At 36.5% G+C, this 72089-nt stretch overlaps 1 protein-coding gene across 1 annotated transcript; it reads right to left on the bottom strand.

The window, feature by feature from the left end:
* Window positions 1-25180: 25180 nt before the first annotated feature.
* LOC131154819 (gibberellin 2-beta-dioxygenase 2) lies at window positions 25181-28545 on the bottom strand. Its single transcript, XM_058107586.1, has 3 exons — window positions 28084-28545; window positions 25854-26238; window positions 25181-25601 (listed from the first exon to the last, which is right to left on the bottom strand). Exons 1-3 carry the CDS (start codon window positions 28455-28457, stop codon window positions 25323-25325), a joined length of 1038 nt encoding a protein of 345 aa, XP_057963569.1. The 5' UTR covers window positions 28458-28545; the 3' UTR covers window positions 25181-25322.
* Between the last annotated feature and the right edge of the window lie 43544 nt (window positions 28546-72089).

The raw sequence follows: 72089 nt of genomic DNA, 5'->3' as shown, positions 1-72089 counted from the left end.
CGAGCCGTAGGGACACGATGATCCAGCCATGAGACACAATGATGGCTTGCTTCGAATGTAAGAATCCGAGCCGTAGGGATACGATGATCCAGCCATCTCAACCAGTAACAAGATGTGAATGCAAAGTCGGGAAAGTTGTTACTCTATTTGGAAAATGCACTTGGGGTAAAAATCCGAATGTCAACGAATGAATCCCCTATCTTTGGGATTTGTTGCCCCAGTTCCAAAATAAATCAACGTGTCTGGGGTCAACTTGCCCTAATTTTCCAAGTAAGTCAATGTGTGCTTAGGGTTAGTTACCCCAATACAACTAACATCTCTCCACCAAGGATGTCAAATGATCATTCGATAGCTCAAGACAAGTGTGAAGGGTGCTCTATTGCTGCTTGTGATGCTAGAATGCAATGATATGCTGCTATATGTATGCATGTTGCTAACTTGTGATTATATGTATGCATTTTTATTTTTTATTTTTGTGATGCTAAAATATGAAATGCATAAGATGTATGGTAATGCGTGAAATGCATGAAAATGCATGAGATGCATGGTAATACATGAAATGCATGGCAATGCATGAGATGTGTGGTAATGTGTGAAACATAGGGTAATGCATGACATGCAAGGCGATGCATAAGGTGTATGGTAATGCATAAGATGTATGACAATGTGTGAAATGCATGGAAATGCATAAGATGTATGGTAATACATGAAATGCATGCAACGCATGACGATGCATAAGATGTATGGTAATACATGAAATGTAGGTACTGCATGCAATGGATGATCATGCATGAAATGTAGATAATGGATGAAATGCATGACAATGCATGAGATGAATGGAAATGCATGGAGTGCATGGCAATATGTGCAATCTAAGTAATGCATGAAATGTATGACAATGCATGAAATTTGGGGTAATGCATGATAATGCATGAATCTTTTCTCCCAATGCACTCGTGATCAATGTCCTCATCTTTGATCTCTACATGAGATTCGCCACATTTGAATGGATTTGTAACCGATCTTAGCTTAATCTTCTTTATTCATCCGGTCATGGAAGTGATTGACTCAGCTCAAATGAAAATCATAAAATCTGCCCCAGTTGAATGGACCTACAGATGATCTTGACTCCGATTTCCTATTCCAATCCGATAAGAAAGTACTTGAAGGGGACCTACTGAGACTCAACTCGGAATTTGCCCCAATTAAATTCATCTGTCACCGATCTTGAATCTATTGTTGGATTCATAACATTTGCCCCAATTTGACTGCTCTTTCTCCACAAGGATCTTCTTTATAGAAATTTCTGGTGATTCTGAAACTCTTTGACTATCCATCCTCTTTTAATGCTCTAAAGAGTAAAAAGGGTTCCTCCTTTTTCTTTTCTTTTCCTTTCTTCTTTTTTTTTTTTTTTTTTTTGTTTTTAAGGAACGAGGAATGATTATGCAACCATGACATCAACTTGTTAAATCAAAAGGCCATCTGCACAAAATAAATGTTTTACCATGTTTCAATGTTATCATAGGAAAAATTCATACCAGTATTCAAAAGTCGTATAACATTAATTTCCCAGCCTAGATGATTGTTCCTTCTCTTCAACTGCCCCAGTTTCATCAACTCATGCTTTGATCTCAAGATGGTCTTTAAGACTTGGGACGAAACGTAGGCTTAGGGATGTAGGATTCAGAATAAAAGGGAAACTAAGGCTCAAAAATACCACCCCAAATAATGTTTTATGCCCCCGGTTCGAGTTGAGGCGCTTTTGCAAGATGTTGACCGAACTTGTTATTTAAACAAGCTGCCTACGTACCTTTTCAGGATCAGGTCATTACGTAGTTCAGACTCAACATTGAGTCTGACAAATCATTTAAGACTACAATGTATACCAATCTGGTCAGGAATTTCATTTGGACCGTAATGTAGGCTAAGGATATGGGTTAAAGAAGAAAGGAAATACATAAGGCTCAAAATCATCAATTTCATCAAGGGTAATTTGGTCAAAGATCACATATGTAGTAAGTCTCTTATTTTCTTTCTTCTTCCTCCTGCTTTTCCCTTTTTTTTCCTTCCCTTTTAATCTTCTTTTCCTTCTTTTACTGCAACTTTCACTTTTCCTTTTATAAAGGAATCTTGACTTCATTTTCATTTGAATTTCAATTGGGACCAATCTTTTAAAAAAAACTGCCCCAGTGTGGGGTGTGATCCTTTGACGGGTTAATCAAGAAATGAATCTTTCAGGCTCAAACAGGGTTTGCAAGGGATTTCTTTTTTTTGACTTTCTTTTGGGTAGCAGAATAATGGCCTGCCATCCTTTTGGTAATGACTATTGTCTCAAATGATTTGCCAAACGCTAAGGGACCCAAACCCAGGTTGAATTTTTGGTGATCTGACTTTTAAGAAAAAGCTGGTTTAACATTCAGGCTCAATTTGGTTAACAAATAGTAAATCATTGTTTGGGTTCTTTTTAGGGATAACTGGTCGGCCAAAGAGGGCCATCCATCATTTGATCAAAGCATGAGTGATTAATTGATAGGAAATTATCAGAACAGCGCTACCACTTCTGAAAGTAACAAAAAACTTCTTCATATCATCTGAATTCAATGATTGTTTCATCCTTTAACATCTCACGAATACTGGCAATATTACTTTCCCTATTCCGACATGAAACATAAGTAAACAAAGTTTGGCAACTGGACTCATGATGCAAGTAAGATAATGAAATGCATAACTCATTTTATTGAATATAGAAAATGTTCCGAGACACGGATTACAAAAAGCAAATAACAATGGAAAACAAAAGAACATTAACTGAAAAGGATTAGATAATCAAAAGTTCGGTACTCCATCATTTTAGCCTTGGTGGATAATGACTGAAACCATTGATTTGGAAACCTCCTGAATATGTTAACCACTTCCTTCCTCGTGTTTGGGCAAAGGATTCCCCTGGACTCCCGGTTGCTTGTCATCGAATGCTAACCATCCAGCATCTCTTAATGACTGCACCTTATGCTTGAAAGCCCAACAACGGTCAATAGTATGGCCGGGAGAATTAGCATGGTACTCACAATGAACCCCAGGATCATACCACTGTGGTGGAGGGTTCGCAACGGGCGCCCCAGGGATTGCAGATACCATCCCCCTTTCCCGCAGCTGAGGAAATAATTCAGCATATGTCATGGGAATAGGGTCCACCCTTCGGAAGTTTCTATTCACATTCCTATCTTGTGCTTGCTGATTCGGTGGACCAGAGTGAACAATCTGTGGCCTTGTGCCTGTATGCATCGTTTGATTTACCATGGGCTCAAAACTAGAGTTTCTATTGGGCCATTGGTTCCCACCTCTGGCATACTGATTCTTCCAATTAAACTGCCCCTGTATCATTTGAACCTCTTCCTCCTTCTTCCTATTAGTCCACCTTTTGCCTAACCCAGTTTCCGAGCCATTATCCTTAACTAGGCCTGCCTTGATATCGCCTTCAATTCTTCCTCCCGCAGCCACAATATCCATAAAATCGTGTTGAGTTGCTCCCCGAAGGTGTGTGCGGTAGGGGTCTTTTAATGTACTTACGAACAAGGAGATAGCCTCTCGGTCACTCACCGGGGGGTCCACTTGGATTGACATATCTCTCCACCTGTAAGCATATTCTCTAAATGTTTCGGTGGATTTCTTCTCCATTTCTTGTAGCATCATCCGATCAGGTGCCATTTCTGTCACATGGCGGTAGTGAGTAACAAAGGCATTGGCCAAGTCCTTCCAAGTGCGGACCCGAGCCTTATCTTGCTGAATGTACCAACGGATAGCGGACCCAGTCAAACTGCTTTGAAAGCAATGCATCATTAGTTTTTCATCGTCTGAGTACGCGGCCATTGCTTGGCAATGCATCACTAAATGTGTTCGAGGGCACCGGGTCCCGTCAAACTTTTCAAAGTCTGGCATTTTGAACTTCGGCGGCAGGGTGACTTTAGGCACTAAGCAAAGGTCATTTGGATTAACTGAATCGAAAGTATTAGAACCTTACATTGCTTTTAAGCGCTCTTCTAATACGTCACAGCGACGCTCAGCCTCAGATTTACTGATTCCCATATCAGACGGTATTAACGGAGGAGTTCCTACCACTGGGAACCCCTGTGCTGGCATAGCAGGGATGAAAGGAGGCATACTCGGCGGTGGACCCCCCATGACACTAGGTGGCGGAATTGATGTTTGTCCATGATCTGGGGTGAACCCTGGGGGATGAGCGGGGTCCACATCTACTTCGGGATCAACATGCACTGCCTTTCCCTTGTTCATCAGTAACTCCAGAACCTTACTTATCTTGTCATTTATTTCTTCTTGTCCTTGTTCTAGACCCAGGACTCTAGTTTCCAATTGTTCACTCATTTCTCTCGCTCTTCTCCTAGTATTGTACTGATGCGCGGTGGTCTCAATTATTGCTTTATATTACTCAAACGACCTCTTTGAACTGAAAACCAACAATTTCCTCTTTAGAATCATGAATGCACAATTATGTACTGAATATGTTTTGATGCATGATTAGGGTATGCAATAGGTGTTTATGCATGGATGCAACTAGTGCACTTATATATACAAACAAAGATATAAACATGCATACAGCCTATCGTGCGTGACTATGTATGAAATGAAATGCATGATGTCCTAAATTACTACTTAGCTAGAATTCTAGAAAAATCCCACTAATAAAACGGGTCAAGATTAACATGACCATTGATGGGCCACGATTTCAATTCAATTTCTCCCTTACCCATTCATTTCCTTGATGATGGTCTATGTACCTCAGATTCTATAAAGGGTCAAATTATGTTCTGAGGTTGGGGTTGACCCAGGCTAGTCAACCCATCGGATTCATTCAATGTGGACTTATGGACTTTAGTGTGCACTTGGGCCTCAAGTATTTTAAAATATGGGCTTCGAACTATTTCATGATGGGTTAAGGTCCTAGTTGAAAAGGAATTGGGCTTGGATTACTTGAAAAAATGTTAGCCCGAATTTTTAGGCAATGGGGTTGAAGCCCTCTTTTGAAATCTGGGTTTGACCCTTTTTGGAAATCATGTCTGGGCCAAGTTTTCACTTAGGAAAATGTCGGGCCTAGGTTTGTTTTTAAAGAATTGGGCCCGATTTATTTGAAAAGGATTGGGTCGACCCATATTTCATGATGGGCTGAGGCCTTAGTTGAAAAGAAATTGGGCTTGGATTACTTGAAAAAATGTTAGCCCGAATTTTTAGGCAATGGGGTTGAAGCCCTCTTTTGAAATCTGGGTTTGACCCTTTTTGGAAATCATGTCTGGGCCAAGTTTTCACTTAGGAAAATGTCGGGCCTAGGTTTGTTTTTAAAGAATTGGACCCGATTTATTTGAAAAGGATTGGGTCGACCCATATTTCATGATGGGCTGAGGCCTTAGTTGAAAAGAAATTGGGCTTGGATCACTTGAAAAAATGTTAGCCCGAATTTTTAGGCAATGGGGTTGAAGCCCTCTTTTGAAATCTGGGTTTGACCCTTTTTGAAAATAAGGCATGGGCTAAGTTTTTGCTTAGAAAAAGGTCAGGCCCAAGATTTGTTTTTAAAGAACTGGGCCCGAGTTATTTGAAAAGGGTTGGGCCGACCCATATTTTTAAAATGTTTGGGCCAAGTGCTTCGTTTTTTTTCTTTTTTTTTTGAAAGGATGGGCCATGGTATCATTATTGGGCTTTTTTAGAATACTGGCTAAGTAGTATGTAAGTCTAAAATGAATGCAGAATGCATGGTATAATACAAGGTATCTCACACCATATATACAACATACTATATGTGGAGTAGGATGTGGCTCCTGTCCCAACCCAAGGTAGGTATATATATACAAGGTTCTTCATGGCTCTATCCTAGTTAAGGAAGACTATAGACAAGTATGTGTGGGTAGGCTCTAATTCTTATATACAAAAGGTTCCCAATCTAACCTCCATCCTCACCCAAGAGGGGTTTAGACAAAGTTTAAATTGAGCGGAGTGGTTCGCGGGTCCCCACAAGCCCTGCCACGTGGGGACAAACGCTATTACACTCCTATCTAATCCTAGTAAGGAAAGCTCGGGTATAGAGCGTGAGAGTGTGTGATTTTAATTTTTAACCTAATCCCACTATCCCCACATTTATTCACATGCTATAAACAATATGGAAACAAGATATTTACAATTAATATATATATTCAAAAGATAAGGAAACACAATATATGCAATTAATATGTTTATTCACAAAAAATTTGGAAACAAAAATAAGGAAACAAAATATTTATGATTAGTATACAAAATATCTATAATTAATTTACTTTTTCAAAATATCTTACAATTAATATGCTTTATTCAGAATATCTACAATTAATATTTAAAACAAATTAGGAAACAAAATATTTTTGATTAATTAAGGTTATTTACAAATTATGGAAGTAAAATATCTACAATTAATCAAAGTTATTTACAAATTACAATATTTACAAAATAAGGAGTAATTAAAAGATTTAATAAATTTAAACTTGGGATAATTTCTAATTAATTAATGGCTTGACTCTCTATGTCCCCAGCGGAGTCGCCAAGCTGTCGCGACGTCCCGGGAGCGCGTGTGCCCCCGGGTGGCGAAATTAAAAAATCAATTTTAATATTTTCATGGAAAAATCATGGAAAAAGTCGGAGTCGCCACTAACCTTTAGTGCGGTTAGAACACATGATTACTACCCCGTTAGGGGTAGAATTGGTCTACATTACCAGAGTTGGGGTCGGGAGTTCGGTTACGCGAGGGGAAGGTACGAGCACCCCCTACGCGCCCGTTCTTACGAACGGTACCTAATTAATTTGAAATTATCCCTAAGTTAATCTAATAATTCTTTAAACTACTCCTTTTATGAATTAATAAACACACATGAAAAATGAATAAATAAATATATATATATATATATATATATATATATATTCCCTCAGAGCTTAAGGTACGTGAAGCCCGAAGGCTCATACCCCCCGCGTTAAAATCATAGGGATTAAAATCAAAATTATTTAAGAAAATACACTCCCACATTTTAAAATTGTACGTAAAAGTTTTATAGGAAAATATTAGTATGGGAGGTTTTAATAATAGATATAATAATTTAAATAAATAAATAAATTAGTAATAAACTAGAATATTAGGATACCAAAATACGTACTAATTAACATATATAATAGAAGCTAAAATATCTAACATACCAATAATAGTAGAATATAAACATATAATATAGACTAAGATAATGAGCATATCATAATATTAAAATACTACATGTACGTTATAAACAAAAATACTTAAACATACCATAATACACATAATTACGATAATAATAATAAATATCCACAAATAATATAATACGTAATAGATTACTATAATACTATATGTACTAGACATACCATATAGTAGCATGATACCAAAACACCAAAAATATTACCTAAAATATTAAACTTACCATAATAGTTAACATACTAAAAGTGTTATAATAATAGTAAATATATAGTATTACTCAAGATGCTATATTAAAAGTTACCTAAAATGCTAAATTATATACATGATGTTACTTATAAATCCTAGGTTATTAAATACCTAATATGACTAACATTTTAGAATGCACATACAACTATAGTTTTAAAATATCACTACAACTAATCTACTAAAACTCCTAACATGATATATAACTCGACCAAAATTCTAAAATACTAATAATATACTATAAAGTTAACCTACAATATATGCATGAATAAAATAATATTAAAAAAAAAATCTTACACATAAGAACCACAACAAGATAAAAAAACCGAAACCTAAGAATACATATTGCACATACAACTTAAATATTACGCACTAAAAAAATGACAACATAAATTATCACACTTAAATATTACAATTGAAACCTTACCTTGGCAATGAAAAGACAAATCCTAAAAAAAATGCTTCCTTGGCTGTGAGTACAGCCAGAACTGGAGGAGCAAACTGGTGTTGAGCCGGTGATCGTGGCTGTGGGGGGAGCAGGCTGGAGCTTGGCACGGCTAGAGCTGCTCGTGGCTTGTCTCCGTATGATCTCTGACGGCGACGGCGTGGAGGGTGGACGACGACAATGGTGGAGAAGAGCCCGTGAGTCGCTGGTCTGGCGTGGCTTCTTCCGAAGTGGTGTAGCTGGTGTTGGCCGAGAGGCCTGCTGTGCTGGCAGGGGCTCGCCGGTGAGCTGCGTCTAGAACAGGCGGCCGGCGTTCGACTGGGTTGCCGGCCTGTTGCTGTGAGGTCGGGGCTTCTGGCTGCCGGAGAACCGCTGGGTAACCGTGTGCGCTTGGGGCAGAGGAGCTGGAGAGGCTACTGCAGGAGTGCGAAGATGGCTGGCATCTCGTGGAGTTTGGAGGCTGGCTTGATGCCTCGGCTACAGAGGTATGGCTGGAATAGGGATCTGAGAGGAGAAAAGCCAAGACAGAAGGGAACGAGGGATGAAGGAAGAGAAGGAGTTGGGCGGAGGGCTTAGGCAAGTAGGGAACAGCAGGATGGCTGCACTAGTGAGAGATGGAGAGAATGAGATGGAGAGTGTGAGATGGCCCTGAGGCGGTGGCAGCGAGAGAGAGAGAGAGAAGTTTAGGTTTTTTTTTTTCTTTTTGCCCTTTTTGGCTCCTCCCCTCTGTGCTGTGGCTTCCTTTGTTATATAAAAAAAAAAGAATATCCCCGAAACCCTAAACAATTTTCCTTCTTTGGTTTTTGGTATTTTTCTTTTTTTGGAAATAATATATACTACTATAAGGAAATAATAATAATAATAATAATAATAATAATAATAATAATAAGGTAACAATATATATATATATAAAATAATAATAATAATAAATAAAATAATAGTAATAATAAAAAAAATACCAATAATAATGATAATAAAAATAATAATAATAATAATGAAAATAATAAATAATAATAATAATAATAATATGGATAAATGAAATAATAAGAATACTACTAATAATAATAAAATAATAATAATAATAATAAATACTAAAAATGTTAACAAAATTAATAATAATAACAAAAATAAATAATGATGATAATAATAATAATAATAATAACAGGATAAATAAATAATAGTAATAATAATAATGATAATAAAGGTACTAAAAATAATAATGATAAAATAATAATAATAGTAATAAATATATTGGGCCAGGGTAAAAATGGGGTGTCTACACCCACTTCGGTCTCGAAGTTGTGTGGGGCCCACATAAGTTTTCAAAATTTAAATTTAATTCTTTTTAAAAAAAATACTAAAACATGGCTTAAAAATAATAATAATAATAATGATTTTTAAAAAAATTAAAAAATAATAAATAAATAATTAAGTAATTAATTAAAAATTAATTAAATGAAAGTGGTGGCAAGCACTCTCACATGACCTCCATTCTTATCCCATACCTAACTCATGCCTAACACATCCTATGCCTATTCCTTAATTTTAAAAATTTATAATTTCACCCCTCTCTCCACACTTTTATAAATTCCATTTTCTTCTCCAAAATTTTCCTATAAATAGGAAGCTCTTAACCTTCATTTTTCACAAAAAATTTTCAAAGGACGAGCAGGATTAGTGAGTGAAAAAATTAGTGTTGGAGGGAAAATTTTTGCTATAGTTAACTTTCTCACTCACTCACTCTTTCCGATCTCATTTCTTAGAGATAGTCATTGTGTTCGTAGCACAAGGTAAAAGAAGAGGTAAGTAAATTTGATTATGTTAGATTTCTTTTAATTTAAAATTCATATCCAACTTTATTTGTAAGTAAATTTCAATTATTTCAGTTAGTTTCATAAAATTCTCTTGAGTTTATTTTTACGCATATTTAATTATACTAGTTTTATCTTCAATATTCTTACATTTATTTTTGAGTTAAGAAATGTTCTAAACCCCTCAAGCATCTACATCATTAATTTCTATTCAATAAAATATTTTTAACACGAAAATTGTGTGACATGAGTTTAATTATACGTTGCATATTTCATGAAAATATAAGTAAAGATTACATGAGTTGATTTTTTTTTTATGTTGCATATTTCACGAAAATATGAGTAAAAATGAGATTTTCATGATATTATTTTAATTATACAAATTATATAATAAAAATATTTTTAAAATTTCTTATGACAAAGAAAGTTCAAATTACAGATGTTCGGTACCGTAGCTTAAAGTTTAAATGGATCAAAGTGCACCCATACTGTTTACAGAGTGGTTTTATATGGTAGTAGATTTCTCCTGAGTGCACACCTGGGGTCGGACCAGGGTTTAATAGGGAAAATTCCACTTAATGATGATGTACATTGATTTAATTTGGCCGGCCAGCCAGCGAAGTCCAGTTTTTGGACAGCACAACCCAGTCATGGGGGTAAACATGACTTACGATTAACAAGTCTAAGGGTGGTTTTTACAGTACGTGTATATACATATTTAATTACGTATACATAGCTATTGATGAATTGAATGAAAAGTATATGTTTATGTGAATGGGGGCATTTTTGTGTCTATATAATGATTTAGTAAGGAAAAGTAACTTTATATATATACATGACTGAGTATTATAGTCATAGTTTTAAAAGTTAAAAAGTTCATTTTAACAACTATAGTACATGATTATAAAATTTTACTATTATAGATGATAGTAAAAGTTTTATACATAAAATTTTAAATTTACATTTATTTCTAAAGTAGTTTTAAAGTTATAGTATTAAATATTATTTTACAAAATTAAAATATTTTGAAACCTCATTTTGGTCACACACTAATAATAATCTTATTTACTTATTGAGCGTCGTCTCACCCCAAGCATTATTTTACATTTTAGATTATTTTGAAGAATGTACCAAAAATCTGGCATAACAAGTGCATGAGCGGGAATAGAAAGAGCAGAGTAATACAATTTAGAATATGTTTGTATATTTTAAAATTTTAGAAATTTACATTTTAATAGTTGAGACATATATTTGTAATAAAGTTAATTAGTGCTCTAGTAATAAAAATAATTTAGATTTATTTGCATCCGCTAAAAAATTTATATGTAGGAACCCACTCGGGTTCGGGTCCTTACATCCAGACCTAAGGATGAATTTGATCTCAGTCGGTCAATTGGCAGATGAAGGATATAACACATCTTTCATTGGTGATGAATGGAAGATTTCAATGGGTGCATTGACAATTGCTCGATGTAAGAAAAGTGATACTCTTTATGTAACTCCTGATGCATGCATGTCTATTATAGTTGCTACAGAAAATGATGATAGCAACTTAGGGCATTAACGACTCAGACACCTGAGTGAGAAGGGACTCAGGGTGATGCACTCAAGGGGTAAGTTGAGTGATTTACAGTTGGTGATTACGCGCCGAAACTGCGTAATTGGGCATCTTAACCCAGGTTTTTAGGTTTATATTTTTAATTAAATGTTCAAAATTTTCCAATATTTTAATAAAGTTCCAAAATCATCATTCTTGAATTTTATTGCACTACTTATGAAGTTTTGGTAATTTTTTGTCGCAGGAAAATTCCCGGGAACCAAAACCGACACCTATTCGTATTTCATACATAACTTTTCCGTCCAAGCTTTGATCGAGATGATTCAAATTTTTGGAGAAAGAGAAAAGGATTATCTACAAATTTTGTGTTTTGATTTTTGTGAGATACAGGTTTTAAAAGAGTCATATTTGCGATGAATAGAGAATGAAAAAAATGAAAAAAATATAGCAATTCGGGTCAATTCCAATTGGGTCAAGTTGCCGGGTCGGATCTCCTATCTGGGTCTAGGGCTTTCCCCCCTATCTTATTTAATCCTTCTCTTCCTCTTCCTGTGCAGGCAGCCCCCATGGCTCCCCATTCTCCTCTCTTCCCTCTTCTTCTTCTTCTTTAGTTAGTTTTTTTTTTTTTTTCTACTTTGTTCCTTCTCTGTTTCCCTTTCCTTCTTCCCCTGTTCTTCCTTAGCTCTGCCTTTCCCTATTCTCTTCGTTGCCCTTTGTTCCAGTCCTCCTTCAGCACAGCACCCACGCACAGCATAGCTGCAACACCAGCAACACAGTAGACCCTCACGGCACAGCAGCAATACTCGCAGCTTGCAGCAACTTCTCCAGCACAGCAGCAGCTTCACGGCACAGCAGCCCCTGCACAGCTCTTATCTCTCTCTCTCTCTCTCTCTCTCTCTCTCTCTCTCTCTCTCTCTCTCTCTCTCTCAACTTTTCTTTTTGATTATTTTATTAGTATTAATTGTTTGAGCATTGAATTAAATTGGTTTGAGTTTTATTTTAGACTTTGATTGTTGTTTAGACCTTTTATTAAAGTACGAATTTTCATTGGGATATTTGTTTAGGCTTTTTATTCTTCTGACAGTATTTATTTATCTATTTACTTATTTTATTTTTCTTTTAATTGAGTATGTGTTAGGATCGGTAGTGCTCGATTTAGTACCTTAATTTGGTGATGTCCATTCTAGTTCTTAAATAATAATAAATAAATAAAAAAGGAGAAAAGTGTTATTGTGATTCGTTAAATTTATATCTTTGTTTGTGTTTTGTTCCTTCAGTTCGAGTTCTTGACTCGTATTAAAAGTTCAGTATTTAGTCAGTGTTTAAATTATGATTTTGGTTCATAATTTTTGGTTCATGTTGCAGATTTGATTTTTATTACGTGTGTGTGTGTTTGATTGAGTTTCCTTTGCATGTTTTAATTCCTTATTTGTAGTTGCCATCTTTAATAATGCTCGTTTAGGTATTTCCTTAAGTAGACGTAGGGTTTCTATTCTTGTTTTCTTTTATTTAATGCATGTTAGTTTAGGATTTTAAATTATGTGTCATTTAATTCATCAAAAAGTGAAATTGAACCATCTTGAAAACCCGAGTCTGAACTAAGTTCAGTGCAATTTAATTTTGATTGGGAGAATGTTAAATCAGAGATTAAATGCATTCCCTGAGGAGACGATCTAGCCCTTGGGCTAAATATTACACGACAGAACTCCTATACTTGGGATAGCTTCCGAGCTGCTCATTTTTCGAGTGAGTTAAGTTTTTGGCGCTGTTGCTGGGGAATGTCAGTCTTAGTCTCAAATTTGCATTTTTCCCGTCATTTTTGTTAGTTTTATGAAAAATTAAAAAAAAATGGAAAACAAAAACCAAAAAAATTCTGAGTTTCGAAAAATGGCTGCACCTGCACCTGCATCGCGCATGATAATGGATTTTTTGCAGCTTGAATATGTCACTGCATCCTCTTCCAGTGTTTTGCCTTATGACGAGCTTGATTTCATGATACAGCGCGGAAGGATATCATTGCTACCCGAGTTTTATGGGATGGAATCTGAGTGCCCTTATCAGCACCTAGCAGAGTTTGAGTTAACCTGTAACATGTATTTCTCTCATGCTAGAGCTGACGAATCTACTAGACTGAATTTATTTCTTGCTACTTTGCATGATAAGGCACTGATTTGGTTTCATTCTATGAGACCTTATTCTATCACTAATTGGTCTAATATGGAGCGTGAATTCCTGCATGTGTTTTGTCCCTCACAGAGAACTCAATTTTTGCAGGAACAGATTCTTAATTTTGTGCAACAGGATGACGAGACATTTAGGGCTTGCTGGGAGCGATTTAAGGATTTACTAAGCACTTGTCCACATCACGGGTTCGACTCATGGAGGTTAGCTGATTGTTTTTATACTGCTCTTACCCCTGATTGCAAGTGTTTTTTCCAGACTATGTCTAATGGAGAGCCCGTCAGCGAGGATCCAGATCAGGTATTATCATTCTTTGATTACTTAGCTGACAATGTCCCATAGTGCAACACACGATACACTCAGGCACCCATGACTGCACACCCTATCAGCACAATTAGTGGTGGTGATGCATATGAACTATCAAAATACACAGATATTCCTCCGCCTCATTACCAGCCACAACAGATCCCTCAGAGCGGTACGCCGTCGGAATTTCTGGAGGATAGCATAACTTAGATGGCGAACATGCTCCAGCAGTTCATACAAACTCAAGTCGATCATAATATGAATTGCGGGACACCATTAATGCGATAAGCACGCAGTTGGACATCTTAGAAAATGAAGAATTGCCCATGGAACCTTAGCCTAGTCCTCAAGAGTACCAGCAGCCACACCAACAAATACACGATGTTTCTCTTAAGACAGTAGAGGCCACCACTACTTCGAGAAGCGAGAAATAATTTCCCCAACCTGAGATGCTCATCGTTGAACAACTAGTTGTCCCAGCACTAGAAGTCACGGCTGAACCAAAAGAGGTCAAAGAAAAATTAGAGGAAACGGGGCCAGAAGTAGAGCAGTTAGTTGATGAGGAGACTGATACTCATACGAAGTACCAACTTGTGGTACCTCATACTCCGAGCTCAGAAATCGTGAAACCGTCACTCCCACGTGAATCAGATGTTAAAGAGCCTAGTGTGGAGGCAGACTCTTACAGTGGTATGATGATATGTATATCCGATAAAGAGGGTGACCAGTCTTGTGAGCATATGATTTTCAAAGAACCAGGTAAAACCTTTAATGTTAATGCTTCTAAAGAACTGCAGGTAATTATTCCGATCACTTTCTCTCAACCATTAGTTCGTAAAGAAGCACATTTCCTGGACACAATGTTGAATAAAGACCCTTTCTTATCCACACACGAGGGTCGACTTGCACCCAAATTGTTTGGTATTTTGACACGCATTAATTCATTTGTGGTTGATTTTCGTGCAGGTATGACAACTGATCGATTGTGGCGGCTCAAATTTGGAGAACCGCCGATGCAATTTATAGACCTGCAGCCACCAGACGAAATTCCTCCTGAGCCTCCGCCAGACAATTGTGATGTTTTTCTTTCCCTTATTTTCCTTTTATTTTATTTTTAGTTAGTTTTCAGGACCATTTTCTCATAGTTCGATTTCTGTTATTTCGCCACTCAGATACGCTTTACTTTTCCCGTGCACAGTATTTTCTATTTCCCTTATGCTTTCACATTGAGGACAATGTTCCATTTTAGTTGGGGGGGATGAGCATTCGCATGTAACACTGTGCACGTACACGTACCGGGTTTTATATTTCAAAAAAAAAATCAAAAATACAAAAAAACAAAAAATAAAAATAAAAAAAAGAGAGAGAAATAAAGGAGGAGCACTGAAGGATTACATTGCATTATGTCATGCTTAACACTGACTCATACCTTTCGCATACTTGCATATAACTTAAGAATGACACACTTGAGTCAATCATGTGTAGTTTTCTCTTTATATGATCTTATGACTCCATGAAAAATTGATTGGTAGTACATTCGTGTTAATTTGGTTATATAATTTCATGTATCTACATGCATCTCACGAGGCTAAATAAACACATTCATGTGATTCATTGCACTTAGGGTTTCCTATGAGCATTGAGAGAACATCCGTGGAGACTATGACACCTTGTGAGATATACTTGAGCTATTTATCGTCCTTTTGAGTGTTAATATCAAATCAGAGTTCATAGAACTCAATTCTCTTTTTCTGGATGATTCCTTGTACACTAGTCTCTGTTTTTGATTTTCTAGCCTAGAGGTGACACCTAGTGGGGAGATAGAAACCTAGGTCTTGTAGCCTACTCAAAATGTGAAGGCTGAGCCACCCCTAGAGATAGATTTAATTCATGAACTTCTATTCGAGCTCAATTCCCATTGATGGTATGAAGATTACAAAAGAAGTGTTAATATTGTCCTTATTGCTAAAGAAAAGACAGAAAATAAAGAATGAGCAGAAAAAAGAATAAGCAATACACATGCGCATGAAATAAAATGTCAATGTCCGCCCAAATACATATCACAAAAAGTCAAGGACAACACATATTTTTCCAAGTATGAAGATTCTTCAACCAGTTAATGTGCCTCAGATGTATTCACGACAAGTTTGTGAATGAGTTGATCTAGGGCGGTCTCGGTTGGATATGGCGAGTAGGTGAGAAGATGCTAGGGTGAAGGACCCGACACCTCATAGATAGGCTAAATCCTTTCTAGACTAGTCCACTCCATATACTTAGCGTTGTTCCTTTTAATATGTGGGATGTTTGATCGCGACACTCCTCCCCATATATGACGAGTGAACCCATTTTCTTTGAGTGTTTTTTAGGGTAGACCAGTTAGGCCGAGTCAAAGCGATTGTTCTGTAAGTGTCCACTGGCGTCCTAGGTGTACTGAGTCACACACATCACACACACCTCGAGAGTTTACCTGTTTATACTCGAACTTATATGATTGCATTAACTCTGAATGTGCCATTGATTAACATCATTTGAAGTATACTGCTCTCAAATCACATATAAACGATGAAACTTGCATGAGTGACGTGTTTTGGAGTTATGTATACTGAATATGAACAAGTCTGTGTGAAATTCAATAGTATTCTTGTATGTGAAATGGTATGCTTGTGTTGCATGTGCATTGATTTCATGATTTCTGGAGTATGTAGTTGTAGACACCACCTGAGATTCACTCACGTCATTTGCTAGAGACTAGCAAAACGTTAGTTGGGGGGTATGATTACGCGCCGAAACTGCGTAATTGGGCATCTTAACCTAGGCTTTACGGTTTATATTTTTAATTAAATGTTCAAAATTGTCCAATATTTTAATAAAGTGCCAAAATCATCATTCTTGAATTTTATTGCACTATTTATGAAGTTTTGGTAATTTTTTGTCGCAGAAAAATTCCCAGGAATTAAAACCAACACCTATTCGTATTTCATGCATAACTTTTCCGTCCGAGCTCCGATCGAGACGATTCAAATTTTTGGAGAAAGAGGAAAGGATTATCTACAACTTTTATGTTTTGAGGTTTATGAGATACGAGCTCCAGAAGAGTCAGATTTGTAATGAACAGAGAATGAAAAAAATGAAAAAATATAGCAATTCGGGTCAACTCCAATTGGGTCAAGTTGCCGGGTTGGGTCTCCTATCCGGGTCTAGGGCTTTCCCCCCTATCCTATTTAACCCTTCTCTTCCTCTTCCTGCGCAGGTAGCCCTCGTGGCTCCCCATTCTCCTCTCTTCCCTCTTCTTCTTCTTCTTCTTCTTCTTTAGTTTGTTTTTTTTTCTGCTTTGTTCCTTCTCTGTTTCCCTTTCCTTCTTCCCCTGTTCTTCCTTAGCTCTGCCTTTCCCTATTCTCTTCCTTGCCCTTTGTTCCAGTCCTCCTTCAGCACAGCACCCATGCATAACATAGCTGCAACACCAGCAACACAGCAGACCCTCACGGCACAGCAGCAATACCCGCAGCTTGCAGCAACTTCTCCAGCACAGCAGCAGCTTCACGGCATAGCAGCCCCTGCACAGCTCTTCTCTCTCTCTCTCTCTCTCTCTCTTTCTCTCAACTTTTCTTTATGATTATTTTATTAGTATTAATTGTTTGAGCATTGAATTAAATTGGTTTGAATTTTATTTTAGACTTTGATTGTTGTTTAGACTTTTTATTAAAATACGAATTTTCATTGGGATATTTGTTTAGGCTTTTTATTCTTCTTACAGTATTTATTTATCTATTTACTTATTTTATTTTTCTTTTAATTGAGTATGTGTTAGGATCGGTAGTGCTCGATTTAGTACCTTAATTTGGTGATGTCCATTCTAGTTCTTAAATAATAATAAATAAATAAAAAAGGAGAAAAGTGTTATTGTGATTCGTTAAATTTAGATCTTTGTTTGTGTTTTGTTTCTTCAGTTCGAGTTCTTGATTCGTATTAAAAGTTCAGTATTTAGTCAGTGTTTAAATTGTGATTTTGGTTCGTAATTTTTGGTTCATGTTGCATATTTGATTTTTATTGCGCATGTGTGTGTTTGATTGAGTTTCCTTTGCATGTTTTAATTCCTTATTTTTAGTTGCCATCTTTAATAATGCGCGTTTAGGTATTTCCTTAAGTAGACGTAGGGTTTCTATTCTTGTTTTCTTTTATTTAATGGATGTTAGTTTAGGATTTTAAATTATGTGTCATTTAATTCATCAAAAAGTGAAATTGAACCATCTTAAAAACCCAAATCTGAACTAAGTTCAATGCAATTTAATTTTGATTGGGAGAACGTTAAATCGAAGATTAAACGCATTCCCTGAGGAGACGATCTAGCCCTTGGGCTAAATATTACACGACAGAACTCCTATACTTGGGATAGCTTCCGAGCTGCTCATTTTTCGAGTGAGTCATTGACACATGTGAGGATTGCATATTTGGGAAACATAAGAGAGTCAATTTCCAGAAAAACATCAGTATCCCAAAGAAGGAGAGACTTGGGCTAGTCTATTCAGATGTATGGGGACCAACAACAGTTTCGTCCATAGGCGGAAAGCATTACTTCTTCACTTTTATCAATGATTATTCATGGAAGGTATGGGTTTACTTCCTGAAGTATAAATATGATGTTTTTGATGCTTTTAAAATTTGGAAAGCAATGGTAGAAAACGAAACTGGTTTGAAAATCAAGAAGCTGAGAACAGATAACGGTGGTGAGTTTGTTGACACAGAGTTCAAGAAATTCTGCTATGAGCATGGTATCAGAATGGAAAAAACTATTCCAAGTACGCCTCAACACAACGGCGTAGCCGAGCGGATGAACAGAACGTTGACAGAAAAAGCCAGAAGCATGTGTATGTAGTCAGGCTTGCCAAAGATTTTTTGGGTAGAAGCAATCAATACAGCAGCTTAATTGATTAACAGGAGTCCATCAGTACCATTGGACTATAATCTACTGGAAGAAGTTTGGAGTAACAAAGAGGTAAAACATTCACATTTGAAAGTTTTTGGTTATGTTGCATACATACATATCAATGATCATATCAGGAATAAGCTGGATCCGAAATCCCAAAAATGCACTTTCATCGATTATGGTGGAGATGAATATAGATATCGCATTTGGGATGATGAAAACAAAAATGTGATTAGAAGCAGAGATGTGATTTTTGATGAAAATATAATATACAAAGATAGACACACAACAGAATCTACAGAGTCTGAAATGACCTTTGTAGATGTGGATGATGTTTTAGAAGGTGTAAGGACACGTCAGCAGAACACTGAGAATCCTCAGCAAAATACCGAGATACTTCAGGCAGAGGAACATGTGGAGTAGATTGTTGCACCACCGCCTTCTAATCCAGCACCAGAGCTTAGGAGATCTTCTCTGCAGAACGTACCGAACAGGAGGTATGTTGACCATTTACTTCTTATAGATGGAGGAGAACCTGAATGTTATGTTGAAGCATGTCGGGTAGGAGATGCGTGCAAGTGGGAGCTTGCAATGAAAGACGAGATGAAGTCTCTTAACTCCAACAAAACATGGGAACTAGCTAAATTGCCCAATGGTAAGAAGGCTCTTCACAACAAATGGGTTTACAAGATCAAATAAGAGCATGATGGATCCAGGAGGTACAAGGCTCAGTTGGTAGTTAAAGGCTTTGAGCAAAAGGAAGGAATTGACTACACCGACATCTTTGCTCCAGTTGTCAAACTGACAACCATCAGATTTTTTATGAGTATTGTTGCCTCAGAGGATTTACATCTTGAGCAATTGGACGTGAAGACGACATTTCTTCACGGTGATCTTAATGAGGAAATTTATATACAACAGTCAGAAGGTTTCTTAGTAAAAGGTAAAGAGAATCTTGTATGCAAATTGAAAAAGAGTTTGTATGGTCTCAAACAAGCTCCTAGATAGTGGTACAAGAAATTTGACAACTGTTGTGATACCCCATAGATGAAAGACCTAAAAAGATTAGATGTTACTACTCATATCAACAAGGTGCACATTTCTTTTCGAGAGCTTTCCTGTAACACCCCGACCCCGAAGGGCCTGGGATATTAACTTTTTACTATTGATTAATAGCGGAAGCAAATAAACTCAATTTTTATTAAACCAGAGCGCTAATTATCTATATTACAATCGTTTATTTCAAAAGAAGAAAAATTACACAAACATAAATATCTGAAACCATACTAATATTTTTAAACAAATTTTTATTTTTCTATCCCCACCCGCATGCTTGCTAAGCCTGATTTCCAACATGCTTTTCAGAGTTATCTGAAATAAAAATATGATTTGAGTGAGATGACACTCAGTAAGTAAATAAGATTATTATTAGTGTGTGACCAAAATGAGCTTTTTAAAAAATTTCGTAAAACAATATTTAATACTATAACTTCAAAATTTCTTTTAGAATAAATATAAATTTAAAAATTTCTGTATAAAACTTTTGTCATCAATTACAACAGTAAAATTTTATAATTATATACTATAACTGTTAAATTAAACTTTTAACTTTAAAACTGTAAAAATATTTAATGATAAACATACATATACTTTTCCTTATACGTTTCCCTTAGATCGTCATTTAAGCACCAAAATGATCATTTTCACGTAAACTGATACTTTTCCTTCAAATCATCAGTAACTTTGTACACGTAATTAAATATGTATAAACATATATTATAAAAAAAATCACCCTTAGGCTTGTTTGCTGTGAGTCATGTTTACCCCCATTACTAGGTTGTGTGGTCCGAAGACTGGACTTAGCTGCCTGGCCGACCAAACTAAATCAACGTACGTAAACTTTAAGTGAGATTTTCCTTATTAAGTCCTGGTCCAGAACCAGGTGTGCACTCAGGAGAAATCCACTAACATAAATAACCACTCTGTAAACAGTGTGGGTGCACTCTGATCCTTATAAACTTTAAGCTGCGGTACCGAACATCTGTAACTTTGAACTTTCGTTGCCATAAGAGGTTTTTAAAATCATCTTATTATAATTTATGCAATTTAAAATAATATCGTAAAAATCTCATCTTTACTCATATTTTCATAAAAAAAATGCAACGTAAAAATAAACTCATATCACACAATTTTTGTGTTAAAAATATATAATTTTATTTTTGAATAGAAAGAAATGCTGAAAATTTATCCGAGGGGATTAAAACATTTCTTAACCCAAAAATAGATGCAAGTATATTAAAGATAGAACTGGTATAATTAAATATGCGTAAAAATAAACTCATGATTTTTTGTGGAACTAATTAACATAATTGAAATTTACTTATAAAATAAACTTGGGTATAAATTTTAAATAATAATAAAAAAAACTAACATAATCAAAATTTACTTACCTTCTTCCTTACGAACACTGTAACTATCTCTAAGAAATGAGATCGGAAAGAGTGGGTAATTGAGAACTTACTCAAAAATTCTCTCCCCACCACAATTTCTTTCACTCACTAATTCTTCTTTTCCTTGGAAAAATTGTTGTGAAAAATGAAGGTTGAGAGCTCCCTATTTATAGGAAAATTTTGGGGAAGAAATAAAATTTGTAAAAGTGTGGGGAGATAAGTGAAATTATAATTTTTAAAAATTAAAGAATGGGCAAGAGATGGGCAAAGTATGGGTTGACTATGAGATGGGGATGGAGGCCATGTGGGAGTGCTTGCCACCATTCCCATTAAATAAATTTTTAATTAATCACTTATCTAATTAATTAATCAATTAGTTAATTAATTATTTTATTATTTTATTATTTTTCTTAATCATTATTATCATTATTTTTACTTTTAAACTATTTTTAGTATTTATTTATTTTATTATTTATTTTTGAACAAAAATTAAATTTGAATTTTGAAAACTCATGTGGGCCCTACATGGTCTTGTGGGCCCCACACAACTTCGAGACCCGAATGGATCTTACGTAACTCGAATAACCCTCATACGATTTTATGCGTCTTACATAGTTTTGAGACTCGTGTAAACCTCTACATGATTTCGGGACTCATGTGGGCCCCACACAATCTTGTGGGCCCTGCATAAGATACTTATATTATTATTATTTTATCATATATTTTTACAAATTATATCAGTCAAAACATTATTTTATGTACTTATTTACGTATATAAACAGTGTCTTGTGGCTCCGGGACTCATGTGGACCCCACATAGTCTTGTGGGCCCCACATATGATACGTATATTATTATCATCTTATTATGTATTTTTACAAATTATGTCTGTCAAAACACTATTTTATGTATATACTTATTTACGTGTACAAACAGTGTCTACCCTATTTATCCTATGAAATTCCATTTTGATCAGGCCGACCTCCAGGGAGCGACTGAGCCGTAATGGTCTTTGAGCACTCGCTAAGACAAGGTCTTTCTTAAGCATCAAACATGGAATCAAGGATCTTACAGAAAAACACTTCTGTATTGATATTAACTTAATGACCATTTTTATTTTTTTATTATTATTGTACTTTAATTATATATATTTTTTTGGGTCATCACATTTCCCATAAGAACTCCACGGTTAAGCGTGTTTGGCTTGGAGCAATATCGGGATGGGTGACCTCCTAGGAAGTTTTCTCAGGAAGTGTGTGAGTGAGGACAAAACACACTGAAAAGGACACGTGTTGATCTGTGGGGCTAGTCATTAGTCTGATAAGGTCCACCCCTATTGTCTGGTCCAGGTGAAGGAGGAGAGACACAGTGCTCCCTGGTAAACCCGGGTTGGGGCGTTAGAAATGGTATCAGAGCCAACACCCAACCGGAAGTGCGATGAGATTCACATTGCCTGGGTTTGGAAATGTGGGTTCGCAACGAGGACGTTGAGTTCTATAAGTGGGGAAGAATGTGATACCACATAGATGAAAGACTTAAAAATATTAGATATTACTACTAATATCAATAAGGTGCACCTTTCTTTTTGGTAGTTTTCCTATAAGAACTCCACAGTTAAGTGTGCTTGGCTTGGAACAATATTGGGATGGGTGACCTCTTGGGAAGTTTTCTCAAGAAGTGTGTGAGTGAGGACAAAACACACTGAAAAAGACACGTTTTAATCTATGGGGCCAGTCATTAGTCCGATAAGGTCCACCCCCTGTTGTTCGGTCCAGGTGAAGGAGGAGAGACACAGTGCTCCCTAGCAGACCTGGGTTGGGGCACTACAACTGTATGTAGAGGAACAATTTTAAGAAGTGCAATATCGACCACTGTTACTACTTCAAAAGGTATCGTGCTAGCTATATTATTCTACTGTTATATGTTGATGATATGCTAGTCGCAGGATCAGATATAGAAGAGATCAGACAATTGAAGCAGCAATTGTCAGAAGAATTTGATATGAAAGACTTGGGTCCTACAAAGCAGATTCTTGGGATGTCGATTTCTAAAGATAAGCAACAAGGCACGTTGCAGTTATCTCAGTCAGAGTACATCAGCCGTGTTTTACAGAGGTTCAACATGAGCAGCGCCAAGGCTATAAATACACCATTGACAGGTCATTTTCGTCTCTCAAAGGATCAGTCTCCCCAAACGGATGAAGAGAAAGACTTCATGGCTAAGGTTCCATACACCTCAGCCGTTGGAAGTCTGATGTGTGCTATGGTTGGTACGAGACTGGATATTGGCCAAGTAGTGGGAGCTGTCAGCAGGTATATGTCAAATCCAGGGAAGACACACTGGGAAACAGTGAAGGGGATTTTGAGATATTTATGTGGCACTATTGATAAGTGCCTATGTTTCGGCAAAAGCCATATGAAAATACAAGGATTTGTAGATGCTGATTTTACAGGTGAAATTGATCATCGTAGAAGCACCACTAGGTACATATTCACTGTTGACACAACAACTTTTAGTTGGATGTCATAGATATAAAAGATTGTTATTTTATCCACTACAGAAGCTGAATATGTAGTAGTGACAGAAGCCAGTAAAGAGATGATTTGACTTCAAGGTTTATTAACAGAGCTTGGATTAAAGCAGAAGAGGAATGTTTTGTATAGTGAAAGTCAAAGTGCGATACATCTGGCAAAAAACTCAGCATTTCATTCTAGAATTAAGCATATTAGATTACGTTATCACTTCGTCAGATCTCTGATAGAGGACGACGTGTTGATACTTGAAAAAAATCCAAGGTAGTAGAAATCTGGCAGATATGTTAACTAAGATGGTGACTACAGAGAAGTTGAAATTGTGTTCAACTTCAGTTGGTCTTCATGTCTGAAGACATATTTTGAGCACATCATTTATTCATGATACTGGTCGAGGAGACGTCTCCGTCTCTAAGTGGGAGATTCTTGTAGTTGGAGACGGGAGATATAGTTGGAGCCAGAAGCTGGAGATGCGTGAAGAGTTGGGAACGCGTTGCAAGCTGGACATTTATCCACCATTTAATTTAAATGGATAAAACTTCTCCTTTTGATTTAATGTATTTAATTGTAAATTGATTCCAATCCCTATAAATAGAGAGCTATGGAAGTTGTAATATGTACGAGAGAAGCTGAAAGAGCATAGAGAAGAAAGAGAGGAGGAAGAGAGTGAGAGGAAGAAGAGAGTTGTATTTTTCCGACGAATAGTGAATTTTTGGTGTGCTTCGTGGACGTCGGTCGATCTTGACCAAACCACGTTAAATTTATGGTGTCATATTTTTCTAGTTGCTCACAGGGTCTTAACAAAATCTCTTGTCAATTGCTCCCCTGGATGTAGGCTATACCGAACCACGTAATTCCTAGTGTCATTGCCTTTATTATTGCTTTATTTAAGTTGCTATGGTTGTGAAATGATTTTGTATTCATCATTGATATTGTTGTAGGTATATGTGTGATCCTTTTATACAATGTTTATTCCGCTGCCCATTGTCGGAAGAGACTCTATTTTCACAACAATTACTAACCTACTTCTTTATTTTTGTTTTTCCTTTTCTATTTTTTTTTTTAATTTTCATTTTCAATGTAAAAATTTATTTCCCTGTATTTCATTTTTTTCTCCTATATTTTCTTCACTTTATAAAATAAAATCTGTACAACTTTGTTATATTAGCCTCGGACAAAATGGGATATCTACAATCATTTTGAGGGTTGCCAAGATTTTTGCCCTTAGCCATTTAGGAATAGTTTAATTTATGAATAAATTTTCATTACTAACCAACCTGACATAGAATAAAATTAATTTTTATTTTTCATTTTTTTAAACATAACCTTGTTTCTAAAAAAGAAAAGAAAACTTTCTCCCTTGAATCAACCAAACATGTGCACATTTTATAAATTTAATCAGAATAATTAGTGCTTCAATTAAATGGAAAAAAAAATTACTAAATAAAAAAGGAGAAACACAAAACAAAACGAAAAAAATTATTTTTTTAAAAATATCTCAAACCAAAATAGAAAAAATATATTGAAGGTAGCATATAAACATCTCTCTATTTTCTTTTTTTCCATTTTTGTCCCTATCTTTTGTCTCTTTTGACTCAGGTCTTCGTTCTAGATTGTCAAAACTCAAAATTCAGGGAGTGGTACTTGTTTATCTTTGGTTTGGTTATTCTTGAACCAGTCAAGACGACAATCTCCTAGTCGTAGAGAGTAGGCGGCTTTCTTGAACTCGGCCCACCTGAAGGCCTTGTACTGACTCGGGTTATGGGGCGATACCAGATCCGGAAGAGGGGAGATCCATGCAGACAAGGGCGGAGCTCCAAAGTACCCGATTGACATTCGAGGCTTCACCGTGTTTGTCAGTGCTCTGTGTCTCACGCTTACCAACCTTCCATTTGTTAGAGCCTTCAACGACAAAACAATATAATTACCACATAGTTGTAAAAGAGGATTGCTAGTATTGTCATGGTTAAAATGCAATTTAAAAAATTTTAAGGGAATTATTTTTCATGTAGAATTTATAATTTACTTTTACCCAAATGTAAATCTGACATAGAGAAATTAAGATTTGAAATTTATAATGTTCACTTCACTACACTAAAAGACACTATTATGGATTGTCCCATATTATATTGGGTTCTAGTATAACCCACTAACCTGTAGAGCATCACCCACAACAACATAGAAACCTGTTGGATCTGGCGGGACAGGAACCCACAACCCGTTACGCAATGATATTTGAAGCCCTGGAACGTCGTTGGATCGCAAAATGGTCAAGATCTGGGGGTCTGAATGCTCCCCAAACCCTATCCGATTGTTCGTACACCTTCCATGTTGATACGGTAGTCTTGCCAATGGATCCCAACTGTAGACGTCCTTGATCGGAGGGTAGTGGTTGATCCTTAGGAGCGAGTCGCTATCGACGTCTCTAATTAGCCTGCTGAATACAGACTTGTCTGTGACCCACAGACCCTCAGCCACAAGATCAAGGATTGTACAGGCTAGCTCCCTAACCGATCGCACGTAATCATTCACGACACAACTGTCAATCAAATGAAACATTACACCACATGAGTGGTACACGTCACCACCTTTGAATTCTATATTTGGTAATTGGTAAGAGATGTCACCGTTGCTTCTCTCCCAAATTCTATATTTGGTAAGAGAAGTTAGTCACTATCACCATTTACAATTTTAAATTTATGATTTTTCATTTTTCTAAATTTAAAAAAAAAAAAATTCAGTGAGAATTAAAATATAAGTTGGCACTTTGAAAACATGAAAAAAAAAAAAGAAAGATTACCTAATATAATAATTTTTCACAATAAAAAATAAAAAGGTTATATTTAATATGAAAATAAAATATATTTTAATAATTCTTAAGAAAAAAAAACAATAATCGTTGTCAATGCCTAAGTTGGTGATAGATTTTTGGGTGGCACAAGAGTATAAATAAACAATTATGAAATTAAAATTGAATATTGAAATATATATATATATATATATATATATATACAATTATGAAATTAAAATTGAATATTGAAATATATATATATATATATATAATATTAATCTTTTAAGAAATAGTTTGTTATTTTTTTGTTTATTATTTTTTAACTTTTCTAATATCAAGGAACTTAAATTTTAGTATTCGAATTTAGGTTTGAGCAAATTTGAAAAAAAAAATTATATTATATTTTATACAATCACAAATTCAAATTTAGGGTCTGAACGAGGTTTATACATTTATTGTCATAGCTAATTCAATACACTAAAAAAGTGATAAATACCGTATTTAAGTATTAAATTAAGTGTGTAACTTTTTATATCCGTATGTAATTCCCCAATCTATTTGATGTTATCTTTTCAAAATGTCAAATTTATCCTTATAATTACCCATAACTTTTTCAAAATACCCTTATAATTACTCATAATTATTTCAAATGACCCCTATAACTATCTACAACTATCCCAAAATACATTTTATACTGCTTAATTTTTTCTTATTTTCTTAATAAATTTTTAAAAAGTTATAAAAAATAGAAAGCTATAGAGGGGTAGTTATATACAAGATTTAAATCTACTTTGTATGCTTGATTTCAAAATTAAAATAATATATATATATATATATATATATATATATATATATATATATATATAAAGAGGATTACAATAATTTCTTAAATGGGCATCATCCCAACTTTACTTTTTGGTTAAAAGTTGAGATTAAACACACCTTAGGCTTATAGCTAAGTTTGATGGCATTTCTTAGCATTTCACTATGCACTGCCATAGATTTAATTCTCTCCTTCATGGGGAATTTAAGGTGGGTGGAGTTTTAGGTAAATTTTAGGTGTCTGATTCTTATGAGAATTGTTGCATAAGCTTGTCCCAAATACTTTAAGGGATATAAAAAAAGAAAAATAGTTGAGGACAAATACATGACCTAGTACCTAAGATGTCGGAGTTTATATATATATATGTATATATATATATATATATATATATATTATTCGGAAACTGCTTATGTGCTATTTAACTAGGCTCATAAGTCGACTTATAAAATTTGTGATACAATAGATGTAGCCTAGCTAACTTGCGGGTGAAATCTAAACTAATTACACAAATTAAACTAAGTTTTCGAACAATATAGTATAATACAATATGCTCCATAGCCAGCTAATTATCAAATGAAAAAAAGAAAAAGAAAAAGGTGAAGCTAGGTAATGCATAAATTAATGAATTAATCGCAATATTTATGCAAAAAAATTTAAAAAAAAAAATCCCTTTTCGTTTCTAAATTTCAAAACTATATATATATATATATGTAATTATTATAGCATTTGCTAAGAAAGTAGTATTCAAAGTGCATATAATATTTATAAACCTGAAATGAGCTGGGTCATTGGAGATAGCTATGGACTTCTCGGCGACGGAGGCAGGGTCGGCGCGAAGCAGAAGATACTCCAGCTCGCCGGTGTCGCCATTGCAGCCGATGTTCTTAAACCCATACCCGAACGGGGCTGCCGGCCCGGCCAATTGCTTCGCCGGCGACGGCTTCTCGAAGAACTCGAGCCCTTCCTTTTCCAACGTGGCAACTGTCTCCGGCGGCACGTCGTGGTTCGTCACCCGGAAGAACCCGTAGTCCTCGCAGGCCTTGACGACCAGCTCCGACACCGTGCGGCGGTCGAGGGAAAGGTCGATCACCGGAATGCCCAATGCCTGCGTCTTCTTGCTTCTCGTGGGGGAACGCACAACCATTCTTAATTTGTCGCTAAAAAGTATTAGAAACCAAATGAGGAAATTTGGTTGTGTGTAAAAGGTTTGGCGACGAGAAAATTGAACGGTTGAAAATTTTAGGTTTGAGGGACGAGGATGGCCGATATATATATATATATATATATATATATATATATATATGCGGAGGAGGTGGGTATGTGTGCGTGTGTGTGTATAATTAATTAAAGAAATATAAAAGGAAGAAGAGACAGAGGGTTGGTTTGATGAATAAAAAAGTTCAAAAAAAAAAGAGGAAAGAGGGGAGAGGGGGGGCGGGTGCATGTGTGGGTGGGTTTCGGGTTTGGAGATGATTGAGAAAGTGATATGGAGGGAGTGGGGGAGGACTACTCTCATAATCTCATTTACTGCTAGTAATTAATTAATTAATTCATTATATAAATTTACATTTTACAAGTTTGAATAATATTTAAAACATGCTTAAATGTAAAATGTAAATTAATATATATATATATATATATATATATATATATATATATATATATATATATATATATGGAATTAAGTGCAAGCGAGGGGAGGCATGCAAGAGTGAGTGGGTAGGGAGAAAGGGGCCAAATCTAAGGTGGGGGCCAACCTGGTAGCGGCTGTTTGTCCCCCCTATTTGATTGTATTTTGTTTCCCACCTCTCTCTCTCTCTCTCTCTCACACACACACACACACAATGTGCATGCTTACGTGGACTAGTCTATTTTTATATAAAAAAAATCTAATACTTGATAAATATTTTCGAAATAATACTCCAAATCAATCATAACTATAAGAATATGAAACAATTGATTATGACATAGAAGATGTGTATTGTACGTACACTATAAATTTTATTATTCTCGATAATTTGAACGTGTTTGGTGAAAGTTTAGTACTCTCTCTCTCTCTCTCTCTCTCTCACACACACACACACACACACACACACACACACACACACACAAACGCAGTCACGCACTCACACATATGGTGCACAAGCTTACGTCATCTATGCGTATTTATATATAAAAAAATATACTAAGGTATCTGTTGGTTTTATTAGACAATGGATAGACCACAGTGTATTCCATCATGTTGCCCAGGAGACCAAAGCCTATACCCTCTGAAAAAAAGTTGGAGGATATGTATTAAGTTAAGGCGGCTAGAAATAAAGCCCTTCTTATGAGACGATTAATAAGCATGAAACTGAAAAATACTCTGATACCAATAACTAATGATATAGCGAAGTCGACCTGAACCTGTAGATAACGAGGACGCACCTGTCATACATAGCGAACACTTAAGCAGCAGTAAATATAAATTTCATCCACCCAACCATAAAATACAATACCAGAGTTACTTACAATCCACCATATTTCTGTAGATGTATATATACAATCGTCAAAAACACCAAAAGATAAAACTAGGGTCTTACATCAAAAACCTATTGACTCTAATTCAAAACTCACCCTTCTAGCAGGGTAGAACAACTGCCTCAATGGCGCGGAGCTCGGTCCGCCTGTCTTTTTGGGTTCCCTGAAATAGTTTAAAGTTATGGTGAGACACCTCTCAGTAAGAGAAATAAACTAAATACAGTTGTGTGACAACATGAATGTTTACATGCTAAAATAAATATACAGTACATATTACATGCCTGAAAACACCTCCTAGTAAAATTGATGCGGTGGTGAATTGGGTCAGGGCGAAGAACGTTCAGGAAATCAGAAGTTTCTTGGGACTGACAAGTTATTACCATCAATTTGTTGAGGGGTTTTCAGCCTTATCAGGACCTCTCACGCGTTTGAAAAGGAAAAATGCCAGATTTGCATAGGATGATGAATGCGAGCAGAGTTTTCAGGAATTAAAGCAGCAGCTCGGCACTGCACCGGTACTGACGATTCCATTAGAAGGTGATGGTTATGTAATTTATAGTGACGCATCTCTGAAAGGGCTTGGCTGTGTATTGACGCAGCATGGTAGGGTGGTAGCATATGCTTCTAGGCAGTTGAAAGAGTATGAAAAGAACTACCCTACTCATGATCTGGAATTGGCTGCAGTGATGCACACCCTAAAGATTTGGAGGTATTACTTATATGGTGAGAGATGTGAAATATTTTATGATCATAAAAGTTTAAAGTATTTTTTCACGCAAAAATAATTGAATATGCGGCTAAGGAGATTCTTAGAACTTATTAAGGATTATGATTGCATCATCAACTACCACCCATGTAAAGAAAATGTGGTGGTTGATGCACCGAGCTGTAAATCAAAGGATACAACACAGTTAGCAGCAGTAATTCAACACTAAATTCAGATGGACTTGGAAAGACTCTGCCTCAGGTATTTATAGCTAGTCTAGTTGTGCACCCTACGCTATATGAAAAGATTAAAGTCGCTCAGGAGAATGACCCAGAATTAGCAGAGGTAATAGTCAGAGTACAGGATGGTCAGGGAGAGGAGTTCAACATTTTTGATGATGGGGTGTTGAGGTTCCGTTTAAGATTGTGTGTGCCTGCAGATGATGATATTAGGAGAACAATTCTAGAGGAGGCTCACAGATCTCCATACACGGTTCATCCTGATAGTACTAAAATGTATAAGGATCTGCGAGAGTATTTTTGGTGGAATGACATGAAGAGGGAGATTGCAGAATTTGTGTAGCAGTGCTTGATGTGCCAGTAGGGTAAGGCAGAGGACCAGAGACCGGCAGGGCAGTTGTAGCCACTTTACATTCCCGAGTGGAAGTGGGATCACATATCCATGAACTTCGTTACTGGGCTACCACCGGCGCTACATGGTCAAAATTCCATCTAGGTAGTTATTGATTGGCTGACGAAAACAACCCACTTGTTACCTATTAAAGTTAGCTACCCTATGAACAGATTGGTAGAGATTTACATTCAAGAGATTGTTTGACCCCATGGAGTACCGGTATCTATAGTCTCAGACCGTGATCCATGCTTTACATCATGGTTTTGGAAGAGTTTGTAGGAGGCTTTGGGGTCTCAGTTAGCATTCAACACAGCTTTCCATCCTTAGACAGACGGTCAGACAAAGAGAACGATCCAGGTACTTGAGGATATGCTGCGAGCGTGTGTATTGGATTTTTGGGGGTAGCTGGACCCAGTATTTGCTGCTGGTTGAGTTTACTTACAATAACAACTATCAGGCCAACATAGGCATGGCACCTTACAAGGCGCTTTATGGTAGGAGGTGTCGTTCTCCTCTATAGTGGGATGAGTTAGGTGAGAGGCGAGTTTTGGGGCTATAAATAGTACAGCAGACATATGATAAATTCCGACATATTCAAGATAGAATCAGTGCAGCACAGAGTTGGCAAAAAAGTTATGCAGATACTCGTCGTCAGGAATTGAAATTTGAAGTGGTGACCATGTGTTTTTGAAAATAGCGCCATTGAAAGGAGTCATGAGATTTGGTAAGAAAGGTAAGTTGAGCCTTAGGTTTATTGGCCCGTTTGAAATACTTAAGAAAATTGAGTTATGTTGGCCTTACAAGGCTTAACATCTTGTTTTGATGCTAACAAATAAGTAAAACTTAACATGCTTTGTTTAAGTGATGTATTTTCAAGACTCAATGATGAATGCAAGGTTAAAGAATTCATGAAAGCTTATATTTCAAAGAAGAATGATCAATATGAAGCTTAAAGCATGGATTCAAAAATGGATTTAAAGATAAAGCTTGAAGATCATAAGAGCATGAAGATTAAATAGAACTTGATGAAAGCTCAAAGAAAGATGAAGCAAGCATAAAGACCTCAAGGAATTCAAGAATTAGAAATTTGAAGGAGTTTATAGGAAATTTCATGTAAGTACTTCAAATAATTTCAATATGGATACATGAAACTTTTAGGTTGATTTATTGGACCTAGATACCTTTTAACATACTTGGAAAATATTTTTATAAGGTCAAAAAATATTTCAAAAAGGTTAGAATCATTTGTGGAATGAAAAATACCAAAAACAGGATTTTCCAAATGCTGTTAATTTTTCTACATTAGCATTGAGGTGTATTTTTACTTATCAAAAGCTTTTTATTTTAAAACGTGTTCAACATGAAAGTTTTATGAGTTTCTCATAGCTTTCATTTGACACCAATATCATCAAATTTGGAGTTACATAGAAAAATTTATGATCAAAAAATAGAAGGGTGCTCGAAACTGACAGCAACCAGTAGATTGCCTGAACCAGGATAGGCGCCTGGGTGGTCAAGCCAAGCGACTGGCTGTGTCCTGGTACACGACTGCCACCCGACTGTTCCTGGTGCTCCTTTAAAAATAACATGGCAAACAACTGCTAGATTGGGGCAGACGACTGCCACGAACAGATTTTTAAAAAAACTTCAACAGAAACATTTTTTAAATGGTTTGCTTGGGGCTCAAACTTTGTGAAAACTTGGGGGATACTCCAAGTCACTTGGGGACCAAGTTACATACCTTGTAAAGTCTATAAATAAGCCTAAAAAATCATTGAATCAATGCACCAAGAATTCAAATTCAGCAAAAATTTAAAATCTTTCTCAATTGCTCTCAAATTCTCAAGGCTCTCTCTTGCTCTCAACTTGCAAGAATTCAACTGAGTTTTCACCGACCTTCTTCCACCAAAATTGTGCTACAAATTCTAAATATTTCAATCATTGAAAGAATTAATCGGTGATATACTTCATTGAGCTTCAAGTTAATTTCCATATTGTTATTTACTTTGAGGTATATTAGTTTCTAAATTGTTGTACTAATTAGCTCTTTGTGTAAGCAAGTTCTTGTACACATCTATTTGATTTATTTCTTGTAGATTGACGATTCCAAGGATTGTTTGGATCATTGATTAAGTAAGGGGATATTGCTTAGAGAGGCGGGCTTTAGCCTAGTTAAGGAGTGACCGAACGAAGGGACATCGTTTGGAGAAGGCGGGCTTCAGCCTTAACCAACGAGTGTTGTAAAGGTTTGTTCTGCCTGTTAAAGGAAAAAGTTTAGTGAATCCTTTGGTGGTTTGCCAAAGCGAGGACGTTGGCTGGGTATAAGCCGAACCTCGTAAAAATCTCTGTCTCACTCTTTTTTTCCCTTACTCTTTATTTTCAACATATTTAAATTGCGTGGATGATTTAATTGATAATCATATATACTACGTAGTATAGAAATCAAGTAAACTTGAAGTATAATTTTGATTTGTGTTGCGGAAACCGAAAGGAAGTACGTTGGTTATACCATACCTTGCGGAAACCATATAAGAGTACGTTACTTGTTTAACAACCAAAGGATAAATTAACTGAGAGTTTAGTTGAGTTCTGAATATGGAGAAGAGTGTAGATATTGTGTTGATTGGATGTTATATTGCACATCATATTGAAGAAGCAAAACAATCAATATAAGGTTTTATATCAGCAAGTACAAGTTTTATATATACAAGGCGCATATAAACAAACAAACTATTTTAAGTGCTGCAGGTAACTTGTGCTTGCCAAATCATTTGGTTGTTTGTTTTCAAATTGTGGATGATTTGCTTGGTTACTTGAATGATTGGTTTGGTTGCTTGGTTGTTTACATAGTTGTGTTAATTGATTGAATTAAAAGAACTAAGTTCTTGAGTGTTTAAAGAATTAAACAAACAAGTCAATAATTAGCTCAAAGAAATAAAAGAAGGTTAAGAATTCTTAAAAGGAATTAAAAGAAATTTTTATAATCCAATTCACCCACCCTCTTGGGACTACACCTTACTTTTCAAGTTAGTTGCCTATCGACTAGCTTTACCACCAACTCTACTCAGAATACATGATGTATTTCCTGTTTCTATGTTAAGGAAATACATTCCAGATCCTTATCATATTATCAGTTACGCAGAATTAAAATTCAGTGACGCTCTAGCATATGATGAAGCTCTAGTACAAATTTCAGACAGGAAGGAACATGAATTGCACAGTAAGAAGATATCACTAGTAAATGTCATGTGGAGGAATCACGCGGTAGAAGAAGCTTCTTGGGAGCTTGAAGATGAAATTAAACAGAAATACCCACACCTATTTAGTGGGATACAGAAGTGATTTGTAAATTAAAGTAATGATAATTCTATTTTGTTTAGTATAGTGTAATAAATGTGTAATTGTAATGTAGAGTATAGGATAGGTAGGGTTTTTAGTTTTTGGAGAATTTTCTTTTATAAGTGTATTTGTAATCTCTCAAAACTCGGAATGTAACCATGGTATTTCTCAGCAACAAGTGAGGGTTAGTAATAAAATAAGTAGACCATGTTTCTTTAAGGGATGGTAAATCATATGGATAGTAAATTTCGAGAACGAAATTTTTATAAGGAGGGGAGAATGTACTGACCCAAAGAATTATGATATTTAAATAATAGAAGGAAGAGAGAAAAGAAATTGTAAATGAAATTCAACAGGGGCCTTGTCGACGAACGCAGCACGTTCGTTGACGAAGTGACTTATTGCTCTCGTCGATGGGACATGTTTCGTCGATGAGAAAATACCGAGAGGCTATTTCTCAGCCCTGAATTTCGTTGACGAGGAATAAGCATTCGTTGATAAACTTCCTTTGTGACCTCGTCGACAAGGTGACGTGTTTCGTCGACAAAGGCCAGTGTATAAATAGTCCTAAATTCGGATTTCAACGCAAATTATTCAGAAAAATCACACTTTCTCTCTCCTCTTCGATTTTCACTTCTTCTCTCTAAGATTCTGGGCCCATTCTTTACCAAATCGACAATTCAAACCCGCCATGACACTCCTGGGGAAGTTCTCTTGAAGTCTACTAGAGTGGATCGTGGGTGGGGCTATATTGAATTTCATCCCAAATTCAGGGTAAGACTTTTTATTCAGAATATGACTTGCTTACAGTTATAGAAAGTGTAGTCGTCAAAGAAATACTGAAGTTTTGTTTTAGGAGATGTTGTTTTCAGGGTGTGGATTAGGGGACCCTGTGGGTGTAAGACTTGACATTGTAAGGGATTTACAGAAATCAGGTAAGGGGAATATGCTACACCAGTAAAATGAGATTTTTACTAGTAAAATATAGTATATGTTTATGGGTTTTCAAAGCAGGAAATTATATAGTTTTATAAATTATATTTAATGAGTTTTAATTAAAGTGTGGCATGAGAATATTGATATAGTACATAATTCTATACAGTTTTTTATAGAACTATGGTTATATAGTCTCTACAGAATCTTGATATGCAGATTATACACTTTATTACAAAGCTACGACTATATAGTATTTACAGAACCATGAGTTACAAAATATATACAGAAAGATATTTATACAAAATTTTCAAGAACATGATTTACAGTATATACAGACAAGAATATGTTTTTACAGTTTTCATAGTACCATGATTATGCAGTTTAACAAAACCATGACATACAGAAATACAGTTGATACAGAAATACAATTGATACAGGAATAAAGTTTAATACAGCGTCATGGTTAATACAGTTGATACAGAATCATGGTAAAATAGATAGATTATATATAGAAATGTGTTATATAGTATTAAACCCTGATGGACCATTACAGTTCAGTTTACAGAGCACGATACTGTAACTATTTATAGTTCAGAGTGCAACCTTATAACTCAGATAGTATGTGGATTTACAGCAGTTGATCGTGCTTATGTAGTGGTCAAGCTCCCCGTCAGTTAGGGTTGAGGAGGCCAATCAAACTTTCGGAGCATAGTGACTTATCCTAGTAGGCCAGCCAGTGATAGGTCTCGCCTACGGGCTACACAACCTAGTCATGAGAAGTTAAATCATGACATAGAATTATCCATCGAGGGATATTTTCTCAGTTATTATATGTATAATCAGATTTCCAGTATTAGTAGACATATCTATGAATATTAGAAGTATTATGAATATAAAATGCATAAGACAGTTATGTTAAGTAACATAGGTATAAGATATACTATATGACATTTATACATGTTTTCTCAAATTCAGTTATCTATATATGGTATTTTTCTAAATCAAATTACACCATATGTAACTCATTTGCCACACACTAGCAATAGCATATTCGTCTTACTAAGCGTTATCTTATCCCAGTGATTTAACATTTTTCAGGTGATCTAGTTAGGCGAGCAGATAAAGCTCGTAGATAGAGGGGGCTACAGTACTGCGCTATCTGTAGGGTGAGTATTTTGGGAGGTTATTTTTGTATAGCCCTAGTTTTGAGTTGAGGGTATTTTTGGGAATAGTTGTGTATGTATATTTTGGGAAATATTCTGATATTCTCATATTGTGTATGTATATATGGTTATGGTTTTATGAATTCAGCTTCTCGCTGCTTAGGTTGTTTGTTGTGTCTCAGATTCCATGGGTCCTATCTGGACCATGATGAGGGTTTGATTTATATTAAAAGGTATCAAAGCAGTGAAATTTCACAGTATTTATTTTAAGAGGAAAATAAATAAGTAAATAAATATGGCATTTAAAAGTCAAGTCGTTACAATAGTGGTGGCAACTTTGGTTAAGGCAACAAAATACTATGCTTTAACCTGCAAAGTTTATTAAGGTTATAGTGTTCTAAATTTCTTTTGTTATTTATTTTTCATTGTATGATAATTATCTATACACACTATGCTCAAATAGAAAATTTCCCCCCAAACAAATATGACTACGTTTTTTGTTGAAATTAAGAAAGAATTATATTAATAAAATTCATCTCAAGTAAAGATTATTGATCAAATTGTTTAATGTAGTAAATCATTCAAAATATTTCTTAAGAGACATTTTTATTCTTTGACATATATGGGATTTCTCATTACAAGTTCTAAGCTCTTTGTGAAAATTAGCACTAGAAATAATAATTTGCATATTTATACGTTTTTTCTCTTTACTTTTGTATAAGTATATGCGTGCTACTCCCACTAAGAAAAAAAAAAAATCTAGGTCTAGCACTAATACAATCTTATGTTTTTCTTCTTATGATCTACGCCACAATTAGAAATTGTCAGAGTCACAAACGTCATTGTAGCAAAATTATAGCCCAAGAGTGATCAAAGTAATTAAAAGAGTTTTAATTTTAAATAAATGAAAAAAGTAGCCGTTGTTGTATCAAAGTCACCTAGATATTAATTTGAGGCCTGAGCCCAGAAAGGAAATTAGGTCAAAACAACAATTGACATTTTCCTCCCAACCCATTTGATTGATAGATAGATAACTAAAGCTGGTCTCATGCATTTACCCTTCTTTCTCCAAATACATTGTTGAAAGAGAGAGTTAGGCTTGAACGTTCGATCGCATGCTCACTAATAATAGACTGAAGCATCCATTGAATTTCAACATATAGGTGATTGTGACCATGCATCTTAGTGCAAAGAGAAAAAGAGATGTACTGTCACTGACCACTCTTGGTAAACTGTCCGCAGCATTGATCCTAAACTTGGTTTGAAACATTCTATGTACACATATGACCGACAAGCTCTTCACTCCTCCTTTGAGTTGTATGCATAGACTCATAAAAATAAAAAAGTATATTTTTTTTTTTGAGAAGGTATAATGGCGGTACCCCAATGGAAATTTTTTTTTTATTGTCTTGCCTATATATTTATGATCTATCATTATCGCTCATTGAAAGCATACGATCAAATGAATGGTAAAAATGTGTCTGACATATGTGTCACGATGTCCCGAGCGCAAAGTGTTCCGGGGAATTGAGGGAATAAAACATGATTTTTGAAAATTTTGAATTTGGAGTCGCCACTAAATTATTTTTCCTTGGTACGATTAAAACACCTAATTGTTACTCATTTAATTGGTCACTAGACTAAACCTAAGTCAAGGAAATAGAAGTCTCAATCTGCTTATACCAGAATTGGGATCAGGAGTTCGATTACGCGAGAGGAAAGTATTCACACCCACTATGTACTTGTTCTGTGAACGGTATGTAATTAATTAAAAATTATCTCCAAATTGAATTTAATAACCTTTTAATTAACTCATTTTAAAATAAACAAATAAATAAATGAATAAATGTGTAAAATTAACAAGAGATTAAAAAATCTGAGTGTCTAATAATACCTCCAAAAATGTGATCTTGTTAAAAGAAAAACCCCCTCACAGCCGATACAAGAGTGAAGGGACTTGCGGAATAGCCTTAAAATCCAGCTATAATGCATACGGATAATAGAAAAAAAATATATAATAATCTGATCATGCAAACCCTACTTATGTGATTAGGATTATACCTACGAGATCTGTCTGCTTTGATCCCGAATCTGCCAGCACGAAAACGAGCTCTTAAAGACTACCAGGACTATATTCCTTGACAACACGCTTTACTCACGAAAGAGTGGGCTTATAAGTGGCTACTAGGGTTTTCTTCTCTCACGAAAATGTCTGCCTCTATGAGAGTTCACTCGTCTAACCCTAGCTACTGAATGGAGCGCGTGTATATAGGCTACAGCAAGGACGTCTGGGTAAATATGACTAGGGCTTCCCACGTAATTAAGAATTCCTAATCCGACCTGAATTCATCCTTAACTATGTTAATTATAATTCATAACATTAAAGAATTATAATTTCACTCCCTGTCATATTCGAAATTAAATTTTGAGCTCCTATTATTAAATACTTATTTATCTCCCCATGTAAAGATTACAGATATCCATCTATTAAATTAAATTATTGACAATTTAATTAATTGACATATTAATTTCCTGAGCCCTTCCACTTAACTTATTTGATGTGTCGGATTCAAAATCTACCTGCAGGGTTTGACACAATCAAAACTTATAAGCTTTCTCAATGGGGTATCATTAATCCCGATGCTGGGACGTGGATTCCATCAATAATTAATGTTTACCATACACATAAAGTCATCACCCAACTCACTGAGTTTTTTGACCCATAAAGAATCTCACTCTTCTATGAATCAAAGTAATAAACACTATATGCACGTGCCCAATAATCATATCAGGAATAAGAGCATAAGCACTCATAATAACCATGAGGTAATAATTGTTTTATATAGTTAGAAAAAACACAATTACCCCAAGACGATCCTGTACAATACACACAAAGTGTAAGCACAAGGAGTTGGAATTGTACCATTCCCAATAGTCATGACAGACCTATTACAACCTTGTGTTATAGTCCTACCAATGGTGTGTCCAAATTCTTTTAAGACTGTGAACAATAAACTTATATTTTATAAGAACTGATGATCTAATCTTATGTTTATAAGTCGTACTTTACACACTAGATCGCCTATTATATAGAATAAAAGATACACATGCATAATCATTAAATAATATCAGGCAAAAATTGTTCACAAAGATTCTCATTAAAATGGAATAACTGAAGTTATTAATAAATACTAAAATCGATTACATAAAGCATATATCTCAGTATAAATCCCTAACAACAAGTGAGATCTAAAAATACCCCATTACTCTTTAAAATCATAGGAACACACCTACGCAAATATCAAGAAAATTGTTCAAAATATCTTTTAAAAATATTCCTAGATTTTTTCAAAATTTGTAGAAATTTTTATAAGCATTTTAACATTTTTCAAAAAAAAAAAAAAGGATTTTTCAAAGATTTTTCTCCATTTTTCGAGTAAAAATAACTAAGAAAATATTTTTCTTGAATTCAATTCAAAATATTTTTCCACAGTTTTTCCCTATACTTTGAATTGTTCTCTTTTTTTTTTATTTTTGGAATTTTCTCTAATTTTTGAAATAAAATATTACTTAAAATATAAAAAAATAAAAAAATAAAAAAATAAAAATGGGGTTCAAATTTGAACTGGGTCAACCGATTCAATTAAATTAAATCGAGTCAACCCATTGGGTGCCACGTGTCCACCCACCGTGGTAACACATGGCCTAATTTTTAATTTTTTTTAAAACTTATCATAGCAATGTGACGTCACACATGTCAACATCCAGTTGCTCCCTTTTTCTCCTTTTTTATTTTTTGAATTTTTGAAAACACCACCCTGACACCTGTCAATACCCAGTTGACTTAATTCTTAAAAGACAGATTGCTGACGTTGAAAAAATATAACCATCCAGAGAAAAAACATATCGGACGATTGATCTTAAGCCACGATGTGTAGAGACCTAAGGGATAATGGTAATTAAATACTAGGAGAAATGAGAGAAAAAAGAATTTTTAAAAGGGATTCAATAGGGTCTTGTCGACGAGTGCAGAGTGCTCGTCGAAAAGAACTTACCGAGAGGGTTGTTTCCTGGATTTGAAATTCATCGATGAGGGTCAAGTGCTCGTTGACGAACCTCCTTCATGAACTCGTTGATGTGGTGTCGTGACTCGTTGACGAAGCCACGTGGATAAGTACTCTTTATAAGGCCAAAAATCACTTTTCTACGGGAGAATTTCATGCAGAACCCCTTTCTCTCTCTAACTTCGTCTCCCTCTCATTCTCTCTAGAATTTCGGCTTTATTATTCATCGGATCGACGATCTGAAGCTGCCACATTACTCTTGGGAAGATTCTCTTCAAGTCTGCTGAAGTAATTTGTTGGTTAGGCCAGTTTGGGCACCATCCCAAAATCTAGGTAAGTTAGTTATTTTAGGCTTTATAAGTTATTTGGTGTTATTGGACTACAGAAAAAACTTTAGATAATATTATACTGAAGTTTGGTTGGGGAAAATGCAATTTTAGGGTGTTAAGTTGGGGAACACATGGGTGTAAATTTGGAGCATTTTTGTAGGCTTCTCAGCAAGTCAAGTAAGGGGATAAATTAAGTCAGTATTTTTCATGAAATTACTATGAATTAAATAACATTTATTTTCAAGAAAATATGTATGCTATAGAACTATATTTGGGAATACTGCTATTGAACAGGGAAATTATTTAAGCATGTTTTGTATGGAAATATGACCTTAGAATTAATTATAAGTTTGTAAGGTTATGTACATCTGTGTGGGATGAGTATAGTATTTTCAAGAAAATTATGCTATGTTGAAATATTACGAGTTTTCCCAGATAAGTATGTTACAGTAGTTTCTAGGAAAACCTTAAAAACAGTACAGGAACTATGGTTTTATGAGCATATTGAAAAGTATAAGAAATTATGTTTATAATGTTATGAAATAAGCTGATGTAAATGTTGTGAATATCATGTTATAAATCATGCCATCGTAAATGTCATGATTTTACGTTATGAAATATGCTAGCCAAAATGCCGTGATTTTACGTTATGATTTATGCCAACATAAATGTCGTGATCATGTTTAATAAGTAAGAAATCATGAAATATGTTTATGTCATATATTACTCTGAATACGAAACAGTTATGTTTAAATATGAAATGTATTATATGTTATCAGAACCCAGATAGCTTAGTTCAATTTTATGAAGCACGATACCGTAACTATATGTTTATGATTATGAATATGTTAGTGCTACCACACATCTTATGTAGAGTGTGAGAGATGGAAGTCGATGTGGCTTTATGGGAGTGTCGTAGTTCCCCTGGTAGACCGGTATAGGTGGAACAGACTCATCGTACTTACAGACTTATGTTTGATTTAGCATGGTTGGCCAACTATTGCAAGGTTTCGTCTTCGGGCCGCAGAACCCTGTCATGTGGGAGGAGGGTAAGATATGATGATAGCTAACTAACTATCTATCCTGGGTAATAAGTTACATATGATATGATTATATAAGATGATTTTTTTTTTTTCAGTACAGAAATTTAGTATGATATGCTATGTTATGGTAAACCATGTTTTATGCAATGTGATACAACTGTTGTTCTAGTTATGAATTATGTACTCTTTATATGTATATCACGAAAAATACTCATGTTGGCATACACTGATATTAATTTGTCTCCCTTACTGAAAGGTGTCTCACCCCAGCATTACAAACATTTCAGAAAATCTAAGTAGGAGGGTAGATAAAACCCCGTAGCAGTAGAAGTGGTTTGAGCTACCTTGTCCATAGGGTAAGTGGATAAGTTAGGGTCAGATGGATTTTTGGGTGGAGACCCTAGGAGTACTTTTTGGTCTTTTTGGTGGATGACTGTATGTATATGTATATGATTTTATACTTTCCGCTGCTTAGGTATCAGAGTTTCATGACAGATATATCTTTGATACCCATGGGTTCAGGTTGACAATGTCATGCCCCGAAGCTGGAAATGGGACCCAAGGGTGAAAATGTAACCTATCATGTCCTATATCCAATAAATAATAGCGATATTGCATAATGAATGAGGGTCCGACCCCGTGGGGTTACCAGGCACCCTATGCTCATCCATACACAAATCATATACACAGCGGAAAAGGTCATTCTATACATGTATTGTACCATACCAGAGTTTATACAAGAGAAAACGGAGTCCAGGCTCCATACATACAAAACGTACATCCGGGTGCCAACATATCCCAAAACGGCACCCAAGAAACAAAATTCCTAACACTTACCCAAGCGCTACCCGCAGTACACTGGCCACTACGCTCCCAACTCTGGGACGCTAGTTCCAGTTACTTGAAGGACTTATAAAAATGTACGTACAACAGGGGTAAGAAACCTCTCAGAAAGGAAGAATGCAGGTCATATCGGTGTGTGGCATTTGAGTGTTATCATGATGTAACACATATACATTTAAATGCAGTTCGAGTACTTATTCATAATAGTGCATATGCGCACACACACACATGATCAAGCAATCCTGGTGTTGTCGCACCCTTAGACTCGAAGCCGGCCCGCAACATACGACGTTAGCCCATAGCCAACCTGCGAACACAGTGCCACCAGCACATGGCTAGTCCTAGACTCTCATGGCATCGTACTGGCACTAAATTGGTCGATCCACACCCTTCGGTGATCAACCGATACAGGCTCACGCCTTCGAATATAGAGTCGGACACTCTCAGTACCTGGAACAAATTCGGAACCACATCTTTACTCGCATTTCAACAAAACACAACATAAACATGCATGTTCATATAACTAAACAAACCACACCCATTTGGTAATCTAAAATCATGGTTTTCCAAACACATACAGTTTAAAACAAGTCAAGGCACGACCATCCCTATAACATAGTATAAATCAATATATACATTTGGTTTTCAACAAGACTAGGGATGTAGCCTGTCGCCCCCTTTTTCCCAAAACTGTAATCATGAAAAACCCATAGTTTTCCCCGTTAGATCCCCTAAATAAGTAGCCAAAAGACACACAGGACCATGAACCACAGTTCTACCGAGTCCGATTTCAAAAATAACCGACATAAACAGATTCCTCTTACCTTTCCCCCAAATGAAAAATCCCGAACTCTACGGCTCCTAAACAGTGAACCGAGTTCTCAAAATCTACAAAACACAATACATAAAATACTCACGACTCCGTCCTTTACCAAACTACCAGATCAGAAAAGAAAACTAAGTCTTACCTTGATTTTAAGCCAAAACTCGAAAATCTCCGAAATGGGAATCAGATCCGTAGGTTTTGTAAAGAATCCTTCCATGGTCCTCGTGGTAACGTCAGATCATCGATTCCAATGATGAACGGCGAAGAAATATATATATATATATATAGAGAGAGAGAGAGAGAGAGAGAGAGAGAGAGAGAGAGAGAGAGAGGGAGAGAGTAGGATGAGTTATAGAGAGAGAGGGAGAGGATTTTTAGTTAACTTAGCTTGGAGGCAACTAAATTGGATATTTATAATCCTATGACTCGGCCGCCCTCGTTGACAAATGGCGACCTCCTCGACGGGGCCCTGTAGTCACTTCGTCGACGAGCTTGAGATCCTCAATTTCCTAAAATCTCTTGGCTTCTCCCCGTCGACGAGCCTCTGAACTTCGTCGACGAGCAGAACAAAGCCTTCGTCGATGAAATCTGGCTTCGTCAACGAAGCCTACTCAAATTCCAACTTTACCCTTCCCTTTATTATTTAAACCCTCATATCACAGTTCGGGTTCTTACAACCTCCCCTCCTTACAAAAATTTCGTCCTCGAAATTTGTCATCTCTCATTCACAATCTCATTCATACAATTGAACACATACACTCAACTTTAGAGAAAAACTGGCGACTACTACAATGTAGTCCTATCATAACACATACATATATACTCTCATTTATGGCGGAGGAATACCGTGGTTACAACATAAATTGTCTCAGGAGTTTGCAATATACACACTTGCAGCGAATAACCACCTATCGCAACCTAAAGCAAGATGACGTACCCATACTCAAAACAACTGTGGATACTTCTGGCGTATTTCCGTTTTCAGTTCCCAAGAAGCTTCCTTAACCTCGTGGTTTCGCCAAAATACTTTCACTGACGGTATCTCTTTAGTACGAAGCTTCTGAACTTTATGGTCCGGAACCTGAATAGGTATCTCTTTGTATGCTAAAGTATACCCAATTTTCAAATCATCATAACTAATAACATGTGATGGATCCAGCACGTATCTCCTCAACATGGACACGTGAAACACATCGTGGACCCTCGAGAGTGTTGAGGGTAGTGCAATCATGTAGGCTACCGAACTCACTCACTCAAGAACCTCGAATGGTTTGATGTACCTCGGGTTTAACTTGCCCTTTCTCCCAAATCTCATCACCCCTTTCATTGGAGCGATACGCAGAAATACCTTACCCCCACCTTGAATTCTAACTCACGGCGGCAAACATCTGTGTAACTCTTCTGTCGAATTTGAACTAATTTAATCCTCTCCTGGATCAAACTCACCTTCTCAGACGCCTTCTGCACAAGTAAGGGTCTTAACACCCAACGTTCACCAACCTCATCCCAACACAAAAGAGATCGACACCTCCGACCATACAGAGCCTCTAACGATGCCATCCCAATACTAGCTTGGAAGTTGTTGTTATAAGCAAACTCTACTAGTGGGATAAACTGTAACCAGCTATGAATAAAGTTTAACACACAAGCTCACAACATATCTTCCAAGATCTATATCATCCTTTCCGACTGTCCATCAGTCTGGGGGTGGAACGTTGTACTGCAAGTAAGCTTCGTCCCTAATGCTTCCTGCAAGCTCGTCCAGAATCGAGAAGTAAACCTCGGCTCTTGATCTAATGCAATGGACACTGGTATTCCGTGCATTTTTACAATCTCATGCACATACATATAAGCTAGCCTACTCAGAGGATAGCTAACCTTCATCGGTATGAAATGAGCAGATTTCATCAATTTGTCCACGATCACCCAAATAGCATTTTGCTCGTGAAGTGTTGGCGGTAATCCGATTACAAAATCCCTAGAAATATGCTCCAATTTCCACACCGGAATAGGCAAAGACTACAACTTCCATGCTGGCCTCTGATGTTCAGCTTTCACCTGCTGACACGTTAGACACTGCTCCACAAACCGAGCAATCTGCCTCTCCATATCAGACCACCAAAAGGTCCTGCGCGACGATACATCTTCGTGCTACTAGGATGTACAATATACAAAGAACAATGTGCTTCCTCCAGAATTGCCCTTATGATCTTATTGTCGTTTGGAACACATAACTTGATCCCAAACCTTAACTCACCTCCCTCCGAGATGTTGAACTTTGCAGCCAACCTCTGCGGTACCTTTTCCATAACCTCTGCCAACTCCGCATCACTAGCTTGTATGGCCTTTATACGTTCAAACAAAGTCGGCTAGACCACCAAACTAGCAAAGAAAGCCTGATGATCCCCAGACACAAACTCAATACCCAAGATCTCCAAATCTCGTCTGATGTGATGCTGAGCTACAACTGCAAATACAGCCGCAAGTTCTGATTTCTAACTCAACACATCGGCTACCACATTAGCCTTCCCCAAGTGATAACTGATAGTGCAATCATAGTCCTTGATCAACTCAAACCACCGTCTCTATTTCATATTCAACTCCTTCTACGAGAAAAAGTACCTAAGGCTTTTGTGGTTAGTAAAGATCTTGCATTGCACACCATATAAATAGTGTCACCAGATCTTCAGTGCATACACAACAGCAGCCAACTCCAGATCGTGCGTAGGGTAATTTTTCTCATAATATTTCAATTTCCGAGAAGCATAAGCAATTACCCTACCTTGCTACATGAGTACACATCCCAGACCCTTTAGAGACGAGTCGCTATAGATCACAAAATTGCCATCTCCTGAATGAATGATCAACACTAGAGCAGTAACCAGCCGGCGCTTCAACTCCTGAAAACACTACTCGCAATCATTGGTCCACTCAAACTTCACTCTCTTCCTGGTCAAATGTGTCAGAGGCCTAGACAATTTAGAGAAACTCTCTACGAACCAATGATAGTACCCCACCAGCCCTAAAAAACCTCGAACCTCCTGCACATTCTTCAGTCTCGTCCAGTCAACCACAACTTCAATCTTGCTAAGGTCAACTGATATATCGTCATAGTCACCACATGGCCTAAGAATGCAATTTGACTCAACTAGAATTCACACTTCTTTAGTTTAGCACACAACTTCTTCTTTCGCAGAATCTGTAATACTAACCTCAGATGGTTCTTATGCTCTTCCGAACTCCTCAAGTATACCAAAATATCGTCAATGAATACCACCATAAACCGATCCAGGTACTCATGGAAAACTTTGTTCATCAGATCCAGGAACACCGCTGGAGCATTCGTCAACCCAAAAGGCATGACTACAAACTTATAGTGGCTATATCTGGTTCGGAAAGCTATCTTCGCAACATCCTCAAATCTAACCCTCACCTAATGATATCCTAACAGCAAGTCGATCTTCGAAAAGACCCGCGTCCCCTGCAACTGGTCAAATATATCATCTATACAAGGTAAAGGATAGTGATTCTTCACAGTTACTTTATTAATCTCACTGTAATCAATGCACATGCGCATCAACCCATCCTTTTTCTTCACAAATAGTACTGGAGCTCCCCAGGGTGAAACACTAGGTCAAATGAATTCCTTGTCCAGTAATTCCTGCAAATGCTCCTTTAACTCCCAAAGTTCTACTGGAGCCATTCGGTATGGAGCTTTAAAGATATGTGTTTTTCCAAGCAACAACTCTATCGCGAACTCCACCTTACGATCCGGAGGTAAATTGGGTAAATCATTTGGAAACACATATGGGAATTCGCTGAATACCCGAATATCCTCGAGCCTCAACTTATCCTGCGCCGGTTCCTTCACACAAGCTAGGTACCCCTAAAATCCGTCCAAGAGTAGCCTCCTCGCCTGCAATGCCGATAGAACCTATGGCGTCGAACGCACACAAGATCCCACAAATTCATACTCCTGCTCCCTAGGAGGTTTGAACACTACTACCTTCCTACGACAATCGATTATAGCATAACTAGGGAACAACCAATCCATTACCAGAATAACATCGAACCTCGACATATCGTACACCATAAAATTCACCAGTAGCAGCCTTCCCTGAATTAACACTAGGCAGTTTGCTAACGTCCTACTACAAAATGATATACTCCCAGATGGTGTAGCAATAGATAATACCTTGTTCATGACTTGGGTATCAACCCCACACTGTTTAATAAAACTCACAGATACAAAAGAATGGGTTGCACCCGAATCAAATAAAATAGAAACCTTATTTGAAAGCAATAATAAGGTACCTGTCACTACGTTCCCTACATGCTCAACGTCCGCTGGAGTAAAAGAGTATACTCTGGCCGGAGTTGTATTCATCTGAACGATTCCCTGAGGTATCTAATTACTCCCTCGGTTCACATTGGATGTAGGCAAGTCTCTTTTTAGTGCACGATAATCACGAAACATGTAACCTAGCTGACCATAGTTGTAACAGTTACCCCCAAATGATTGGCACTCACCCTCATGCCATCTGTGGCATCTGGTACAATGACCACTAGTCTGGCTCCCTTGAGAACCCTAGCGCTTGGTATCCTGATGGTAACTCGAGCCCTTGTTCCTCTTCTTCCACGATCCCTGACGAGATCCTGACTAAGAACTAGAAGGTACTGTCCTCTTCCTCGATTCCTGATCCACCTCATCCTCTCGAATACTAGTCTCAATTACTGTGGCTTTATCCACCAAAACTGAGAACTCACAGATCTGTAGCATACCCACTAGTGTATGGATATCCTTCCTTAAACCCTTCTCGAATATCTGAGTCTTCTCACACTCGCTCGAGATCAAACACGACGCAAACTAGGACAACTCTATATACCGAGCCGTATACCCCTGCACCGTCATTCTTCCCTGAGTCAGAGCAGAAAACTCATTCACCTCCGCATCATGTACTAAAGCCGAGAAGTATCTGTCAAAGAACACCTCCTTGAAACGGCTCCACGACATCTCCTTAGGACCACCCCTCTGCTTCTCTAGAAGATTCACTGCAGTCCACCATCGACCCGCCTCCCCAAATAGCTGGAAGGTAGTATAGAGGACCCGTCGCCTATCCGAGCAGTGCAGGACCTCCAAGATACTCTTAGTCTTCTCCACCCATTCCTCTGCTATCGTTGGGTCGGGTCCCCCAGAGAACATCGGACGATACATGCGTGTGAACCTCTCAATGGTGCAGCTCGCATCAATAGGAGAGCGTTCGCGTCTCCTCACACTCCGCCCGATCTCCCGCAAAACTTGCCTCGTCAAACCTTGAGGCATAAAAGAAGACTCATCACTTGCACTCTCCTCGGAGCCACTTCCCAAGTCATTATCCTTGGGCTCCATTCTGCAAAACAATAGGAATCTTATCAATACTCCTACAACACATAGAGTTAACATAATTACCTACAACTAATCGTGTTAACTACTCCCTGCCAAGTCCAGGTCTGTTTTATCACACCAACACGAAAGTCATCAATGGTTTGCCCTGCTTTTACTGGAATTGTCATCCAAGGAAAAACACGAAATACCGGTAACAAGTCCCAGTCTAGCAACGGAACAACCCTTAACCAACTCTACCCATATCCAACATCCTATACTCTAGTATGTACTCACAGCTAAGCCTAACCAAGTCCAAAAGACCTAGTAACCTTGTTAGCTCTGATACCAAGTTGTCATGCCCCGAACCCGGAAATGGGACCCAGGGGTGAAAATGTAACCTAATATGTCCCTGTATCCAACAAACAACAACGATATCGCATAATGAATGAGGGTTCGACCTTGTGGGGTTACAAGGCACCCTATACGCATCCATACACAAATCATATACACGGCGAAAAAGGTCATTTTATATATGTACTGTACCATACCAGAGTTTATACAAGAGAAAACGGAGTCTAGGCTCTATACATACAAAACGTACATCCAGGTGCCAACATATCCCAAAATGGCAACCCACGAAACAAAAGTCCTACCACTTACCCAAACGCTACCTGTAGTACACCAATCACTATGCTCCCAACTCTAAGACGCTTGTTCTGGTTACTTGAAGGACCTGTAAAAATGAACATATAGCAGGGGTGAGACACCTCTCAGTAAGGAAGAATGCAGGTTATATCGGTGTGTGGCATTTGAGTGTTATCATGACACAACACATATACAATTAAATGCAGTTCTAGTACTAATTTCACAACAGTGCATACACGCACACGCACACACATGATCAAGCAATCTCGATATTGTCACACTCTTCAGCCCGAAGCTGGCCCGCGACATACGGTGTTGGCCTATAACCAACCCGCGAACACGGCGCCACCGGCACATGGCTAGTCCCAGACTCCCATGGCATCGTATCAACGCTAAAATGGTGGATCCACACCCTTTGGTGATCAACCGGTATAGGCTCATGCCCTCGGATATAGAGCCGGACACTCTTGCCTACATGGCCAATGATTTTATATGCCCTCGGATATAGAGCTGGACACTCTCAGTACTTGGAACAAATTCGGAATGATGTTCCTACTCGCATTTCAACCAAACACAACATAAACATACATGCTCATATAACCAAACAAACCACACCCATTTGGTAATCTAAAATCATGGTTTTCCAAACACATACAGTTTAAAACAAGTCAAGGCATGACCATCCCTATAACACAGTATAAATCAACATATACGTTCGGTTTTCAACAAGACTAGGGATGCAGCCCGTCGCCCCCTTTTTCCCAAAACTGTAATCAAGAAAAACCCATAGTTTTCCCCGTTAGATCCCCCCAAATAAGTAGCCAAAAGACAAACAGGACCTTGAACCACAGTTCTACCGAGTCTGATTTCAAAAATAACCAACCTAAACAGATCCCCCTTACCTTTCCCTTAAACGACAAATCCCAAACTTTATGGCTCACAAACAGCGAACTGAGTTCTCAAAATCTACAAAATACAGTACATAAATTACTCATGACTCCATCCTCTACCAAATTATCGGATCAAAAAATAAAATCGAGCCTTACCTCGATTGTAAGCCGAAACCCAAAAATATCCGAAACAGGATTAAATCTGTAGGCTTTGTAGAGAATCTTTCCCTGATCCTCGTGGTAACGTCAAATCGTCGATTCCAACGATGAACAATGAAGAAATCTAGAGAGAGAGAGAGTAAGATGAGTTCTAGAGAGAGAGGGAGAGGATTTTTAGTTAACGTAGCTTGGAAGCAACTAAATTGGATATTTATAGCCCTTTGACTCGGCCATCCTCGTCGACGAATGGTGACCTCATTGACAAGGCCTTGTAGTAACTTCGTCAACGAGATGGTGATCTCGTCGATGAGCCTGAGATCCTCGATTTCTCGAAATCTCTCGGCTTCTCCTCATCAACGAGCCTCTGAACTTCGTCGATGAGCAGAACAAAGCCTTCATCGACGAAATCTAACTTCATCGAAGAAGCCTATTCAAATTCCAATTTTACCCTTCTCTTTATTATTTAAACCCACATATCACAGTTCAGGTTCTTACAGACTATGACTATGGCAGTTTAACTAGATATTATGTATGTTATTATGGAAAAAAAATATATGGAAAATAGATAGGTCATTGCAATTTGGTATCGAAGCCTAGGTTGCTAGGTTCTGTAGACTTTAGAGTTTAGTGGAAATAATTCCAAAGTATAGGAAAAAGGATTTGAGGTTTTACTCTGCAGTTTAGAAGCATGACTTCCATGGTGGTTTCTGTGTTTTTCCTATGGTGACGATTTCAAGAAAACCATAGTAAACTATTACTGGGTTGTGTTTTTGAAGTGTAGGACTGAATCTTAAATTAAGACAATGATGTCAAGATAAAGGTATAATATGAGTTTTGGTTAGATATGTAATTTACAAGGATGGGGTTCCCTAAATCATGCTTATTGTCTTTTCAGGATGGACCTTGGGGGTGGCAGTGCACATGCGAGGGGTAATGAAAGTGTAGAGCCCTCAAGTGTAAGCGGAACTGATTCAGATGCGGTATTACATAGTGGGCTCAGAAGGTCATGGCTGAGATCGCACGGAGCTCCAGAGAGCAAGGAGGCCCTTTTGTAGGCCACGAGTGCACGATAAAGAAATTTTCCAAAATGAATCCTCTGGCATTTTTAGGAGGAGCAGATCCTACAGTAATTGAAAAATGGATGCAGGAGATAGAGAAAGTTTTGGTTGTGTTGCAATGCACGAAGGAGCAGAGGGTTTTATTTGCCACCTATAAACTGACAGGGGAGGCTGAAAGATGGTGGACTGCGGTAAAATTATTGGAGGAATAGAGGGTGGTGCCTATAGCTATGACTTGGTGTCGGTTTAAAGATTTGTTCTTCGACAGGTACTTTTCGGCCACTATCAGGGAGGCTAAAGTGGAGGAGTTCCTGAATCTGAAGCAGGGGCAGCAGTCAGTCCAGCAGTATGCGGTGAGGTTTATAGAATGATCCTACTTCGTCCCGTACATCATACCTGATGAGGCAAAGAAGGCGAAACAATTTGAAAAAGGCCTAAGGTGAGAAATTGATAAGCAGGTGGCAGTGTTGAATGTGTAGGACTTCGCCGAGTTGGTAGACATAGCAGCTGTGGCTAAGGCTAGTGAGCAGATGGGTGTAGAGGAGTAAGGATAGAAGAAGAGATCCACACCTTCAAGCTATTAGCAGGGGTCAAGTCATAGCCAATGGAGGAAAGGTAACTATGGCATAGGACAGAGGCATCAGACAAGAGGTCGTGAGACTCAGGGTTTGCAGGTGTAACGCCCCGAAACCTTATTCCCGGGTTCGGTGCGTCATACCTGATAAAATCCCTGATAATCCATAATCCATAATATATGTAGCGGAAAATATAACCATAATCTTCACATAACATAATACCAGAGTTTACTAATTCTAACTACCAACCATAATAATTTAATCATCCACTAGTATTCAAATATATACATGTCTCCAAAACATTATCTAATAATACCAGTATATTTCACAACTATCCTTTCATAACTAATTTAAAACATAAAGACATAAAATATAAAATATACATATCACAATTAACATAAAAATATACCATTTTTCTTATATCTTCCAAAAATGTTATAAACTCTCGAGCTCTCAAAGCTCGATCTTGAGAAATCCTGAAAAAAAAAAAAAAAAATTGAATTCATATTCGGGTGAGACACATCTCAGTAACGGAAGAAATAATATATTAAACTTAGCTTGTGGCCATCATGAGATTATACATATCATTTTATTATATTTGCAAATCATTAACATAATTTCCTGAAACCATTTTCTGATCCTAATCAAACACATACAAATGTTTAACCCACGAGATTACCCAAGGATAGGGGTGATTACCTGCCCATACAAGTAGCACCCCTCTGTTCTGATACTTAGGTAACCCTAAGATCACAATTAAAACATACCAGAGCACTCACCTTACTCAGTAAGACCTCAAGTGTTAAATTGATCTCATACTCATGCATTCAACAATAGTTTACCGGCAAAGGCCCTAAGGATAGGGAATTCTGCCCGCCCATACAAGTAGGTTCCCTCTGCCCTAGTGTGTTATGTAGCTACTGCCACATCTGTAGCTACTAGTGCACTCGCCTTACTCAGTAAGCCCTCAGGCGAAGAGTGTGCCCTGCCCAAACGTAACATGTTCTACATACATAAATACTTCTAATATCATAATACACCATTCTTTCTGTCATTATACATTCATACACATTTATTCCTGTTCATAACTTAACTTTGCATTCGTTTCACTTTAAGTGACTCTTTCCCATTTACATCATTTACCTTTGTCATTTCATTTCATTGCCATTTCATCGTCATTTCATTGCATAACATTTCATTTCATTACTTCGCACTACAGCTGGTCTTTAGCCATCATCAGTTAGTCTACGTAGAAACATGCTAGATCTGCTAACACAGCTCCTTTTAGCTGTCATCAGTTAGTCTACACAGAAGTGTGCTAGATCTGCTAACATGTCTGTCTTTCAGTTGTCTTACATTTACATGGTTGCATTTAACATACACAGGCAACATTGTCCATATTATATTTTATTTTCATTGCTTTACTTACTTAACCTGCATCTCATACATTTAACATATATTTGCACAGAATCTCATGCCACATAATTTAGCAATAAAATTCATACACTGCCTGTAAAATAAGCCAACCAACATTTAATGTTTATATACTGAAAATACCTTTCATTTCTTGCTTAATTATCCTGAAAATATTTCCCACTTTCATCAGTTCATTTTCGTATATACATATCTAATAAACAACTCTAAACTAGAAGGAAATATAATTTAAACAGTTGGCATTTTACCCATACCGAAACATATACATGTACATATAGCACAATTTATTTTTCCATTAAATTCATAAAAATTTTGATTTAATATATATATTTCCCCTTACCTGGTTTCTTGAACTACACCAACAGGGACTCCGAAAAATACCTGCGACGCTCACCCGGACCCTGAATTAAAAATTCCTAACTCCAATAAATTATTCAAGAATAAAATATTATTTAAATATTTCCTAGGGTCATGATTCCTAAATAAATAAATATACCCTTAAATTTAACCAAATTGTCAAATTTCCCAAATCCCACTCTCGCTTTGGAGTAGGGCTTAGAAAACCCCAATTGAAAAATTACTTACGTCAAAATGACGACAATGACGATTAGGACACTGTGGTGGTGTCTGATTGTCGATTTAACAGCAGATTTAACGAGAAATTGAGAAATTGGGGAAAAATTACCTTTCCCCAGAAGCAGTTCCTAAGCCGTTCCCACGACAAATCTGCTCCAGTAGAAATGTCGGTGGTGGAGTTAGGAACCCAACAGCACCTTCTGTTTCCCGTTCAATTGAGTATTCGTTAAGAAATGAGGGGAGAGAGAGAGGCGGAGACGTAGGAGTGGAGAGAGATAGACTGAAAGAATAAGAAAGTTCAGAGAGAGGAAGAGACGGAGGACTTCAGGCTTCTTTCTTCTTCTTTTATCTTTTTTTTTTTTTTACTTACTTACTTTAACTTAACTTTTATATATATATATATATATATATATATATATATATATTTATTTATCTATTTATACATTAACTTATACTTTAACCTTTATATATATATATTAAACTTATATATATATATATATATCTTTATTCCATTTTTTTTACTATTTATTTATTTATTTCATTTAATAACATTTAATTAATTCATTAATTAATTAATAATTTTTTTTCATACTATTTATTTTTATTTGTTTATTTAATATATTAATTTAATAGTGTTTAACCAATTAATTAATTAATAATTTTAATTAATTATTTTTTTTTCGGGTTATTACATTCTTCCCTCATTTAAGAAATTTCGTCCTTGAAATTCGTTACCTAATCTTTCATCTCCATAATTCTACGATTTACTATACCTCAAACCATTCAATAAATATGTCTCCCAAATAAATTTTTGTATCATCAATAATTAAATAAAATCATCATCATCTTCAACATAAATTCATACCTGCCCTCTTTACTCTATCTCCCTCATCCAGGACCATCATATAACCACGTGCTCGTCTATTTCTACCTAGTGGTACCTCCTGGTTTCTCCTAATACCATAACCTCTAAAATCAACTAGTCAATCTCATACAACAAATTTCCATATACTCCAATTTAAATATCAAACACCTAATTGATCACAAACCATTTAATCACATCAATTAAATTATTCTCCTTCAAAGATTTTTCTTCCTAAATCAACCAACCTAACCTTCGAGTTCAAATCCTGAGTTCGATTTTCTCTGCTCGAAAACATCACCATCGGTGGATTTACCATGATTTTCTGAAGCTAGCAACTTCTTCAGAAAAACAAAGAAGACCATCAAGGGATTTCTGCCCCCAAACTTACGAAATACAACTCAGAATTCCTAACAGATTCCTAACGGTAACTTAATCTACCTATTCATATCCTTATCGCAACTCAATCCTATACTCTGGTATAAATCATTCCTAACCTAATACTCTAATATTTCCTTATCCAGGCGATGTGAATCTAATCACACTTCCGGCTGGACATTGCTCTGATACCATCTGTAACGCCCTGAACCTTATTCCCGGGTCCGGTGCTTTATACCTGATAAAATCCCTGATAATCCATAATCCATAATATATGCAGCGGAAAATATAACCATAATCTCCACTTAACATAATACCAGGGTATACTAATTCTAACTACCAACCATAATAATTTAATCATCCACTAGTATTCAAATATATACATGTCTCCAAAACATTATCTAATAATACCAGTATATTTCACAACTATCCTTTCATAACTGATTTAAAACATAAAGACATAAAACATAAAATATACATATCACAATTAACATAAAAATATACCATTTTTCTTATATCTTCCAAAAATGTTATAAACTCTCGAGCTCTCAAAGCTCGATCTTGAGAAATCCTGAAAAAAAAAAATGAATTCATATTTGGGTGAGACACATCTCAGTAAGGGAAGAAACAATATATTAAACTTAGCGTGTGGCCATCATGAGATTATACATATCATTTTATAATATTTTCAAATCATTAACATAATTTCCTGAAACCATTTTCTAATCATAATCAAACACATACAAATGTTTAACCCACGAGATTATCCAGGGATAGGGATGATTACCTGCCCATACAAGTAGCACCCCTCTGCTCTAATACTTAGGTAACCCTAAGATCATAATTAAAACATACCAGAGCACTCACCTTACTCAGTAAGCCCTCAAGTGTTAAATTGATCTCGTACTCACGCATTCAATAATAGTTTACCAGCAAAGACCCTAAGGATAGGGAATTCTAGCCACCCATGCAAGTAGGTTCCCTCTGCCCTAGTGCATTATGTAGCTACTGCCACATCTGTAGCTACTAGTGCACTCACCTTACTCAGCAAGCCCTCAGGCAAAGAGTGTGCCCTGCCCAAACGTAACATGTTCTACATACATAAATACTTCTAATATCATAATACACCATTCTTTCTGTCATTATACATTCATACACATTTATTCCTGTTCATAACTTAACTTTGCATTCATTTCACTTTAAGTGACTCTTTCCCATTTACATCATTTACCTTTGTCATTTCATTTCATTGCCATTTCATCGTCATTTCATTGCATAACATTTCATTTCATTACTTCGCACTACAGCTGGTCTTTAGCCATCATCAGTTAGTCTATGTAGAAACGTGTTAGATCTGCTAACACAGCTCCTTTTAGCTGTCATCAGTTAGTCTACACAGAAGTGTGCTAGATCTGCTAACATGACTGTCTTTCAGTTGTCTTACATTTTTATGGTTGCATTTAACATACACAGGCAACATTGTCCATATCATATTTTATTTTCATTGCTTTACTTACTTAGCCTGCATCTCATACATTTAACATATATTTGCACAGAATCTCAGGCCACACAATTTAGCAATAAAATTCATACACTGCCTGTAAAATAAGCCAACCAACCTTTAATGTTTATATACTGAAAATACATTTCATTTCTTACTTAATTATCCTGAAAATATTTCCCACTTTCATCAGTTCATTTTCGTATATACATATCTAATAAACAACCCTAAACTCGAAGGAAATATAATTTAAATAGTTGGCATTTTACCCATACCGAAACATATACACATACATATAACACAATTTATTTTTCATTAAATTCATAAAAATTCTGATTTAATATATATTTTTCCCCTTACCTGGTTTCTTGAACTACACCAACAGGGACTCCGAAAAATACCTGCGGCGCTCACCCGGACCCTGAATAAAAAATTCCTAACTCCAATAAATTATTCATGAATAAAATATTATTTAAATATTTCCTAGGGCCATGATTCCTAAATGAATAAATATACCCTTAAATTTAGCCAAATTGTCAAATTTCCCAAATCCCACTCTCACTTTGGAGTAGGGCCTAGAAAACGCCAATTGAAAAATTACTTACGTCAAAATGACGACAACAACGATTAGGACCCCGTGATGGTGTCTGATCGTCGATTTAACAGCAGATTTAACGAGAAATTGAGAAATTGGGGAAAAATTACCTTTCCCCAGGAGCAGTGCCTAAGCCGTTCTCATGACAAATCTGCTCTAGTAGAAATGTCGGTGGTAGAGTTAGGAACCCAACAGCACCTTCCGTTTCCTGATCGGTTGAGTATTCGTCGAGAAATGAGGGGAGAGAGAGAGGCGGAGATGGAGGAGTGGAGAGAGATGGACTGAAAGAATAAGAAAGTTCAGAGAGAGGAAGAGACGCAGGACTTCAGGCTTATTTCTTCTTCTTTTATCTTTTTTTTTTTTTTTTTTTACTTACTTACTTTAACTTAACTTTTATATATATACATACATATATATATATATATATATATATATATATATATATATATCTAGATAAACATTTAGATTAACATGTTTATATATATATATAGATATTAATAGTTTATATATATATTTATCTATATATATATATATATCTATATATATCTTTATTCCATTTTTTTTTACTATTTATTTATTTATTTCATTTAATAACTTTTAATTAATTAATATTTTTTTTTCATACTATTTATTTTTATTTGGTTATTTAATATATTAATTTAATAGTGTTTAACCAATTAATTAATTAATAATTTTAATTAATTATTAATTTTTTTTCGAGTTATTACAGCAGGTCTACCCAGCTTGTCAGACATGTGGAAATAGACACTTGGGAGAGTGTCAAGCAGGGAAAGGAGTCTGCTATCCCTATGGTTCATTGGGACATTTAGTACGAGATTGCCCTACACCACCTGGTACTGCACTTGCTCCCATACTGCACTGAAGAGGTTATCAGGTACCTCATGGAGGCCAACAGAGGAATGTAGCCCCGGTGAGGGTTTATGCTTTGATGTTGGGAGATGCGGAGGCCGCAGATGACGTTATGACAGGTACCTTTACTGTTTTGTCATATCAAACTATTGTTTTATTTGATACAGGTGTCACCCACTCTTTTATGTTTGTGGGGTATGTTAAATTGGCTAGCATGGAGACACAATTATTAGATGTTGAACTGTCAGTGGCAACACCGACATAGTGAGTGGTGAGATGTCGTAGGGTGCTCAGGGGTTACCCAGTTGAAATTCAGGGGAGAGTATTAACAGCCGACCTAATTATGCTAGATTTACATGTATTCGATGTAATACTAGGTATGAATTGGCTAGATACTAACCATGGAAGCCAGAATTCATATTTTTGGGATCGTGGGTGCAATCTCCACCTTAGTTAGTGTCAGCCTTACAAGCAAGAAGACTACTCCTAGATGGATTTTAGGGGTTTATGGCTTATGTAAAGGAGGTTACATAAAGTGAATCAAAGCTTGCTAGTACACCAGTGGTTAAGGAGTTTTTGGACTTATTTCCAGAAGTATTACTTGGTTTGCCTCCCTATCATAAGATAGAGTTTACTATTGATTTACTTCCAAGGACAGCACCGATTTCTAAAGCTCCTTTCCAAATGGTTCCAGTAGAGTTGGGAGAATTAAAGGATCAATTGCAGGATTTATTGAATAAAGGGTTTATCAAACCTAGTGTATCGCCTTGGGGAGCTCCGGTATTATTTGTAAAGAAGAAAGACGGGTCTGTGAGGATGTGCATAGATTACAAAGAAATAACCAAAGTAACAATTAAGAATAGGTATCCTCTACCCCATATTGATGACTTATTTGATCAGCTTCAGGGTACGCGGGTCTATTCCAAGATCGACCTTAGGTCAGGTTATCACCGGGTAAAAGTTAAAGTAGAAGATATTTCAAAGACAACTTTTATGACCAGGTATAGGCATTATGAATTTCTAATTATGTCATTTGGTTTGAGAAATGCTCCTGTTATATTCATGGGTTTAATGAATAGAGTTTTTCAACAGTATTTAGACCAGTTTGTTATAGTTCTCATTGATGACATACTGGTCTACTTGTTGAGTTTTGAGGAGAATGAGATGCACTTAAGGCTAGTACTTCAAATGCCCAGGGGAAAAGAAATTGTATACCAAGTTTATAAAATGTGAATTTTGGTTGAAGAAAGTTGCATTTCTGGGACATGTTATATAAGGGGATGAAATTTCAGTAGATCCCAGCAAAATAGAGGCAGTAGTGGATTGGGTCAGGCTGAGGAACATACAGGAAGTTAGGATTTTCTTAGGACTAATAGGTTATTACCATTGGTTTGTAGAGGGATTCTCAACTTTATCCGGGCCTTTGACGTGACTAACCAGAAAGAATGGCAGGTGTGAATGGGATGACTGTTATTAGTAGAGCTTCCAGGAATTGAAATAGAGGCTCGTCACAGCACCGGTATGGACTATTCCATTAGGAGGTGATGGTTATGTAATCTACTGTGACATGTCTTTGAGGGGGCTCGAACGTGTATTAATGCAGCCGGATAGAGTAATAGCATATGCCTCTAGATAATTGAAAGAATATGTAAGGAATTATCCCACTCATGATTTAGAAGTGGCTACAGTAGTTCATGCACTGAAGATTTGGAGGCATTATCTGTACAGAGAAAGATGGGAAATATTTTCAAATTACAAAAGTTTAAAGTACTTCTTTACACAGAAGGAGGTGAACATGTGGAGGAGAAGATGGTTGAGCTCATCAAGGATTACGACTATACTATCAGCTACCATCTAGGTAAAGCTAATGTGGTGGCTGATGCTTTGAGCTGAAAATCAGAGGAAACAACATAGTTAGCAGCAGTAGTTCAGCACCCGATCTAGATGGACTTGGAGAGGCTTGGCGTGGAATCAGTAGAGAGTGATCATCGAGCATTTATTGCCAACTTGGTGGTGTTTCCTACTCTATATGAAAAGATTAAAGCAGCTTAGAAGAATGATGTAGAGTTGATGGAGCTGATAGAGAATGTGCAGGAAGGACAGAGATAGGAGTTCAATATTTCTGATGACAAAGCTCTGAGGTTCCATACCGGATTGTGGGTGCTTGTAGATGAGGATATTAGAAGGATGATCCTTGAGGAGGCTCACAGGTCCCTGTACACAGTACACCCAGGTAGCACTAAAATGTATAGGGATCTGCGAGAGTATTTCTGGTGAAGCGGTATGAAGAAAGAGATTGCTGAGTTTAAACAATAGTGTTTGATGTGCCAGTAGGTTAAGGCTAAGCACCAGAGGCCAGTGGGCCAGTTACAACCACTTTACATCCCATAGTGGAAATGAAATCACATTTATATGGACTTTGTGACGGGTTTACCGCTGGTACGACAGGGGCAAAATGCTATTTGGGTAGTCATAGATCGATTGACAAAGACCGCTCACTTTATTCCTATTAAAATCAACTACTCTATGGATAAAATGGTAGAAATATATATTCAAGAGATAGTACAATCTAATGGTGTGTCAGTGTCTATAGTATCAGACCAGGACCCATGTTTCACGTCACGATTTTGGAGGCGTTTACAAGAGGCTCTGGGATCTTAGTTGTCATTCAGCATGACATTTCATCCTTAGACGGATGGGCAGTCAGAGTGGATGATTCAGATATTAGAGGATATGCTATGGGCATGTGTGCTGGATTTTTAGGGTAGTTGGACCTAGTATCTGTCGCTGGTACAGTTCGTATATAATAACAATTATCAAACCAGCATCAACATGACACCTTACGAGGTGCTATATTGTAGGAGATGTCGTTCTCCTCTATACTGGGATGAGATTGGTGAGAGGCGAGTTATGGGACCAGAAATAGTGCAATAGACATACGATAAAGTCCGACTTATTAGAGAAGGAATTAGTGCAGTTCAGAGTCGGCATAAAAGCTATGCAGATAATCACCGTTGAAAATTTTAATTCAATGTAGTAGACCATGTATTTATGAAAATAGAGCCTTTGAAAGGTACTATGAGGTTGGGGAGGAAGGGTAAGCTGAGCCTTAGGTTTATCGGCCCTTTCGAGATACTTGAGAGAGTGAGGTCAGTTGTTTACCGGATAGCCTTACCACTAGTTTTATCCAGAATACATGATGCGTTTCATGTTTCTATGCTGAAAAAATTCGTCCCAGATCCCTCCCACATGGTCAATTATGCAGGGATAGAACTTAGAGATTCACTAGTTTATGAGGAGTTACCAGTGTAGATCTTAGACAAGAAATAACAAAAATTGCATAATAAGAAGATTGCGTTAGTAAAAGTCCTGTGGAGGAATCATGCGGTGGAAGAAGCTTCATAGGAGCTTGAGGAAGAAATACATCAAAAGTACCCACATTTGTTTAGTGGGAACAAGTAGTAGACAGAGGGAGAATTTTATGCTCAGTAGATAAAGTTTGATTTATTTTATGTTAAGCAGAATAATGTATGTATAAGTGATATTATAGGTTATAGGATAGCTAGTGTTTTAGGTTTTGGAGAATTTTTCTTTTATGTATATCATGTAATCTCCTAGAACCATGAATGTAACCATGGTATTCCTCCACCATAAGTGAGGGTAAGTAATAAAATAAGTAGCCCATTTTTCTCAAAGGATGGTGTTCAATACAGATATTAAATTTTGATGACGAAATTTTAAAAGGAGAGGAGAATGTAGAGACCCAAGGGATTATGGTAATTAAATAATAGGAGAAAGGAGAGAAAAAGGAATTTTTAAAAGGGATTTAATAGGGTCTCGTAAAAGAGTGTAGAGTGCTTGTCGACGAATAGGCTTTTTGGGCTCTTTGACGTGGACGGGTGTCACGTCGACGAGAACTTACCGAGAGGGTTGTTTCCTAGAACTGAAATTCATCGACAAGGGTAAAGTGCTCATTGACAAACCTCCTTCATGAACTCATCGACGAGGCCACATGGGCAAGTACTCTATATAAGGTTAAAAATCACTTTTCTGCGGAATAATTTCATGCAGAACCCCTTTCTCTCCCTAACTTAATCTTCCTTTCCTTCTCTCTAGAATTTTGGCTTTGTTATTCTCCAGATCAACGATCTAAAGCCGCCACATTACTCTTGGGAAGATTCTCTTCAGGTTTGTTGGAATAATTTGTTGGTTAGGCTAGTTTGGGCACCATCCTAAAATTTGGGTAAGTAAGTTATTTTAGACTTTATAAGTTATTTGGTGTTGTTGGACTAGGAAAAATGCTATAGATAATATTGTACTGAAGTTTGGTCGGGGAAAATGCAATTTAAGGGTGTTGAGCTGGGGAAAACATGAGTGTAAATTTGGAGTATTTTTGTGGGCTTCTTAGCAAGTCAGGTAAGGGGATAAATTAATTCAGTATTTTCCATGAAATTACTATGAATTGAATAACATTTATTTTCAATAAAATATGTATGATATAGAACTATATTTTGGAATACTGCTGTTGAACAAGGAAATTATTCAAGCATGTTTTGAATGGAAATATAACTTCAGAATTAATTATAAGTTTATAAGGTTATGTACATCTGTGTGGTATGAGTACAGTATTTTAAGGAAAATTATGCTATGTTGAAATATTACGAGTTTTCCCAGATAAGTATGTTATAGTAGTTTTTCAGGAAAACCTTAAAAACAGTACAGGAAATATTGTTTTATGAGTATGTTGAAAAGTATAAGAAATTATGTTTAATATGTTATGAAATAAACTGGTGTAAATGTTGTGATTATTATGTTATGAATTATGCTGGCATAAATGCCGTGATTTTATGTTATGAAATATGCTGGCCAAAATGCCGTGAATTTACCTTATGAATTATGTCAGCGTAAATGCCGTGATTATATATAATAAGTAAGAAATCTTGAAATATGTTTATATCAAATATTACTCTAAATACGAAACAGTTATGTTTAAATATGAAATGTATTATATGTTATTAGAACTTGGATAACTTAGTTTTATTTTATGAAGCATGATACCATAGTTATATGTTTATGATTATGAATATGTTAGTGCTACCACACATGTTATGTAGAGTGTGGGAGATGGCAGTCGATGCGACTTTATGGGAGTGTGGTAGTTCCCCTAGTAGACCGGCATAGGTGGAGCAAGCCCATCGTACTTACAGACTTATGTTTGATTTAGCATGATCGGCTAGCCATTGCTAGGTCTTGCCTTCAAGCCACACAACCTAGTCATGTGTGGGGGGGGGGGGGGGTAAGACATGACAACAACTTATTAACTATCTATCTTGGGCAATAAGTTATGTATGATATGATTATATAAGATGATTTTTTTTTTCAAAACTAAAATTTAGTATGATACGCGAAGTTATGATAAACCATGTTTTATGCAATGTGATACAACTGTTATACTAGTTATGAATTATGTACTATTTATATATATATATATATATATATCACAAAAAATACTTATGTTGCTACACACTGATATTAATTTTTCTCTTTTACTAAGAGGTGTCTAAACCCATCATTACAAACATTTTAGAAAATCCAAGTAGGAAGGCGGATAGAGCCCCGCAACAGTAGAAGTGGTTTGAGCTATCTTGTCTATAAGGTAAGTGGATGAGCTAGGGTCAGATGGATTTTTGGGTGGAGACCCTAGGAGTACTTTTTGGTCTTTTTGGTGGATGACTATATGTATATGTATATGATTTTATACTTTCCACTGCTTAGGTATTAGAGTTTCATTACAAATATATCCCTGGTACCCATGGGTTTAGGTTGACTATGACTATGACAGTTTAACTGGAAATTATGTATGTTATTATGAAAAAAAAATATATTGAAAATAGGCAAGTTGTTACACGTTGCCCCATATTCCTTAGTCTAGACAGTGCCACGTGTCACCGCACGGTGGTGACATGTGGCTCACTAACTCCAAATATAAAAGCTCATTTTTTTTCCTCTTTTGTCATTTTTTCAATTTCCTCTCTCTCTCTCTCTCTCTCTCTCTCTCTCTCTCTCTCTCTCGCATCCTCTCTCCTCTCTCTCAAATCTTCTTTGCTCTCAGCTCCTTCTCCCACCCCGTTCTTTGTTCCTTTCACTATTTTCTAGTTATTACCCTTTCCTGTTCTCTATTTGTCCCCCTTTCCCCTCCTATGTTCAGTTCTATGACGCACTATCATGCCTAGCTATGAGATCCCCCCCCTTCTCTTTTAAGGTTTTCAGATCTGCGAGTTCCTTGTGATGTTATTTATTGATATGATCCCTTAGATCTATTTGCAAGTTATTCTATACCTTTTCCCTCTATTTTTCCTAGATTAATGACCTAACCTATGATTTTTGATCTTTTCTACGATATTTGATCTAAATGAAGGGTGAGGGGGCTCTGAGATCTGTCAAGAACTCCAAATGAGTAACCTTTACCCCTATGCTTTTTTATTTGTACTTAGATTGGGGGTTATGGATTTTGTGTTTTGGGTTTGGGGTTCACTGCTCTAAGTTGAGATTGGTTCTGGATTTTAAGTCAAATGGGGTTCCAAGTGAGTCAACTCACCTCAAACCAGTGAGTGGGATTTGGGTTGGCTCGGGTGAGTCAACCCACTTGGGTGAGTCCTGGGTTGACCTGGGCTAGTTAACTCACCTGGTCTCGAGGGGGCCTGGGTTTGATTTAGGAATGGGTGGACTTAGGCCCATGACTGGGCCTGACTTGGATGGGCCTTGGGAAAGTGGCTTGGGGCTCAGAGTTTGTTTGGGATTTTATTTAAAAATGTGGGCCCTCTGGTTTCTTTTAGAAACATGGGCCTTGGGGTTTCTTTCAATATTGGGCTGACTTAGTTTTAAAAAAGATAGGCCTTTGGGGTTTCTTTCAAAACTAATTTAGGGGCTTGTTTAAAAACTTGGGCTTCAGACCTTTACCAAACTAGGTATGGGGCTTTTAAAAACTGGACTTGTGAGCTATTTTAAAATTTGGCTTGTGAGACTTAAGGCTTTTTCAAAATTGGGTTTGTTTTGAAAACATGGGCCTCAAGGGCTTTTCTAAATCAGGCTTATGAGCTGGTTTTAAAACGTGGGCTTCAAGGCTTTTTAAAACTGGGCTTATGGGATGGTTTTAAAACATGGGTTGTAGGGCCTTTTTAAAATTGGGCTTATGGGATGGTTTTAAAACATGGGTTGTAGGGCTTTTTTAAAACTGGGCTCATGGACTAGTTTTAAAACATGGATGGGCTACGAAGCTTTTGGGCTTTCAGAGTGGGGCTTTTGGGCTTGGGTTATAAGAGTGGGGCAATTGGTGGAGTCCATGGTTAGTGAGCTTTGTATGTATGCCTACGTGGGAGATGCTCCCATTCTTCTTCCGACTGAGTACCTGTAATATATGATAACTATGGAAGAGTAAAGCCAAAAATAGCCATAGTAACCTCGTGTCTTATACTCCTTCAGGTTTTTTTATTCCCGCGTTCTTCTTTTTCTAGGCTCTTCTCTGTTCAGGTGGTCGTCTGGGTTGTGCATTTGTCTCATATGGTAGGTAGAGAAGCCTTCGAGTTGCAGGGCACTGGGCTTTGATGCCTTATTCTATGAGAAGGGTAGGAAATCATCCTTTTATTTTCTCTAGGGTTTTTACTCTTGAGACTTCACTAGCCTATCCATAAACTCACAATGCTTCCTCTCCACTCTTTTTCTTTCAGAGTTCTCTTTTTCTCCTCAATGTGTTGGTGTGTTCTTCTTCTGCAAACCCCCTATTTATAGGGTTGAAGCCTTAGCTAAGATAGACAACAGATAGGGCTTTCCTTTTCGAGTGCCTTCCTTACATCTAATTCTTTGCTCATGGTTTCCTTCCTAACACAAGCAATCCCATTCTTTGTGTGATTTGGCTGATTCTCTTTTTCTTTATGAGTCATTGGCCGAAGATATGATGGGATACATTTTAATCTTTGAAATTTTCTCTAACTAATTGCAAAATACCTCCAATTTTATTTCCTTTTCTAGTTCTTCTTCTTTCTTTTTTTGGATGTAGGTACCTACGAAGATGCTTTGGGGATATTCTTGTGTGCGGAATTTTTATTTGGTCCCTTTGTGTTTTACGTATTTTTGTATTCCCTATAATATATTCCCCCGTATCCCTCTATTTTCTTTACCCTTGATGTATTTCCCTATGTCCCTATATTTTGTATTTCATGTATTTGCGGAAAAGATGAAATGAATAAAAATGTTAGTTAATAATAGGGCTCGGGTGTATTATATGTATATATACATAAAAATGGGAAAAAAAGAGAAATGTTATTAAAAAGGAGCCCGATTGTATTCCATGTATTTGTGCAAGAAAATGAATAAAATGTTATTAAAAAGGACCCCAATTGCATCAAATCTATTTGTACAAGAAAAATGAATAAAAAAAATAAACTTTACTAAAAAGGAGCCTAGTCAAAATCTGGTAATCACAATATGTACATATGTGTTTGACAAAGGATATATACGAACATGTGTGACGAACAAAGGTGAGTGTTTAATTTGGATGAGGAAATTTATTGGAAATATAACAATGTTGATATTTTTATATAGTTGGCTATTCCATTTTGCTCAGGGTAAAATATAGTAAAATTTGGCATTTTCCTATCATTTAATTTTTTTTTTTTTTAAGTTTTCAAGATCACAAACATAATTAGAAAAAAAAAAAAAAAAAAGAGTTCTTAAGCCAAAATTTTTCAAGATTTTCAAATTGAGTTTTAGAAGGGGCTAGTGAAAACTTTGTTCTTCTTAGTGCAAACTAAGATTTTTTTTGTCATCTGAAGTCTTTTCTATCGCATGGAAGAGGACAATGTATAGGTACTTTATCTTTGGCTTTTACGGGCTCTCTATTCCTTATCCTTCCATCTCGACTAGCTTTCAAATACTCAATCTCTCAAGGGGAAATTTTTCTCTAATTTTTATTCCATCTCCTCTCTTGTCCTCCCACCGTGATATAAACCACAAAAAAAGAAAAAGAAAAAGAAGGGGTTTTCTTTTTTCACTACATGCATGTGTTATATCTTTACTTTTGAAACAACACTACAACCCAAACTCCATATCTTCATTGACAACACAAAATAAACTGAAAAATCAACAAAAACAAAAGCCTTCAAATTACATCTCACCTTCTTGGTGCATCCACCTACATAACACATACACAAATTCATCAAATCCAATCGCAAAACTTCACAAAAATACAAAAGGAAAACAAATTCACAAGAATATTCAAATTCAAAACTCTAAACCATGAAACCTAACCCCAATTTCACTCCAACCCTGATCATAAGCTCTCTAGGACCCCTTTTAATGCAAGTTAAGGAAATAATATTATTGTTTGGAGCAATCACCAAGGCAGTGATGTAAATGGTTTGCTTCATACATAATGAGTATCAGATATACCCACTTTGAGTATGATTATTGTGTTCACTGCAGAGTTCCATCTTAAGATTCATTTATATCCCTACTATTAGATGTGGATGCTATGTTTATTTTCGCAAATAATATTCATGATGTCGGTGATTTAAAATCTTTGCAGAGTAAGGAATTTGAGATAAATGATCTTGGTGTTGTAAGAAAGATCCTTGGGATGAAAATATGGAGAAATAGGGAAGATCCCAAGCATAATATCTCTAAAAGGACTCATATAAAGAATATGTTGGAGAGATTTTGCATGAGTAATGCTAAGTCAATGTCTTCCTTTTCAGACTCTTTTCAACCTAATGTACATAATTAGTGGAGGATGTAGAGTAGATGTTGAAAGTTATGCCAATATTATTGAAAGTCAGTGTCTGTGTAGACACCCTATTTTATCCGGGGCCGAATATAACAAAAGTAACACTTTTGTTATTATTATTATTATTATTATTATTATTATTATTATTATTATTATTATTATTATTATTATTATTATTGTTATTTCATACAAATACAGCATAAGATAATATTTAAACTAGGGGAGGGGGGAATACAACCAAGAATACAATGCAACGAAATATAGAATAAAATATAGGAAAATATAAAGAAAAATATAGAATAAAATATAGGAAAATATAAGGAAAATACAGAGAAAATACAATCGGGGAATATACAGGAATATTTGGTTGGTTCTGCTGGCACTTGTATACATGCATAAAGAGAAAGGGTTAGAGAAAATAAAACAATAAAAGAGAAGATTTATTTCTTAAAGTTAGTTGATTCTGTAATAAATTGAATGATTTGTTTCTTAAAATTGAATCATTTGCAAAGAAGAAAGATTGATTTTTTCCCTAAACTAATTGCTCGAATGGAAACTCATATGAAATGAAATCAGTGAAGGGGATCTGATTCAAATGAGCCCTGAGCTGGGAGGATAAATTTCTATAGGAAGTAAAGCACATGCATGCATAGGAAGGTGATAAATTTGGAAATAGGCAATTGGAAAGGATTGCATAAGAGGGTTAACTCAGTTATAATGTTCGCCAAGGCCTTAACCCAATAAATAGAGGCTTCCGCAAGGGGAGAATGGACATGAAGCAATAGAGAGATGAAACAATTGAAAGACACAGAGAAGAAAAAATTTAAGAGTCTATACAACCCAGACATTCCTTAGAAGAAAGACACATATACTAAGAAAAAGGAAAATTGAGCCCTTCCTGAAGCAAGCACAGGGCTTAGACTACTAAAGGACTAAAGGATAGAGAGTCCCCTATGGTTGAAAAAGGTTCTCAGAGGTGCAAAGAAGAAGCAGAGAAGGGTCAGAGGGCTTGGATAAGAAGAATAGAAGGAGTTGAAGACCTAAGGCCAGTATTTCATTTTGTTTAGGGCATTGCTTTCCTTCCATATTATTAGTTCATTTGGATGCATGTTTTGGAAAACCAGAAAGAGGTTCCCTCCCCACACGATTCATCCCTAAGACTAAGACCAACTTTGAATAAACCAAAAGCCTACTAGCAAAGGGCCAAACCCAAGCCTAGCATTGCAAAAGCCCCAAGGCTACTATTTTAAAAAGACCAAGGCCATTATTTTTAAAAAGACACATACCCACGCTTTAAAAAGACCCAGACCCATGTTTTAAAAAAAGACCCAGGTCTATGTTTTTGAAAAAGACCCAGACCTACATTATAAAAAGACTAAGGCCCAAGTTTTTTTTTTTTTTAAAAAAAAGAAGACCTAGATCGACCTTTTAAAAAGAATGAGGCCCATGTTTTAAAAAAACGCAAACCCATGTTTAAAAAAAAAGACTAGAGCCCATGTTTTTAAATAAGCCTAGAGCCCATATTTTTAAATAAGTCTAAAGCCCACAATTTTAAATAAGCCCAAGCCCGCGCTTTTAAAAAACCAAAACCCACTACTTGAAAAGGCCAAGCCCAAACCCACCATTTTAAATCGAGTCATAACTCAAAACCTAACTAGAAGCCCACCTAGACTCAAGCCCAATGGCCAATCCCTCTCCAAGCCCAAGTGGGCTTGACCTAACCAAACCCTAACTCAGGTTCGACCCAAACCCAGGTTGAGTTTGGGAGCCTGCTTGGGTCTCAAGATAGGGTCGAGAAAGTCTAGATGAACATAACAGATAACGTAGCGAAATAATAAGCCACAAAGAACTCACAAACACCTAGAAACTAAAATAGGAGAATAATGAAGAAAGAAAAGAAACTTATCTCTTAAATCCCATATTCCATTGCCCATTGTTGTACAGGATTGAAGCTGCACGAGCAATAAAGAAAAGAGGTTAGATAAGAGAGAAAATGAGAGAAAGGGAGAAAGATCCAAGAAAACTAAGAGAAGAAAAGAGGTTAGAGATAGGAAGAAATATTTGAGAGAACTAAAAGAAAGAAAAGAGGTAACAGTGCTCATACCTTCCCCTTGCATAACTATACTCTCAATCCCAACTCTGGTAAAGCAGATTGAGACTACTTGTTCCTTGACCAAATATTAGTCTAAAGACCAATCAATCAGTAGTCATTAGGTGTTTTAACCTCACCAAGGTAAATAATAGGTTAGTGGTGACTCCATCAAATTCTCAATATTATTATTCCTAGTCATTCCGAACCCTTTTTCGGAACGTCGTGATAGTGTGTCCCAATGATTTAACAAAGGGTAAAGAGGTATTTTAGATCTCACCTATATTAGTTATGAGGGGGGTTTATCTAAAAAGATCCCCTCGTTTGGAAGTCTTATTAGATATTCTTGAATCACACCTTAATTTCCATTCTCCCTTTGAACTTTTATTTATTTATTTGTTTTATTTTTAGATAAATTAATTAAAGATCATCCGATTTAATTTAAGGATAGTTCATAATTAATTAGGTACCATTTGTAGAACGGGTGCATAGGGTGTGCTGATACCTTCCCCTCACATAATTGAACTCCCAATCCCAATTTTGGTAAAAACAGATCAAGACTACTAGCTCCTTGGCTTAGGATTAGTCTAGAGACCAATCAAATGAGTAGTAATCAGGTGTTCTAATCGCACCTATATAAATAATAGGTTAGTGGCAACTCCATTTCAATTTCCAACATTTATTACCCCTTGCAAGTCCCAGGACACATCCGCCCACTAGGGTTACATCACAATAGTCTATTTCTCTTTCGATTTTCTTTGTGTGTGCACAAAACCCTAGGTCATGTTTTCCTAGTAGTATTGATAGGTATGTAATGACCTGCTTAACCTACCATATAATTAATCATATTATAATATAGTCAACCCGAACCCGTGGGTAACGGGGACACATCTAAGCTACACAGCGGAAATCTAAGCAACAATGAATATAAATTACAACCATCACACCATAAAATACATAATACCAAAGTCAATTATATTCCAAAATACTGTGTTTATATACAATCTCCAAAAATACAAAAAATATATATATAGGATCCCACAACAAAATCTCCTTTTCCTAGATCAAAACTTACCCTTCTAATGGGGTAACACCAACTAAATCAACGGCGGCCTCGGTCTGCCGGTCTTTTTGGGTTTCCTAAAAATTAGTTAAGTTGGGGGTGAGACACCTCTTAGTAAGGGAAAATAAATTAAATACAGTTGTGTGGCAACATTAATATTTAATGCTATAATAGATATACAATACCTTTTGCATACTTGAAAACATCATTCATATAATAGCTGCATAAACATATACTTTCATATTCCTAATAAATCATACAGTTGATGAATTGTCTGATATAGCTAATATGACTGAACTTTACCCAAGATGTATAACTAATTGATGTCATGTATTACCCCCCATAATGGGTTGTGCGGCCCGAAGGCGGGACCCGACAATGGCTAGCCGACCACTGTCGAGTAAAAAATATCCGTAAGTACGATGGACCTGCAACACTTTGGTCCGTACTATTAGGTGGATGTCTACAACTCTACATTGAAAGCCACATCGACTATCCATCTCCCACCCCCTCTACTTGCAGGGGCGGTTAGC

Source organism: Malania oleifera, chromosome 5, assembly GCF_029873635.1.
Source record: "Malania oleifera isolate guangnan ecotype guangnan chromosome 5, ASM2987363v1, whole genome shotgun sequence".
NCBI classification, from domain to species: domain Eukaryota; kingdom Viridiplantae; phylum Streptophyta; class Magnoliopsida; order Santalales; family Ximeniaceae; genus Malania; species Malania oleifera.
The sequence above is the reverse complement of the archived record's forward strand: the minus strand, read 5'-3'. Positions and strand labels throughout refer to the sequence as shown.

Bases quoted from the DNA above. Each gene is read 5' to 3' on its own strand.
- LOC131154819 (XM_058107586.1), bottom strand. From the start codon at position 28,457: ATGGTTGTGCGTTCCCCCACGAGAAGCAAGAAGACGCAGGCATTGGGC. The intron at 26,239-28,083 runs GTTTATAAATAT...TTTGATTGACAG, and splicing joins AATGACCCAGCTCATTTCAG to TTGTGTCGTGAATGATTACG. The intron at 25,602-25,853 runs GTTAGTGGGTTA...TTGTCGTTGAAG, and splicing joins TTGTGGGTGATGCTCTACAG to GCTCTAACAAATGGAAGGTT.